Raw genomic sequence first — 70694 nt, forward strand, 5'->3', positions numbered from 1 at the left:
CTGGCTCTAAACCAGGACTAAAGCAGGATTAGAGCAGTACAAAACCAGGCCTATCTGCTCCTAGGATATTACCAGGATTAAACCAGAGAGTCCAGACCTGTCTGGGGTAAAACCAGGATTTGGGGGTATTTCATGAAGCGAGGCCCTGTCTTAAACCTCTGCACCTCTGAGCCATAGAGCTGTTCCTTAGAGAGAATTACCTATACAGATATACGAGTCTTATTATAACATGAGCGTAAAACCAAACTGAAATACCCCAAACCTCCACATGTTTCATGGTCCTGTCTCAGTTTAAACATGAAAAGTTAAAACAAAAATGAAATGTTATGTCATTTAATTTCATTTACAAAATTGGACCTGATCAAATCAGAAATATGATGCATTCTTTCAGTGGGAATCACTGTTATGTCATTTCAAATTATTTTACTAAAACCTTGAATAAATAATTCTAAGTGAGTTCAGGTCTGTCACATGTCTCTGAGCTCACAGCTGATTGATCTATGTAATTTTTTCTTTAAACCAGATCTGCCTGTAGAGTCTGGTGCCAAACCTTTTTTCAGTGACACAAATCTCTGAGTTTGTTCAAACTAAACCTGAACTTAGCCCAGGCTGTGAGCTGAAAGGACAGAGGAGGCACTAAGGATCCTTTGTGCTTTATTTACACCAGAATCAGAATCACAACAAACAAACAGCATCAGTGACAACTACAGGCTACAAAAGGCTGTACAGGGGTCAGGGGTCAGAGGGGTCAGAGATCAGGAGAGGCAAGAGGCTGTCATTGCCCAATTTAGCACCAGGTCCGATTTGTCCATTTTAACTGTAACGTGTTGAACTGTTTTAAGCATGTTTATCCCATGTTCTGTGGCTGTAGTCATGTGTGTCTCAGCTTAAATGGATTCATATCAAAGTTTGAGTTTATTCTTAGAAACAGAAACAAAAACAATGGCATTTGAGCAAAATCATCAAAGTTCTCTGTTTTACTGTCTCTGTTTTAAATCAGACTCTCTCAGCTCTGCTCTGTTTAAATACAGAATTTTCACAGACACTGAGCGAGTATTTATCAGTAAAACACTATATGTTTAAGAGTCCATTTGATCCATCCGATCTCAAACTTGAGGTTTGCCAAAGTACTAAAGCAACTTCAGTGCTTGTATGTGAGCATGCTCAGTGTGAAAAACGTGACAAATTGAGCAGTGACAGAGGCATCAGAGGGGTCAAGGGGGTCAGAGGTCAGAAGAGAATGGGGTCAGAGTGTGCTTGGTCCTCGGGCTGCGTCACTCACACCCTCAGAGGACAGAGAGTCAATGGGAGCAGCCTAGTTCAACTCTGGGGGCGGAGCCAGGACACATCCTTGGACCAGTGTGCTTCAGATTAGGGTCAGAGGTCAAAGGTCAGAGGGGTTAGGGTCAGAGTGGTCAGCGGGAGGGGGTGTACACTGTAAAAAATAACCACATGGATGCTTCTGTCTCAGGAGGAGGAGTTGTTCATTTGAAGTGGTGGTCCTTCACCTTCCATTGGCAGATCGGTTCAAAGGGGCAGGGATGTGGGGTGTGCAGAGGGGTGGAGTCTGTAGCTGGGGCGGAGTCTCTTGAGCAGGTGAGGCTCAGGTGAAGTTCAGGAAGAAGCGATTGTCAGAAATGAAAAAGTCTGAAGATGGACTGGGTTTAGTCCTAGTTAAGTCCTGAAGGAGTCCAGACAAGACCGGGTCCAGATCTCCTTTTGTCCTGATGTAATCCTGGTTCAGTCCTGGCTTAGTCCTGATTTAGTCCTTGTTCAGTGGTTGTTTAGTCCTGTTTTAGTCCTGGTTCAGTTCTGGTTTAGTCTCTGAAACACTGATGTTTTGTCATAAATAAATCTAATACAAATGTTTAAAAAGTGCTGTCACTTGGGGTGGGCTCTGATTGGTCAGTGCTCATCCAGGTGGGCTGGCTCACAAAGGAAGCGTGAGCTGCGCTTGGCCGATCGCGCTGTGAACGGGACACTCTTCAGAGCTGGAGAAAAAAGTCAGATAAAAGTTTTCAGTTCAGCGGTTTGTTTAGTAGCAGTGCTGTGTGTATTTTTGATATGTTCATGTGCAGTTTCTCTGTGAGTTTGAATAGTTCTACTGTGATGAAGAAGTGTAAAGTGCAAAGACCACAGTAAACATCTCCACCCCCCCTCTCTTTTACCTGTGATGATGTCCTCGATCACTTTGTCGTTTCCCTCACACAATGTCCTGTCTCTCTCTCTTTTACCTGTGATAATGTCCTTGATCGCTCCATCCTTCCCCTCACACATGTCCGGTCTCTCTCTCTCTGTTTTACCTGTGATGATGTCCTCGATCTCTCCGTTCTGCCCTTCACACACATGCCCTGTCTCTCTCTCTCTCTGTTTTACCTGTGATGATGTCCTTGATCTCTCCGTTCTGCCCTTCACACACATTCCCTCTCTCTCTGTCTCTCTTTTACCTGTGATGATGTTCTCGATCGCTCCATCCTTCCCCTCACACATGTGCCCTCTCCCTCTCTCTCTTACCTGTGATGATGTCCTCGTTCTCTCCGTTCTGCCCTTCACACACGTGTCCTCTCTCTCTCTCTCTCTGTTTTTCTTGTGATGATGCCCTTGATCGCTCCATCCTTCCCCTCACACATGCCCTCTCTCTCTCTCTCTGTTTTACCTGTGATGATGTCCTCGATCTCTCCATTCTGCCCTTCACACACATGCCCTCTCTCTCTCTCTTTTACCTGTGATGATGTCCTCGATTGCTTTCATCCTTCCCCTCACACACATGTCCTCTCCCTCTCTCTCTCTCTCTCTGTTTTACCTGTGATGATGTCCTTGATCTCTCCATTCTGCCCTCCACACACATGCCCTCTCTCTCTCTCTTTTACCTGTGATGATGTCCTCGATCACTCCCATCCTTCCCCTCACACACGTGTCCTCTCCCTCTCTCTCTCTGTTTTACCTGTGATGATGTCCTTAATCGCTCCATCCTTCCCCTCACACATGCCCTCTCTCTCTCTCTGTTTTATCTGTGATGATGTCCTCGATCTCTCCATTCTGCCCTTCACACACATGCCCTCTCTCTCTCTCTTTTACCTGTGATGATGTCCTCGATCGCTTCCATCCTTCCCCTCACACACGTGTCCTCTCCCTCTCTCTCTGTTTTACCTGTGATGATGTCCTCGATCTCTCCATTCTGCCCTCCACACACATGCCCTCTCTCTCTCTTTTACCTGTGATGATGTCCTCGATCACTCCCATCCTTCCCCTCACACACGTGTCCTCTCCCTCTCTCTCTCTGTTTTACCTGTGATGATGTCCTTGATCGCTCCATCCTTCCCCTCACACATGCCCTCTCTCTCTCTCTCTGTTTTATCTGTGATGATGTCCTTGATCTCTCCATTCTGCCCTTCACACACATGCCCTCTCTGTCTCTCTCTCTCTATTTTACCTGTGATGATGTCCTCGATCTCTCCATTCTGCCCTTCACATACATGCCCTCTCTCTCTGTTTTACCTCTGATGATGTCCTCGATTGCTCCGATACTTCCCCTGACACACGTGTCCTCTCCCTCTCTGTTTTACCTGTGATGATGTCCTTGATATCTCCATCCTTCCCCTCACACACATGCCCTCTCTCTCTCTATTTTACCTGTGATAATGTCCTCGATCTCTCCATTCTGCCCTTCACACACATTCCCTCGCTCTCTCTGTTTTACCTGTGATGATGTCCTCGATCTCTGCATCCTTCCCCTCACACACATGCCCTCTCTCTCTCTGTTTTACCTGTGATGATGTCCTCGATCTCTCCATTCTGCCCTTCACATACATGCCCTCTCTCTCTGTTTTACCTGTGATGATGTCCTCGATCTCTCTGTTATGCCCTTCACACACATGCCCTCTCTCTCTCTCTCTCTCTTTTACCTGTGATGATGTCCTCGATCGCTCCATCCTTCCCCTCACACATGCCCTCTCTCTCTCTCTCTGTTTTACCTGTGATGATGTCCTCGATCTCTCCATTCTGCCCTTCACATACATGCCCTCTCTCTCTGTTTTACCTGTGATGATGTCCTCGATTGCTCCGATCCTTCCCGACACACGTGTCCTCTCCCTCTCTGTTTTACCTGTGATGATGTCCTTGATATCTCCATCCTTCCCCTCACACACATGCCCTCTCTCTCTCTATTTTACCTGTGATGATGTCCTCGATCTCTCCATTCTGCCCTTCACACACATTCCCTCGCTCTCTGTTTTACCTGTGATGATGTCCTCGATCTCTCCATCCTTCCCCTCACACACATGCCCTCTCTCTCTCTATTTTACCTGTGATGATGTCCTCAATCTCTCCGTTCTGCCCTTCACACACATTCCCTCTTTCTCTCTGTTTTACCTGTGATGATGTCCTCGATCTCTCCATTCTGCCCTTCACACACATGCCCTCTCTCTCTCTCTCTCTCTCTCTATTTTACCTGTGATGATGTCCTCGATCTCTCTGTTATGCCCTTCACACACATTCCCTCTCTCTTTCTCTCTCTTTCTCTGTTTTACCTTTGATGATGTCCTCGATCTCTCTGTTATGCCCTTCACACACATTCCCTCTCTCTCTGTTTTACCTGTGATGATGTCCTTGATCGCTCCGTCCTTCCCCTCACACACGTGTCCTCTCTCTCTCTTTTACCTGTGATGATGTCCTCGATCGCTCCATCCTTCCCCTCATACACGTGTCCTCTCTCTTTTCCTTGCTTTCGTCTCAGTTCTGTGATGAGTTCCTGTTGCTGACGTTTCCCTCGAGACGGAGACTGGACCCAAACAAACACAATACACAATGTTAAAGAGCAGGTAAGTATAAGACACATAGACTAGTATATGCCCATGGACCACTGAGGGATTACGCAGGGAATATACACAAAAGTACTATCATTTAATGTTGAGAAACACATTCTATTGTCCAAAGAATCTGAATTGGTATCGAGTATCCAGTATTTTCCTTAGTATCGAAAACGAGTTTGAAGTTTTTGTATCGTGACAACACTAGTAAAGTCTGAGGTTTTAAGGCAGCAACAATGAAAGTGTTCTGAAGTGTTCACACTGACACAGTGAGACATTTGAAAGTTTTTAGGTTAGAACAGCTCATTAGGTTTGTTTGTGTAGACGTGTAAGAGACACTTTGGCTCCATCTTGCGGTTATTTGTACCTCTGCAGAAGTGCCCCGTCCTCTTCTCTCTCCTCTCTCACTTCACTCTCTTTTCTCTCTCCTCTCGTTTCAATCTCTCTTCTTTCCTCTCTTTTCACTCTCTCTCCTCTCTTTTTACTCTCTCTTCTCTCTCCTCTTTTCATTCTCTCTCTCTCTCTCTCTCTCCTCTCCTCTCTTCTCTCTCTCCTCTCTCAGGGTTTACCATTCTTTTTTTTCATACCTGAAGAGGATTACGTTCTTTAAAAGCAGTTCAACATTGTGCTGTTTAGCTGTGGGGCTGAACCTCATCATGTCACAGATGTTTGCTTTTAAACTAATACAGAGTCACAAGAACAGACACCACGGCCCGGGTTCGCCCCAGAGGACATCTGGGCCTCATGTAGGTGACACCTGCTCTAGTACTATAGTCAGAGGTCAATACCTTAGTCTCTTGTTGTTCTTCCTGTAGAAGTTGTTGCTCCTCAAGTTTCTCCAGAAGCATCTGCTCCTGTCGACGCCGTGCCTCGTTCTCCTCCTCCGCCAACTGCAAAACAAACAAAACATTTATCAATATATCTGTATCCTGTATATCTATCTGTCTGTCTGTAGTAGCAATAGTAGTAGTAATAGCAGCAGAAGTAGTAGTAACAATACTAATAGTACTATATAGTATTAGTAGTAGCAGTAGTACTGTAGTAGTAATAATAACAGTACGATAGTATTAGTAATTCTGACCCTGTAGGCTTTGATGAATCTCACAAAAATGGGGAAAAACACAGACGGAGGCATCGTCTTTGAACTCTCCCCGAAAAACTTCACCACGTCCTCGAACGCATCCTGGAACAAAACCACAACTGTAATTTACAGCAAAACAAACACATCACACAACACAAAACACTGGGGCTACATTCTTTGGAGTCTTGTCATCTGGGTGAGTTCAGGGGGACTAGGGCCGTCAAAAGTATGGAAAATCAGATAGTAATCGATACTACGAATATCCTGTGTAAGTAGCCTGTGGTGTTCCACAAGGATCTGTGCTTGGTCCCCTGGCCGATTTTTCTTGTTTTGTCAGATTTTTCCTGTTGTTTGATTTTCCTGTTTGTTTTTGTGTGTAGGCAGCACGGTGGCTGAGTGGCAACACTCATGCCTCACAGCAAGAGGGTTTGGTTCGATCCCCGGGTCGCCCAGGCCTTTCTGTGTGGAGTTTTTCATGTTTCTCCCCGTGTCTGGATGGGTTTCCTCCGGGTACTCCGGTTTCCCCCATCAACCAAAACATGAACGCCCTTCGAGACAACTGTTGTTGTGATTTTGGGCGTTACAAAAATAAAATGAATTCAAAATGAATTGAATTGTTTCGGGGTGTGTTTCGGGATGAGGAGTTTTGGGTTTTGGGGTGAGTCTTATACCTGTGCGATCCGTGCGTCCTCCTGTAGCTTCTGGAGTCTGGTTTCGTTCCTGGAGATGAAGTCCTTCAGTGTGGAGTTGTGGCTGACGCTGAACTCTCTCCAGGTGAGTTCCATCCCTCTCTGCAGGTCCTTCACGTCCGACAGCACGTTCTCCAAGCTCACTGAAAACAGTTAGATGTCCTCCCATTAGTGGTGTACAGACTGTAGCATGTGGTGATGTCATACTCCCAGATGGGGTCAGATTTTCCAATTGATCCCATCCTCCAGTATCCCAGTGTGTCAGACGCCCTCCCTGGTTTCCCTCTGATTGGCCAGTTTCAATGCTCCAAGCACTCCAATTGGTTACCTGCGGCAGCCTTGTCCACGTAGTGCAGCTCATTGTAGAATGGCGCCACCATCGGGTACTTCTCCTGAACTATGTTTGAGATGTAGTGAAGCAGAGTCTGGGTCCGGTCTGTGGACTTGGTCTCCAACAACTGAGGGCAGACAGAGATTGAACCATGAATGAACCAGGACTGGACCAGGACTGGACCAAGACTGGACAGGACTGAACCGGGACTTAACCATACGGCAGACAATAGTATGCATATGAAGACTAGAGGATCTCCATGGTGAAGTGGACCAACTGTCTGAGCCGTGTTAATGGGGGATGTGAGTGTTTTCCTGCGACGTTCTACAGTTTGGCTGATACTGCACATCTCTCCAGCTCTCCTCTCTGCACTGTGGTGGGTTTGGCTGATCGCAGTAGCAATAAATGGTTTCTAATTTCCTCTTTATGGTAATATATAATGTATAAAGTGAATGTATTGTGAACAGCCTTGGAAATGATGGTGAAAAATGTACTTTTCTCTTTGGCACATTGCTCTTCATCACTAAGTAGCTGCTCATGGTCCCTGTTGTCATGTGCTGTGATTTCCCTTAAGTATTACTGTTCTTACTACTGCTGTTATTATTCTCCATATTTCTGCCACTATTCTGTATGTTTTCTCTCTATTCTGAAAAGCATGAAAAAAGAACCAAAAATTGGTTTAATTTGAGCTGGAGACATTACTAGGCCTATCCGCATAAAACAAAAACTGGCACAAAGTCCATCGTCTTCTCTGTTTGTACAAATATACAAAGGTCAAATGATTCTGTTCACAGTATTATAAAACTGTGGATCTTCTCTCAGGAGGAGGAGGGTCTTACCAGGTCCAGACTCTGCAGCTTGAAACCGTAGACTGCTCCTCGTTTACTGCTGTTCATGTAGTTCCCCAATGCCAGGATGATCTGAGAACAAGACCAGGGTTAGACCAGGACCAGGACTAGGACTAACCCAGAACCAAGACTAGACCTGGATTAAACCAGAACTAAACCAAAACCAGAACTAAACCAAAACCAGAACTAAACCAGAACTAGAATTAGACCAGAACTAGGGTTAGAGCAGATCTGAACCTGGACTAAACCAGGACTAGACCAAGACTCACCTCTAAGATCTTCTTGAGTTTCTGGGACGACTTGATGGAAACTGATGCCGCGATCATAGCGTGAAGTTGCTGCAAAGAGAAAATGTCAAGTCATAGTAGTAGCAGCAGTCGTAGTGGTAGTAGTCGTAGTAGTGACTGCAGTATAAAGTACAGTTATAGTAGAGGTACTGAAGTATCATTATAAATATATAAAGTGATTGGTGGTTGTTATGGGCTGATTCCACATCATGCAGCTCTGCTCCGCTGCACATTGCTGAATGGAAAGGTGCAGACCCTCGCTCACTTGATTTCATTTCATCTGTTCATGGCTGAACTACACAGGGCTGCGAGCGCCGAGGAGCCAAAGACGAGCATGCACAGAGAACACAAGTATAACTCTTTATACAAAGCAGGAGCAGATCACTGCTGTGTCACATGAGGCTGCTCATTAGCTCATGTCACATGAGTTACACATGTTTTTATTGGCCCCAAGTGTAAACAGGCTTTAAACTCTTAACAAGTCCAACAGGGTTTTCACATGGCATGTTTCAGTGACATAAAGTGAAAGTGAACAGTCCCCTGAGTTTATCTAACAGTAAAAACTTTTGCTGGAAATAATCTAATGAACAATAAGCCTGTGTGGAGTGTATTTACTGTGTAAACCCGGATGTAGTTCACCTTCTTTTTCCTGTTTGATTCTGAATTGTGGAAACTGAAAATAAAGCCAGAGACTGGCAGAGAAAAAATAGACTTAGGTGGCTGAATAGGTCTGTAATTTTGTTCAAGGACAGTGGAGTGGGAAGGGCAGTGGGCGGGGTGCATATGCGGGATGTGGAACGTCTCTCATTCACTACAACAGGTGTGCAATTATTACACAGTGCGCAGGACAGTGCAGCAGAGCTGCATGACGTGGAATCAGCCTGTGACTGTCATGTGGGCACGTCCTCTGGTTAAGCTGCCATTTACAGTGTAGTTGCAATACTTTATATAGTGTTATGTCCTATTGATTATTGTTGGGTAGTTACAGTCATATTAGGTATATATAGTTTTATGTTATAGTCTCATGTTGCGAAGTTGGTTAGTATTAGACATGTCAGTTATAGTAACAGTACTACCAGTGTTAATGAAAGGTCATGATGGACATCTTCAGGGTGCGGTGCTCGTTATTGTTCAGCCTTGTATGTTATAGTGTTGTATGTTGAAATGGTACACGGTGATTAGATCAATGAGGTATAAATAAGGGACTAGAGAGATCGTCGCCATAGTAACCTATAAGTTAAGAATGTCCCGTTGCAGCAGACATGTTGTACAAGTGTAGAATTCGGCTCAACAACTCAGACAAACTCATAATTTTTATATTTGTACTTTATCTAATGCCCATGTTCCACCAAACTCACGTTCTACCAAACTCATGTGAATTAATCTGTAAAAAAATTTTTTTTCATTTTTGGTCATAAATTCTTATTTTTAGGTGTGAAGGTGAACAGAATAATTCTCATTGGTGGATTCTGCATTGGACAGACCAGTGGAGTGCCTTAAGTGAATCTTCATTTTCAGTCAGAGACACATGTCCTGACAGAGATATCTAGTCCTGAATTACACACACAAATACACCTTTATATGTCCATTTAAACATTTTAATTAGTGACTTTTCAGGGCCTGTTATTATTATTTTACATCAGAATTTTACTCTTGTTCAACTCACAAAGTGACTGCTGCATTTACCACGGCAACAGAACCCACGATCTCTCTAGGCCTTATAATATAACTGGGTTAGATTGTGATATGTTAGTTTTAGTGATAGTATTACCGGTGTTAGCATGTGCACGTTGTCTGCAAAGTTTCCCATAAAAGTCATGATGGACATCTTCTGGCTGAGGCGCTCGATGCGACTAAACTGGAGCATGAATCGATCTTCGTGGCTCAGGTTCTCCAGAGGTTTTCTGTCCCTCTCATACTGACGCAGAACCTTCACCTCTGCTTCTGTAGGGAGGAACCGCATCAGGCACTCCACAAAGTCCACACGCACAGTGCGCAGGTCCAGCCTATACACAGACAAGATACAGGAGACAGTTAAACCACTTTGACAGGGACACGCAGGGAGTACATGTGATCAGGAGGGTTTCATGGGTTTCTGCTTCTCATTATAGGCGCCATTTTGAAGACTATTCACCATTCAAAAGACAGAATATTTTATCTTGAACAGGAAAAATAGTAAAAGGTTATACGAGATGAGCCCTGAGCCTGACGGACAAAACCCAGGGTTAACGTAACGGATCATCTGAAGATGCCCTGGGGCAGAGGGACACAGAAGTGGCTGCCTCTGATCTCCATCATCTCACTCACACACAGGAGGAGTGTATTGCTCATTGACCGGAGATCATACTCACATCTGTATGGCTCTGCAGATGGCGTCCCCGCTCTGCCCCGCCTTCCTCAGCGTGATAGCCAGGTTCTTAGCGCGGTTGGCTTCGAGCAGAGACACTTTGGAGACGTTCTGAGGGACCTTCTGTCTGGACAGAGTCAAATCCACCGCTGGGCCCTGAGCTTTGGTCTTAAACAGCTCCTCAAACTGCTCCATGTTCAGCTCCTGCATAGATTGAGCATGTTAAGAAATATAAACATAAGAAATACTTCAGCTCCTGCACACATGGATTTAACACGTGTCAGTATGGACATATTAACATGGTCTGCAAACATACACCACACATTATACACCTTGTACACATATGTAAACAGCTCCTCAAACTGCTCCATGTAAACTCAAACCTAAGCCTGCCGTTATAATTACTATATCCACTTATCGTTCAATACATAACAGATGGAACAATCATTATTTGGGGGTCAATATTTTTAGCATGGTACTTTTTCTTTGTACTCGTGGGAAATATTTGGTTATTTTCCTGTACTACGAAGATATTTGGGCTGTAGAAGGTTGAATTATGAACTCAATATATACCAAACTCACTACTAAAGTGCTGTATTGTGTTGTTTATTTATTACAGTTCATATTTTGGAACAATATTGTACATTTACAACATTGAGGGATCATTTTTCTTAATGGTTTGGTTTCAATATTATCGATTATTAACTTCAAAATATGTTATTGTGACAGGCCTACTCAAACCAAGTCAGAATAAGAAAAATATATGAATCTGTCAAATGCACTTAACTATTCCTTTTACCGGCCAATCACAGCAGACTGTCTGGACCCAATGATACAGCAATATTTAAACGTTGTGTGACTCAGTTGAATAAGTGTTAATGAGATGTGCATATTTTTCATCACACTTTTAAACATTAAAAATTGCTTTAATCAACTGTTAACAGCCTGTATCTCTATGTGTTCAGTCTTTTGTGGAGCTATTATTGTGAAACAGACCTGAAACAAGGCTAAAAATCACCTCTTTATGATGTAAAAATGCAGCTCAGGAACAAGCCCAAAAAAACACTACCCATGACTCTAAAAATTTACAAGAGACTTTCCAAAAAAGAAGTCCAAAGTCGCTATAAAGACGTAGACTTGGAAAATAGACTGGACACTGACTCTGGTACAGGGGCGGGGTTATGTGGCTAGGGGAGGGGTTAAAGGAGGGGGAGCGATTACCTGAGAAAGGGGAGGAGTTAGAGGAGGGCAAGGAGTTAGGTGGTAGGAGGAGTTACCTAGAGAGGGGGAGGTGGTGGGACGAGTTACATGACAAGGGGGAGGAGTTAGATGAGGAGTTACCTGATAAGGGGGAGGAGATAGATAGGAGGGGGAGGAGTAAGGTGGGAGAAATTACCTGGAGGATGGACTCGTCGTCGATGTCGTTGAAAACCGTTCCGTTGATCTGACTCGGCTTCAGGGCGACCCAGTTAAGAACAGGCATCCGGAACTTTGTCTGGATAGGCTTCTTTATCTTCACCGCTGCAACAAAAAAACAGTCAGATGCCCTCCCTGTGTGTCAGATGCCCTTCCTTGAGCCTGTGTGTCAGATGCCCTCCCATACTCCCGTATTAAAGTGTGAACTTACAGAATAACTTGAGAGGTCCCTCTGCAAAAAAAAAACATAAGATTAGAAGAAAAAGATTAGGATTCTGGACCAGGACTAAACCGAGACTAAGCCCAGACCAAACCAGGACTAAACTAGGACCAAACCAGGTCTGAAGCATGTTTAAGTACCTGCGAGTCCAGAACTGAAGATGACCGTTGGCGCTCCTGTCCCGGGGAGAGGCGGGGCTACAGGTGGGGGGGGTGGGGGCATAGGGACATGGCTTGAGAGCTCACTTGTTCTGCAGGGCGGAGGGGGCGGAGCCGGGGGAAGTGTCTGGGAAGTGGGAGGTGGAGGAGGTGCTGGAGGGGGTGGATATGGGCCGTTTGACACTAACACACAGAGAGAGAGACAGAGAGAGACAGAGAGAGAGAGAGAGATACGTTTAGACGCTTAAACAGGGAGGAAAGTATTTAGTACTTTTAAGGTCATCTGAAAGGTTTCATGTTTTTCTAGTTATGCTTTGGTGGGGTAGTATCTGTGCTAAATATTTATTATAGTTTACATCAGTTAAGTGACAGTGATCGTTGAATAAGCCTGGACTGGACAGAATTAACAGAACAGATTTTGATTTTTCACTTGTCTGTGAATCCTTTGAATTTTAAAGACATGGACGTTCTGATTGGTTAGACTCAGACTGGTTTAAGCATTCCGATCAATCAAGCTCGCAGTTAAAGCGTTCTGATTGGTTGAACTCACCGCAGCCAGGTCCGGGGGGCGGGGGCGGAGGAGGTGGAGGGGGAGGCATCATCTCTGCCGCACCCAGACTGTGATAAGCCACGGTCTCAGGACTAAACACAGACAAACCCGGTTATAGACCTGGACTAAAGGACTCAACCCGGACTAAAGCAGGACTAAACCAGGACTACACCAGGACTAAAGCAGGAGTGAACCAAGAGTATGGCGAGACTCTAAGAGGACTAAACAGGACTACGCCAGGACTAAAGCAGGAGTGAACCAAGAGTATGGCGAGACTCTAAGAGAACTAAACAGGACTACACCAGGACTAAACCTAGTGTAACCCCACAGGAGTACTTCACCTGGGCGAAAGGTGTGGAGGGGGCGACTCAGACACGCCCCCATCTCCTTCTCCCCTCTGATTGGCCGGGCTCTGGTCACTTTGGCGTTCGAGGCGGCTCTGGCGGCGAATTGTCTGGTCCTTTTCTTTAACAATGCGCCTCAAAGTGTGGACCTGCGAGTTAGCGTTAGCATAGCCCTCCTGCAACAGACCAGAGACCAGGTTAGGCCAGGACTAAACCAGCTCTAAACCAGGACTGAACCAGGACTAAACCAGGTCTAAACCAAGTCTAAACCAGGACTAAACCAGGTCTATGTGAGTATTATTAACTGACCCTGATCTGCTCAAGTTCTTTGTTGGTCTGCATCAGCTGTTTCTCCAGCTCCACGATCTTCAACATGGCCTCGTTCTCCACATCCAGAACACGCTCTGACATCTGTAACAGAGAGCACACGCTAAGAAAACACACTAAGAGAACACACTAAAAGAACATAAGATTAGTAGTGGCAGCAGGCCACTCAGGCCTGGTCTCGATCTCCCCGCCCAGAACCAGCACAAAGAGGACTCTGCCAAGATCTAACTTCACGAACGGGATCTGCGCTACAGTCTGGATTCCTGGACTTCAGAACCAGATCAGTCATCTTGCAAGCCGTCTATTTGATTAAGTCATCCGGACCGTAATCCACTGCACTCTAATCTGGCGATTTTCCATTTTAAAAAGCATAACACAAACAATAGTGAACTAGAAAACAAGCTTATGCCTGCTGAACTAAAATAGGTGTTTAAACTGCATTTAGATTCAACTGACTCTAAACGTACATTGCATATATAAAGGGAAAATACGTTTCAGTTAAGAATAGTTTTTCTGTGCACTTTCGTGATCATTTCAAATGTTTCATAAATGCTTGTGTGTATTCAGTGAGGGGGTAGTAGTAATAGTAGTAGTATTTCTGTTGTTACCATGTTGAGGCTGTCCTCCTGGTCCTCTCTGAGCTACTGTAATTTATGCTAATGTGTTTGTCCAGTCAGGGGTAGTTATAGTAGTAGTAGTAGTAGTAGTAGTAGTAGTAGTAGTAGTAGTAGTATAGCTAGTATTGCAGTATTAGTACCGTGTTGAGGTTCTCCTCCAGCTCCTCCACTCTCTCCAGAGCCGCAGTCTTGGTCTCTGCATCCTCCAGAAGAGTCCCCACATCAAACACATTATCCAGATACGCCTGGATTTGAACCTGCAACCTGTCGCTCTCCGTGTGCTTCAGCCTCTGCGCAACAAACACAAACACACAAACATAGGGATTTGAACCCGCAACCTTCAGCTCTGATTAACAGACTTAACACATTAACACAGAATTGTCACTGTGAATACTGATTTGCCAAAAGGGTTTGTAAGAGATGAAAGCTAAGTTTAAACACTTCCTCCTTTCACCATTTGGAAATCAGGGATCACAGACTTAACCAAAATTAAATCTGGATTAAATTTGGATTGAACCAGGACTAAACCAGGTCTAAACAAGGACTGAGCCAGGACTAAACCAGGACTAAACCAGGATTGAACCAGGACTGAGCCAGGACTAAACCAGGACTAAACCAGGACTAAACAAGGACTGAACCAGGACTAAACCAGGACTGAACCAGGACTAACCCAGGTCTAAACAAGAGCTGAACCAGGACTAAACCAGGACTGAACCAGGACTAAACCAGGACTGAACCAGGACTAAACCAGGTCTAAACAAAGACTGAACCAGGACTAAACCAGGACTGAACCAGGACTATACCAGGACTAAACAAGGACTGAACCAGGACTAAACCAGGACTGAACCAGGACTAAACCAGGTCTAAACAAGAGCTGAACCAGGACTAAACCAGGACTAAACCAGGTATAAACAAGGACTGAACCAGGACTAAACCAGGTCTAAACAAGGACTGAACCAGGACTAAACTAGGACTAAACCAGGACTAAACCAGCTCTAAACAAGGACTGAACCAGGACTAAACCAGGTCCAAACAAGGACTGAACCGGGACTAAACCTGGTCTAAACAAGGACTGAACGAGGGCTGAACAAGCACCAAACCAGGACTTAAGACATACCTCCAGGTGCTCCTCGAGACACAGTTTGGTGAAGTCATACTGAAGGTGGACTCTGAAGTTCATGTCCTCCACAGAATGAACCACAATGTTTATGAACTGCATGCACGCCACCTACAGGTCAGAAAATATCATCTCAAATCCCTCTGCATTTGACCCATCTTTCAGTGTTTCTGTTTTAAATCTGGATTTGACCCATCCTTCAGTGTCTGTTTTGGGTTGAAGATCAGACATAAAATGGCAGCTATATTGCAACCACAGACATGTATATGCATAAATAAGTGTGAAGTCACCCACAGTGTTCGGCTCCAAATGAAGCTCATCAAGGTCAATCTGGAGCCCAGTTCCACACTTAAAACCATATCAGTATCACAGCAACCAAAGAGCGAATCAGGAGTGAGGCTTTTGAAAGTCCCCGCCCAAATAGCTAGCCAGGCAGGGAGAGGGAGCTTAGCAATGCAGACAATCAAACCTGCTGCTAACAGTAGTGGGAGTGACCTCTGGGAAAGCAGGCATCTGAAAGGCCTGTTATTAATGTTTATATGTAGATTTGGGAACAAAATAGTGAAATAAAAACACCAGGATCATGTAGAGTGGGGTTTAACGAACAATTTATGGTAAAAATGACGAGCCTGACAGCAGCAGTTACAGAGAGAGGTGACGTTTTTTCAATAGAAAGTGAAATGGAGCCAAATCACGTCCATTCTCACTTCCTGTTTGGAACATGGCGGCTAGCAGGATAGACATGTCCACAGATACGTACAGGATATGATTGTAACATAAAGGCTCTGTACCAGGAAGTCAATGTTGTCGTCCTCATTCTTGAAATGTTCCATCAGTTTCTCAAAGCGCATGGACTCAGAGCACACCTGGAACACACAAGAACAAGTGAGAACTCATGAGAACACAGTAGAACACAGTGACACGTGTGAGGAGGCTTAAGCATTAGGGCAAATATATTTATGTCATTATTATGTTTAAAACAGAATTGAAAAAAAAAGATTCTGACAGTTTTGAAGTTGTCGAAGGCTGACAGGATGATCTCATGTCCCCCTCTGACCAGACACACAGCGGCCAGAAGCTCCAGCACAAGAGCCTTAGTCCTGAAACGGATATACAGCAGAGAAATGGTTAAACACGACGTACATATACACACACACACAAACACACACACAGGCAAACAGGCGAGCTCCAGCACTAGAGCTTTGGACCTACAACAAGGTATATAGTACAGTTCTTACCGTGCTTTTTTGTTGTTCAATAGTGTTATGTGTTTGTTTTTATATAAGAGTGCAGTACATTGTAGAGGTAGCAGTATTACTAGTAGCATTTGTTGTAGTAGTATTGGTAGTATAGTACATTCTCACCGTGGGTTCCTGTTGTTGAGGCTCAGAGCGATTTCGTTGACAGCGTGAGGATGTGACATCACCATGTTGAATCCGTACTGGCCAATCAGAACACAGCACATTTAGACTCAAGTAAACACCAAAACTGTCCATCAAAAAACAGACCAGGACCAGACCTGGACCAAACCAGACCAGGACCAGCTACCAGGACTGGTCAGTTTGATGGTGCACATGATGCAGATGTGGGTTATAGTTAGGTGTTACATGTTTGGATTAGGGTCAGGTGTAGGGGTCAGGGTCCGACGTCAGTACCTGGTAGTTCATGATGGCACGGAGACACATGATGCAGACGTGAACATCGTCTTTTTTACAAACGAGCCTGGAGTTCTTCAGAGTCCTGCGACTCGGGAGAGTGTTTGAACGAGTGACCAGAGCAGAGCTGAAACAGAGGAGAGAGGAGAAGATCATATGTATGCTGCACAGAGAGAGAGAGAGAGAGAGACAGAGAGAGAGAAAGAGAGAGAGAGAAAGGGAGAGAGAGAGAGAGAGAGAGAGAGAGACCAGAGCAGAGCTGAAACAGAGGAGAGAGGAGAGGGTCATATGTATGCTGCACAGAGACATACAGAGAGAGAGAGAGAGAGAGAAAGAGAGAGAGAATGAGTGAGAGAAAGACAGAGAGAGAGAGAAAGACAGAGAGAGAGAGAGAGAGAGAGAGAGAGAGAGAGACCAGAGCAGAGCTGAAACAGAGGGGGAGGAGAGGGTCATATGCATGCTGCACAGAGACACAGAGAGAGAGAGAGAGAAAGAGAGAGAGAATGAGTGAGAGAAAGACAGAGAGAGAGAGAGAAAGACAGAGAGAGAGAAAGACAGAAAGAAAGAGAGAGAGAGAGACCAGAGCAGAGCTGAAACAGAGGGGGAGGAGAGGGTCATATGTATGCTGCACAGAGAGAGAGAGAGATAGTGAGAGAAAGAAAGACAGAGAGAGAGAGAGAGAGAGAGACAGAGAGAGTGAGAGCGAAAGGCAGAGAAAGAGAGACAGAGACAGAAAGAGAGAGAGAGAAAGACTGCGAGAGAGAGAAAGACTGAGAGAGAGAGAGAGAGAGAGAGAGAGAGAGAGAGTGAGAGAGAGAAAGACAGAGAGAGGGGGAGAGAGAGAGAGAGAGAGAGAGAGAGAGAGGCCAGAGCAGAGCTGAAACAGAGGAGAGAGGAGAGGGTCATATGTATGCTGCACAAAGACAGAGAGAGAGAGAAACAGAGAGACAGAGAGAGTGAGAGCGAAAGGAAGAGAAAGAGAGACAGAGACAGAAAGAGAGAGAGAGAGAAAGACAGAGAGAGAGAGAGAAAGACAGAGAGAGAGAGACAGAGAGTGAGAGAGAGGGAGAGAGAGAGAGAGAGACTGAGAATGAGAGAGAGAGGGAGAGACCAGAGCAGAGCTGAAAGAAGAGAGGAGAGAAAGTGAGAGTCATATGTATTCTGTACAGGGAGATATGTATGTCACAAAGAGAGGGACAGTGACAAAATCAGAGCTGAAAAAGAGAAGAGAGAGTCACATGTAAGCAGAACTGAGAGAGGGAGTGAAAGAGCGTGAAGGAGGAGGGAGGAGAGAGATGACACACGTCTGTGCCACAGGTTGCCATGTAAACCAGTTGACTTTCTCCATGTACTCCGCACAGGTGGAACACAAGTAGAAAATGATTTTGGCAGACAGAGCCACAGCTGCCCTGGGCACATTGACAGAGACATGGCTGCTTTTCTGCACCTACAACCTCTGTCACCACCACACACCTTTGAGGAGGGGGTATGGGAGTATTTGCATTAGTAGTTATAGTAGTAGTCACAGAATAAGTAGCAGTAGTAGCAGTAGTATTAACAGTAGTAGTAGTACCTTATAGACAGTCCTTGTGCTCTCAGGGTGTTGGAGGAGGGCGAGTGTATAACAGTAGTACTAGTTTTTGTAGTAGTTTTAGTACCTTATAGACAGTCGCTGGGCCCTTGGGGCGGTGGAGGAAGGTGAGGGGAGGCTGCACTCTCCATGAAGATCTTCTATAGATCTGCTCCAGGGAGAATCTATGGATGAAACCTCACTGCCCCCGTCTGAAGACTCTCCATCAAACCTTTAAATGAGACAAGAAATGTTCCACACTGGCCTTTATCTGAAGACTCTCCATCAAATCTTTGAAAGATACAAAAAAAAATGTTCCACACTATTCCTTTATCTCTGCCTCTGTAACTGCTGCAGCTGCACTTGCATTATCTGCATTACACTGCATTATCGTTCCCGTCCCAGAAACCCAAAGTCCACAGAGCTTGAGTGAGTTAGCCCTGTGGCCCTCACTGCTGTTGTGATTATGGTTAGGGAGCTCAACATTCCTGCCCGCTCTGCCTCTGGAAGTAAGTTTTTCATTCATTTTTTCCCATTTTGAAAAATTCAAATATTAATAGTTCAAAGGCATCACAGAAGCTAATCAGCTATGTGCTAGCTAAAATCCATAACACTTGTTTTAAGTCCAAAAAGATTCATAAAGATTTATGAAGATTCAGAAACAGATTTTAAATTAAATTATAGGTCTCGTGGTCATTAGTTAGCACACAGCTGATTAGCTCTGAGCTTTTACACTTTTAATATACATTTCTTTCTGAAAGTCTATGGAAAAATTCATGAGAAATTTCCTTCTGGAACCAGGGGCCGGTCACTGTTGAGCTCCATAGAACAATGATGTCACAGGGACGTTTTTGTAGAGCTCTCCTCCACATCAGTGTGTGTGCAGACAGAACTCTTCAACTTCGAGTCAAGCTTGAACAGCTGACTTTTATAGAATTTGAAGTATAAGTAATAGTAGTACTTACGTGACTGCGTACTGAGCAAAGGACAGATACTCCACTAGAACATCCAGACCTCTGTTCTCTTCATTTAGGAACTCACGCACCCAACTGTGGAACATTTGAACAGTATTATGATTATATAAGAATATGAGCAGTTCAAACCTGGTTTAGTCCTGGTTCAGTCCTGGTTTAGTCCTGGTTCAGTTCTTACCCGATGTGGTTGGTTCTCAGTGATATCTCCAGCTCTCTCAGGGTTTGGGTCGACTCCTGAACTCTCCTCCGAAATTTCTGGCAAAATATTTTTTTTAAATGAAAAAAAAAAACCACACATATTTGATCTTGAGTTAGGACAGTTTCTATGGAAATTGGACATGGGCAGCACAATATTGCACAGAAAGTAAAAAAATATTGCACTAATATCGCTATTTCAGCACATAAAGTCCATACTGGATTTTGTCCCATGTATTTGAGAAAAATGCGCTCTGCCGCAACGCAGATATACTGTATAAACAGTTCTTGTGGTCAAAATAAGTCCACTGTGTACTGTCTGCAGCTAATTATAAAGTGTTTTATTGTCAGAAAATCAGGAAGTGAGCATTAGCATGTTAGTTGTTGTTTATTTTGCAGTAACGGTCTCTGAGAATTGTGAAAAGTGCTTATGAACTCATCGTGGTGAATAATTAGGATCCTTTGAATACATAAGGTAAGTGAGGAATAACTTTGGACCACTGAAAACTGTTTTTTCACCTTTTTAAGAATTTAAAAATCAAGTGCAGAGACTTTAATGGTAATATTGCCATCATTTCCAAAATTGCACAGTGCTCTGCACAGCTCTGACATAGGAACTGACCTTTCGAGTGACTGCTGGATCCAGGAACCCTCTGAGCTTCTGAATGTATGTGTGAGGAGGGTTCTTCACCTGGAACCGCTCCTGTGGAGAAAGACCTGATTTAGACCTGGTCTAGACCTAATATAGTGATGCTTTAGTACTGGTTCAGTCCTGGATTAGTATGGTTCAGTCCTGGTTCAGTCCTGGTTCAGTCCTGGTTTAGTCGATTCAGTCCTGGTTCAGTCCTGATTTAGACTTAGTTTAGTCGATTCAGTCCTGGTTCAGTCCTGATTTAGTCTCTTCTAGTCCTAGATTAGTCCTGGTTTAGTCCTGGTCTAAACCTGGTTGAGTTCTGACCTGGTCACAGATGAGTTCCCACTTCTTCTCATTGTCGTAGGATCGGAGCAGGCGCACTTTGTCCGGAGGCAGGTTCATGGAGTTCTGAAACACGGACTTAGAGTGAGTCAGGCTCAAGATAAACAGAGTTATGGTTAGACCATGGTCAGGTGTCAGGGGTTAGATCAGGTTCAATCTCTGAGAAGTAATGACAAACTGTTGTCTGTAAAAGTTAAAATAATTTTTGTTTGGTATTCCGTTCTTAAAGTTTAATTGTCTCTCTGTGTCTCTCTATAGACCAGTGTTTCTCAGCTGCTCCAGCTGCAGCTGGGGCTCTTCAGTTTGTTACAGTTCATTTGGTCCACTTTTCTGTCTTCCTTTGGATAATTTCTCTTTAAACTACAGTGGAAATGATGTAGTCCACTTTTAGACTAATAGTCCTGTTGTAGACCTGGTTTAGACCTGTAAAAGTCTTGGTTTAGACCTGGTTCAGACCTGTTATAGACTTGGTCTCCTGTGTTGTGTGTTGCGTTAGACTCCTGTGTTGTGTGTTGGGTTAAACTCCTGTTTTATGTGTTGGGTTGTGGGTTAGGCTCCTGTGTTGTGTGTTGCGTTAGACTCCTGTGTTGTGTGTTGAATTAGACTCCTGTGTTGTGTGTTGAATTAGACTCCTGTGTTGTGTGTTGGGTTGTGGGTTAGACTCCTGTGTGGTGTGTTGAATTAGACTCCTGTGTTGTGTGTTGGTTGTGGGTTAGACTCCTGTGTTGTGTGTTGAATTAGACTCCTGTGTTGTGTGTTGAATTAGACTCCTGTGTTGTGTGTTGGGTTGTGGGTTAGACTCCTGTGTGGTGTGTTGAATTAGACTCCTGTGTTGTGTGTTGGTTGTGGGTTAGACTCCTGTGTTGGGACTGTACTCACCAGTGCGATGGAGAAGCGTTCCTCCAGCTCGGCCGGGTCTGGCATGGGCAGCTTCACCGGAGCAGCTCTGGACCTGATCACAGCCAGCTGGCTCTCCATGCTCTCTGCGTTCCCCATGATCTTCAAAAGGACCTGGTTTAGTCTTCTTTTGGACCTAGTTTAGTTCTGGTGTAGACCTGACTTAGTCTCGCCTCTCTCTAAAGCTCAGAGCTCCTCCTCTGTCTGTCTGTTGTAGTGAACACAAAAGAGAATCTAACACAGACTGGGCCAGGTCTGGACTCTTCCCATCGCAGAGCCCAGTCCTGGATTAACCTGGACTAGTCCAGACTATCCCTGGACTAAACCCGGACTCTGGACTCACCCAGATAGGACCTGAGTCTAACCCAGACTACTCCTCAGATTCAGTCTTGTTGTCTATTGCACACATGCTAGCGGTGCCACAGACGTGCTAAGCTCCAGCCGTCTTCTGACTGGCTCTGTGGTTCTAGTCCCTCCAGAGCCCAGGTACAGACAGGTGCAGGCAGATGCGGACAGGTGCAGGTCTTTGTGCTCAGATCAAGGATATCTCCTGGTCATTAGCGCGTCTCCAGCTCCGCTCCGCGCACTGTGCTTAGCACCGCGGGAACACACCCACCAGACCCCGACCCACAGCCCCGAGGAGCCGCTACAGAGCCACCTCTCCCTGCGGACCGAGCCTCACTGCACCGCCACTCTGCTCCAGCGCTGCCCGGGCCTCACGCTGTATGCAGCCGCTCGCCCATCACTCATTCACCGGTCACATGTGCCGTGTCCATCGCGGAGGGAGCGCGGAGCATCCCTGAGCCGCATCCGACTGAAGAGGCCTGACTGCGGGTCTTTGTCTCCAGTGCGGTCCTGGTTCAGTCCCGGTTCGGTCTTGATTGTACAGCGGGCCGTGCTGGGTGTCTTCTCCGGGGTTGAGCGCTGGTCCCGCGGGTTTAGAGAACCTCTAGAGCCGCTCTTTGTCTCGCTCCGGTCCTTCAGTGTGGATCAGGCTTCAGACAATGAGCCGCTGGCCCCGCCCCCTCCGCGCGTGCCCGCACACACACACATGCGCGGACAGAGACACGCACGCGCACAGATGCACAGCGATGCTTTATTCATGTGCCCCACTGATCACTGGGACGGAGCAGAGACACTCTACTGTCTCACGCTTTTATTTGAGAAGAAATGTCCGAAAGTCAAACACTCAGATATTTTTCCCTGATCATTTCTATATTTGTCCAACCACACCACAACATCTGGGAGGGCATCTGACACACTACAACATCTGCAGTTTAACTGGCATTTGACCTGCTCCCAGGAGGATGGGAGGGCATCTGAAATAGAGGGATACAAGAGGATGGGAGGGCATCTGACACACAGGGATACAGGAGGATGGAAGGGCATCTGACACAGGATTAGACAGTGCCACCTGGTGGAAACGGAGGATTATGGACATGACCCTAATCTTGATTAAACTCTGGATTATAACACATGAACTGGCCCAGAGATGACATGTTAATGTATAAAACAGTCAATATAATATAGAGAACATGTTGAGAACAAGTTCTGACGTTCAGATTTAATATTTATAAATTATTTATGGAAATACCAGGTAACGTAAAATTTGGATGAAACTTTACACAAAAATAACCCTCCCATAGACTGAATATTTAACCTTAACACTTGTATGTATACAGTGTTGTCACAAAACTAAAATTTTGTTTTTGAAGGAATAGATATGATACTCAATACTGATTACGATAACATGTTAATAATAATAAAAAAACAAAAACTTTAGACAATAGAATGTTATTTTCAACAGTAAATGAGAGTACTTTCTTTTATATTCCCATGTGGCCTTATATCTGTGTAATCCCTCAGTCGTCCAGATAGCTTCATAATGGTCCATGGGTGTATACTAGTCGATGTGTCTTATACTTGTTCTGATACAGTTCAACATCATTCTAAACATATTCAGGAAAGGTTCATTTCTGCCCTGTGAATGGGACTTTTTGAGTATTGATACCTGCTCAAATTTTAGTTTTGATACCGCTCAAATACTAGTTTTAGCATCGCTTAGAATCAGATTTTCAATACTTTTGACAACACCAGTAACAGGCAGTCTACATTATAAAGTCTGACACCACAGGCACAGTTGCAGTAATCCTACAGTAAAAATACCTGAGTTTGTGAATGAGACTGGGCGCTATCCGTGGTGCTGAAACATGAACTCACTTTCTAAACATGTCAAGTCTGGTGTGGAAGGGAATTGTATATCTTCAGATGTGTTGAGTGTCAAATGTATTTTTGGCTTTAGTTTTATTCATTATACAGTTATTTTGTAAAGATGATGACTGTAGGTTTTCTGAAATAAAATAATTTTTTAGCAAAGACTTTAAACACTTATATATAACACAATAGTAGCAGTAGTAGTAGTAGTAGTAGTAATGATCAGACATATGTAGTTGTTCTCATGTTTATTGTAGTATTGTAGCATTGTAGCATTGCAGTATATATGTAATATATTTAGTCTTCTCTGTCGCTGGCTGTGTTGTCGATGACCTTCCTGATCCACCTGCCCAGTCTGAACAGGTGAGTGTAGAAGCCGTACTTTCCATCACGATCACAGCCCTCGCCCCATGACACAATGCCCATCTGGTACCAGCGGTCCTCAGGTGGGTACTGCAGGAAAAGTGCTGCTAAAGTACTGTATACAGACCCTAAAAGTACTGTTAAAGTTCTGTAAAAGGACTCTAAATGTACTACTAAAGTACTGTAAAAGGACCCTAAAAGTACTGCTAAAGTACTGTAAACGGACTCTACATGTACTACTAAATTATGTATACGGACCCTAAAAGTACTGCTAAAGTTCTGTAAAAGGCCTCTAAATGTACTACTAAAGTACTGTAAAAGGACCATAAAAATATTGCTAAAGTACTGTAAAAGGACTCTAAATGTACTACTAAAGTATGTATACGGACCCTAAAAGTAGTGCTAAAGTACTGTAAAAGGACTTGAAAAGGACTGCTAAAGTACTGTAAAAGGACACTAAAATTACTGTATAAGGACCCTAAAAGTCTTGCTTAAGTACTGTATAAGGACTCGAAAAGTACTGCAAATGTACTGTACGTGGTATGTTCACACTTGCCCTTTTTGGTCCTAGTTTTAGCCCAGTTCCAGTCCAAATATTATGGCTTTCACTTCCTGTAGTCCTGGTTGAGCCCTGGTCTAGTCCTGGTCTAGTCCTGGTCTAGCCCAGATAGTTCTGGTTTCAGTCCCAGTTTAGTCCTAATTTGAATGTGGTGACTATGCAAGTATGAACACAGCCCAAAAAGTACTTAAGTTTCCTCTGGTCAGTACTTTGAGCCTAAATGAGGTGGTGGGTTTGTGACCTTTGACCCTGTGTTTGGATTCACAGCTGGACTGGACTTTCTTTGGTTCATGTCACAGGTATTATTTAAACCTTTGTTTTTAAATCTGGTCAGTGGAGATAAGCTTCTGCTGAGATAATGGAGCTCCACAGTGACCAGTAGCTCTCGTTCTGGAAGTAAATTTCTCAGTATTTTTTGCATAGTCTTTCCAAAACCAACTGTATTAAAAGTTTGAAAGTTCAGGCCTAATCATCTATGTGGTAACTAATGACCCTAAGACATCATTTAATTTAAAATCTGAAACTTTATAAACTTCAGAAATGTTATTAAAACATTTAGCAGAGTCTTTTAAATGTGCTTTTTGGACTTAAAAATAAGACTTAAGTGAAAACATGTCTGACCTTCATAGTGAACGGTCCTCCACTGTCTCCTTCACAGGCATCTCCCCTCTGAGTGTCATCCGGCTTGTACCCTGCAACAAGGCTGGGTTTAGACCAGGGTTTAGAATGTGTTTAGACCTGGTTTAGTCCTGGTTCACTCCCGCTTTAGTTGTGGTTCAGTCCTGGTTTAATCATGGTCTAGTCATGGTCCAGTCCTGTTTAGTCTTGGTTTACTCCTGGGTTAGCCCTGCATTAGTCCTGGTTTAAACCATTTATAGACATGGTTTAGTCCTGCTTTACTCCTGCTTTAGTTCAGGTTTAGAGCTGGTTTAGTCCTGGTCTCAGTGCAGTTTTAGTCCTGGTCTGATCCTGCAGCAAGCAACAAGCAACAAGAGCTTGTTGTCGGTGATGCACACAGTAGTGGAGGCTCTTCAGATGCTTTAGTCATGGTTTAGTCTTGTCTCAGTCTTGCTTTAGATCATGATTTAGCCATGTTTAGTCCTGATTTAGTCATGGTTTAGTCCTGGTCCATGTCTGACCTGCACAGAACATGTTGTCTGTGATGCGCACAGATGTGGAGGCTCTACAGATGTTCTGATCCACTATGGGCAGGTGAATTTGCTGTAGGACCGTGGGAAGGTTTCGAGCCGCTGGGTTCCATGTCTCCTTCAGGTTCCCCCAACCGGTCACTCTGCCCTTATAACCCTCAGTCATCAGCCTGAGGAGAGGGGACACAAAACATGACCGGAGAACCAGGCTGAGCATAGACTGTATATATAAACCATGGAAGTATAATAATATCTGGAAAATTAGCCAAAAATGGTGTTGTGTTGTTTTCAGTGGCTTGCGCTCATTGGCATGAAATGCCAAAAAAAATAAAAATAAAATTCTTACTTCCTGAATACTGGCTCAATGAAATAAATGACAAAAAAATGAATATCGTGATTTTCTTTGAGCCAGATTACAATGTCAATTTCATTACAATTCATGTAAACTTGGTGTCTTTATATTGCCTTTAAGTGATAAATAAAGACATCTGCTTGTTCTGACAGTTCACACTTCACTCTGATTGGTTAATGCCACCTGTCACGCACTCAGAGTCTTAGGGAGGTTGGGTGGTGGGTGGGGAAAAGTGTCTGTGTTTGAGCAAAGAGGTGCATTAAACAGAACAGCACTGAATCACAATCTGACGATATGACCAAAATACCATAGAGTGACATGGATGAGATCACAATTCGCTTTTTATCACCATATTGCCCAGCCCTAGTTTTGGTTGCATTTTGGTTGTGTTCTGGGTCAGTTCTGGGTCTGGTCATACTCACGCTCGGGCCACGGCCTTGCTGGGAAGGCAGATGGGATGGACGTTATCAGAGAAGGTGACGGGTCTCTTTAAGTGGAGCAGAGCGATGTCTCGGTTCAGATTTTCTTTCCAGTTGTATTTGGGATGAACAATGATGTTGTCGATGGCAACAATCTTCTCCATACCGCGCTCAAACCTGTAAAAGACCTGATTTAGTCCTTGTTTTAGCTCTGTTTTAGACCTGGTTTAGACCTAGTGTAGTCCTAGTATCTGGTCTCTAGTCTGGTCTGGTCTGGTCTCTGGTCTCTGGTCTAGTCTATGGTCTGGTCTCTGGTCCCTGGTCTGGTCTCTGGTCCCTGGTCTGGTCTCTGGTCTCTGATCCCTGGTCTCTGGTCTGGTCTCTGGTCCCGGGTCTCTGGTCTGGTCTCTGGTCTGGTCCCTGGTCTCTGGTCTGGTCTCTGGTCTGGTCCCTGGTCTCTGGTCTCTGGTCTCTGGTCTTTGGTATCTGGTCTCTGGTCTCTGGTCTCTGATCTCTGTTCCCTGGTCTCTGGATTCTGGTCCCTGGTCTCTGGTCCCTGGTCCCTGGTCTCTGGACTCTGGTCTCTGGTCTCTGGTCTCTGGTCTCTGGTCTGGTCTCTGGTATCTGGTCTGGTGTCTGGTCTGGTGTCTGGTCTGGTCTCTGGTCTGGTCCCTGGTCTCTGGTCTGGTCTCTGGTCCCTGGTCTCTGGTCTGGTCTCTGGTCTGGTCTCTGGTCTGGTTCCTGGTCTCTGGTCTCTGGTCTCTGGTATCTGGTATCTGGTATCTGGTATCTGGTCTCTGGTCTCTGGTCTGGTCTCTGGTCTGGTCTCTGGTCTCCGGTCTGGTCTCTGGTCTCTGGTCCCTGGTCTCTGGTCTAGTCTATGGTCTGGACTCTGGTCCCTGGTCCCTGGTATCTGGTCTGGTCTCTGGTCCCTGGTCCCTGGTCTCTGGCCCCTGGTCCCTGGTCCCTGGTCCCTGGTCTCTGGTCTCTGGTCTCTGGTCTCTGGTCTCTGGTCTCTGGTCTGGTCTCTGGTCCCTGGTCTCTGGTCTCTGGTCTCTGGTCTGGTGTCTGGTCTGGTGTCTGGTCTCTGGTCTCTGGTCTGGTCCCTGGTCTCTGGTCTGGTCTCTGGTCCCTGGTCTCTGGTCTGGTCTCTGGTCCCTGGTCTCTGGTCTGGTCTCTGGTCTGGTCTCTGGTCTGGTTCCTGGTCTCTGGTCTCTGGTATCTGGTATCTGGTATCTGGTATCTGGTATCTGGTCTCTGGTATCTGGTCTCTGGTCTCTGGTCCCTGGTCTCTGGTCTAGTCTATGGTCTGGACTCTGGTCCCTGGTCCCTGGTATCTGGTCTGGTCTCTGGTCCCTGGTCCCTGGTCCCTGGTCCCTGGTCTCTGGTCCCTGGTCCCTGGTCCCTGGTCCCTGGTCTCTGGTCTCTGGTCTCTGGTCTCTGGTCTGGTCTCTGGTCCCTGGTCTCTGGTCTCTGGTCTCTGGTCTGGTCCCTGGTTTCTGGTCTCACTTGGCTCTGTTGTGCTTCCCCAGCCGCACTAGCAGGTCACTGATGGTAAAGTTCTTGTTCCAGGGCGGGTACAGGATGCAATGGGCAGCGGTCAGGATCCACTGGTCACTGATGAGACTGGCCCCACACAGCAGCTCCTGAGGACTACGCTTGTACAACATCACCTGCCTGAAAGGGAAGGGGCATTATACAGCTGTTGCCTAGAAACCAGCATGTAAACAAGGGTCACAATTAATTAGACTAATACAAATAAATTGCAACACCTTTATTTTGTTAAAGGTCCTATACTATACAACATTTTAAGAAATGTTATAATCTTGTTACTTCATCAAAAAACATAACTGGAGTTGTGTTTTGTTTCATTCACACATGTTTGAATAACACTTTATTATTAGTCTGTTACATCTCAAGGTCACAATGCTCTCTTCCACCTTGTGATATCATGTAGTGGTAGTTTTCAAGTTACATTTTCATTTCATTCAAACATGTTAAACAGGTCTGTTTGTGATGAGGAAATATAATATTCTCTTTTACAACTCACCACTGTATTTTTGTACTTTTCTTCTCCATGATATATTTTCCTTCTCAGTCATGTAGCATCATATAGATCATATGGGACAAATGTACCACATAAAGTACTGAGTGTTGCGGTATTTCTACACAGCAGTTTTTGTACCATGTAGGATCATAATTATAGTACATATATTGTTACCATGTAGAGTAGTACATATAGTTGTACATATAGATGTACTATGTAGTATCATAATTATAGTACATATATTGTTACCATGGCGCAGAGGCGACCTCAGCATCGATCCCGCCCACGATGCGACTTCCTCTGTACGACTCCAGAAGCTCCTCCTCCTTTCCATCCTTCACTGACTTACTCTCAAAAAGGGGGCGGCGTCCACACACTGAACACACAGGGTTAGGGTTTACCATACCATATGTGTGTGTGTGTGTGTGTGTGTGTATATATATATATATATATATATATATATATATATATATATATATATATATATATATATACACACATATATACAGTACTCACCGTCCTCTCCGAGGCCAAAGCTTCGTGGGTTGAACAGGTTTTTTCTAGTGTCCTTCAGAACTGAACGTTCTCTCCCAGAACTCTGCTCCTGAGATGGGTCTGGAGCTGTGACAAGGTCCTCTGTAACAAGAGATATGACTAAACTAGGACTAAACCAGGACTTGTGTCATGCACTAATATTGCATAACACACAGCTCCTTGTTGTTTAATGCTTACAAAGTAGTAGTAGTAGTAGTAGTAATAGTACCACACAGTTGCAGATTGCAGTAGTAGTATTAGTAGTAGTATTAATGGTAGTAGTAGTAGAGTAGTAGTATTATTAGTAGTATCTTGTACCACACAGCTGTAGATCGCAGTAGTCCACTGTCACGTTCCCATTGACCTCCACAAAGCACCAGGGTCCCTCTGAGTCCTGGTCTGGGTTCCTGCAGTGGTTCTGGGGCAGTTTGACTTCAGGGAGGAACTCTTTATCAGCGCTGAGGGACTGGACGACAGGATTGACCCAGGACAGACATGAGTGACCCCCCAGAGTGACAGAAAGGTCCCCCGTGTAGTCCACACCCTGATTCAACAGGCAATCCACCGACCTCATTGGCTCCTGAGCCAGAAGGGGTGGGACAAACGCTTCACCTGCACAACAAGGAAAGAACAAGTACATCTCCTATGCACTGTGTGGGAGTAGAAGTAGTAGCAGTAGTAGTACCATGAACAGTATAATAGAAGTGGACTAAGTGAGTGGCACATCACCTACAGCATACGGCTCCAAAGTTCATTGAAGCTAGCAGTTATAGGGCTAACCTAAACCAGGGACAATATTTGGAGATCTGTGTGTGCAGCCAAAGAGGCACAATAGCTGCTAATCAAACCTGTTGCAAATGCTATTCAGGGAAAGAAGAAACCTGATTGGTCTGTTGTTAATGTTCATCTCTTGATTTATTTCACTATTTAGAAAATACTGAAATAAAAAAACATGTAGAGTGATTTAAAACCAACATTTTGAGGTCAGAATGACGAGCCTGAAAGCAGCACTTAAAGACAGAGGGGGCACGTTTTTTAAACAGAAAGTGAATCGGAACCAGAGTTGAACTGAACTGTGCCCGTGCTCAGTTCCTGTTTGGGACGTAGCAGCCACCAGGATAGATATGTACACGATAAGAGTAGTACTCACCACACTTGGGCACCGAGCAGGCTTCTTTCTGGACGGTGGGGTCTCTGGTGAAGCACCAGGGCTGCTCCTGGTCATTTGGGTTTCTGCAGAAGTTCTCCTGAAGCTGAGGGTTCTCACTCACATTAAACTCTCTGCACACAAAGAGTCAGCTGCTCTCTTATCATCCTGTGTCAGATGCCCTTGATGTGTGTCAGATGCCCTCCCTGAAGCCCTCCCTGTATGTCTGATGCCCTCCCATGTGTCAGATTCCCTTCAGGTGTTACCTCATGATAGGATGGGGGTAGGAGGTACTCCAACGTTGACATACTCGTCCTGATTTGGTAATGCTCATGTTTCCTCCGTAGCTCAGTCCTTTCCCAAACACACATGCGCCTCAAACAGACACACACGTTATTATTATTATTATTATTATTATTATTATTATTATTATTATTATTATTATTATTATTATTATACTTAATATACTCGATATATTGTAAAAGTCATATTTCAGCATAAAACACATATTTCAGCATAAAACACACCAGCCTTATTACTATACAACAGTTTAAATCCCCACCACATACCTTTTTAGCCAAAAAATAGACTAAACTAAAAGCATTTTTTAAATTTTGGTTGTGTTTATTGCGCTGAAAAACCTTACTGTGAGCAGGCTTGCATCTCCACAAACCTGACTGTTTGCTTGCTTGTTTCCATGGAGATGTTGATGCTTACCATCTAGACAGTCGCGCACCAGTTTGATGTTGTTTGTGTTCCTCTCCAGCTCAGTGCCTTTACAATCTGAAAATAAAAAATCATCACTACAGTACTATGTTTTATATACCTTTAACTTTAGAGTCAAGTCCCTATGTTTGGGCAGATGGTGGTGCTGTGGCTGTATTTACAAAGATCTCGTGAAATCTGAACTTTGGTTTGTTTAATGATCAAACACAACTCACACAACAGTACAACTAAAGTACAACTAAAGTGGTACGAACCCACACAACAGCTAAAGTATGAATACTACAAACCCACATATCTAAATCAGACCTATTCTGCAGACTGGACTCTTCAAAGTTTTAACCTTGTTATATATGTTTCCTTCTCATTGACCCATGTTTGAATAATCTTTAATCACTTATTTTCAAGAAGTCATTTTGCTCCAATCTACCTCTGGTACACGCTCACTGTAAAGTACGCACTTCCTTCTCCAGTTTTTTTTTTTTTTTAAATCTGTGATACTCATAGGATTCAGCAGCGTTGCATCATCATTTTGGGACAAATGAAAAAAGAAATCCTCTACTGTGATGTGCTACTACCCACAAGCGGCGCCGACAGCACGCATCGCGTTGTTGTGATGATGTTTACAGCGACATCGCCTCCCACCAGGCACCAAAGTTTTCTAAAATGGAATTAAGCTGGCTTTGTTTCTTTTGTCAATTAAAAAAAAAAAAAACTATTATGATTTAGAATGTTCAGATTATAATATAATGATCCACAGGTGTTATAGGTTGCAACTATAAAGCAGACACAATCACAATATGTCTGCATATTTCGGCTGAGTTCTTCTCTCAAACTGAAAACACTCTGTTGCACCCTATGATGTCATGTGGTAATACAGGATGTGCTCCACTGTGTTTTTAAACTCCATACACCTTCACTAGAATCATTTGGATAATTTCAGCCCTGGAATTGCCAATCTCTATTGAACAAAAGGTAAAAGGAGCTGTTAATTTGAAAACTATTGCTTTATGACATCACAACATGGAACAGAGCATTTTGAGCTTTGGCGGTATGGACATGTTCAAACATGTGTCAGTGAAATAAAACATGACTACAGGTATGTTTGAAGGAGGTAAAAACATTCTAAAAAGGCTTAAAGCTCACAAGAGTCAATTTTGTGTAATATTTAAAGGTCCTGTACCTGATTCAAACCATGAGTCAGTTATATTTTTTATGGTTTAGGTTAAACTTTTAGCCTCGCCCACTTAGTCCTTCTGCCGCTGTGATATTGCACCATAACACAGAAACTACTGTCTGGGATGGAGTTTGTTTCCCATGAGTCTTACTAACAATATGCCTGATTGGACAAAAGAGGTGGCTCTGTCAATAGCTTCTATGTTAGTTATTAACTAAAAATACTACATGAAATCAATAGATTATATTTTACAGTGTCATTTGTTTAGCAGTTTTAAACAAATATACTGAGGTACTTTGGATACTACAGTACTCACCTAAGTACTTGGTCCAGAATGTTTTCTGAAAGACACACAGTTGGTTAGACACATTATAAAGATTTAGTACAGGACATTTAGGACCAGGACTAATCCATCTACTCACTGTTGGAACTGTCTGTTCGAAAACTTCTCGGGCTTCTTCATGGTCACAGATCTCCTCGAGACACTCCCTCTCCAGGTTTCCTGTAACGAGACGAGACCAGGACTAAGCCAGGACTAAATCAGGACTGAACCTGGCCTAAATCAGGACTAAATCAAAACTAAGCCAGGACTGAGCTTTGACTAAACCAGGACTAAACCAGGACTAAACCAGGACTAAAGCAGGACTGAACCACAACTGAACCAGAACTAAACTAGGAACTCGACCGGTCTAAATGGAGACATGTGAATGATTGGTTTTAGAGGTTTTAGATAAACCGATATATATCAATTGGCAAATATTTACCATTTTTGTGTATCGTTAAATTTACTGCATTTGCCCCATTTTATTTGATAATTTTCGTGTAAAGAAAGAACTGCACAAACAGGACTCTGCTCATACAGGTTTAAGGGAAACGGGGGCTGTGGGTGTCAAAGTATCATTGACACAGATATATATTTGTTATTATAATACTATTATGTAGAGCAGTGCAATGCATAAACAGGAACTGATTTTGTAGGCAATTTAATTTTTATATATTTTGGGAGATATTCAAAAAAATGACCCCACATACTGGCCAAAACCCTAAACAGTCAGAATTTGTATTGTTCTAGTCCAATTAACAAACCCTAACCCAGTCTAAAATGAGGTGTGTGATTGGTCGGTTTATACCTGGCTTCACCTCCTCAAACATCTGATTAGCTCGTTTGTTCCTCTGCAGTACTTGCGCCGCCTGCTGGCTTTCCAGGAACACTGCAACAACAACAAAAGAATTTACTCCATTAAAAAAAGATTAAAATTGAAACATTAAAATAAATCGGAGCTTAGTCGTTTCATGATCTGCTCAGTGAGCTGAATTAATCTGAACTAGTCTGTGAAAGAGACTTTAAAAATCTAGAGGAGTTCCACCTGATGACATCACCAGGTTAAACGGAGTGTTGTGAGCTGTGCAGAGGGAGACAGAGTAAATGTGCAAGTTTACCAAAACATTTGTGAATGAAACAAAACACAACTCCAGGGATGACACATTAGAACAGGGTTAAAGCCCCAATGCGGAACATTTCATCACATTAGAATAGGGTTACAGAGCAGAGACAGATTAGGAGGAGACAGAACGTCTATAACAGCACCTGTGACAGAAAACAAATTATTAGTATTTTTACTCTCAGTACTTCAAACTAGTCTCCTTGATACTGCAGTTATTTTAAAGGTACACTATGTAACTTTTCTGGGGGAGGGTTCACCACTTGCTAGTCTCCATATAGATGTCACTGGTTTGCCTAGAATGTTCCACATTATAGTATGACATTAAACCAGGAATAAACCAAGTCTAAACTAGGTATAAATGGGACTAAACAAGGACAAAACAAGAACTAAACCAAGACTAACCAGGTCTGAACCAGGACTAAACCAGATAAATTAAATTAAATTAAATTAAAAATAATATTGTGTCTTACCATTTTGCGCGAAGCAGCAGCTGAGTCCAATGAGCAGTAAAATGAGAGCTTTCATGTCTCTGGTCCTGGTCCAAACCCGGCTCTGGAACGGTTTAAAAAGAGACTCAAACCGGGTCTAAACCGGGACTAAACCGGGACTAAAAGCAGGTCTGGCCCGAGTCTGAGTCTGGACCGGGGGCAAAGGCTGTGGACTATTTGTTTAAGTGACGTATTCATCGTTTACTCTTCGTTTCACAAAGTTTAGGCAGAAATCTGTAGTTATAAAAGATTTTGTTAACACGTGACAGAAAAAAATGTTTAAAGTGCTGCAAAACGTCCAAATAAAATAACCCAAAATCCACATAAAGGTTCAAATTTGCTTATTTTATTTCATCTTTTTATTTTAATCTCATCATGGACAAATTTGGCTCAGAGCAGGGGTCAGAAATATTTAGACAAAAGCTTTTATAATGACAGTTTATGCCTATTTCAGTTTATTTATTAGTCCAAATAACTTACCTCTTGTGAATATAACGTATTATACTAAACTAAATATATTATAATAGATTTGTAAATGTTTTTTTTTCTTTTTTTCTTTTATTTTATCTTCATCGCTGTAAAATGGCGCCGTCTCGTGGGTCTAGAGGCGAACTGCGTCAAACTCTTGATGTGTACAACTTTTTGTTTTTTTTTACAGGTAAATGTCAAAAATAAAACCTAATTTCCTACTTCTTTTTATAAATACAATTCCCAATTAGTTAAAATATTTCCCTCCCTAACCCCTAAAAAACGCTTTTATTCAAAGTTTTTCTCAGAAATTTCTTTTATTTATTTCGAGACACCACCCCGCGTGACGTCATCCTTGCGTCAGTGTGCGTAGTGTGCGTGAGTCTGCGTGTGTCTGCCTGAGCCTGCCTGAGCGTGAGGACCATGCGACTAACGTGACCCCGGTAAACTCGGATAAAAACACTAAAACCCTCTTCTAAAACCTCGGTTCTGGAGGAAAATGTCGGTGTTTCACGACGAGGTGGAGATCGAGGACTTTGAGTTCGACGAGGACACGGAGACGTACTATTTCCCGTGTCCGTGCGGGGACCCGGTTTGCCATCACCCGGTGAGCTAACAGCTAATAGAGTTAAGGGCTAATGCTAACAGGCTAACGGATCATAACAGAGCTGTTTATTCCTCTGAAAAGCAGAATATCTGGTGATTTTAGCCTATTTTCGACCGGGCTTAGTTCTGCTTATGTGTGCCGACAAATGATAGTTTATAGAAAATATTCCCAAACACTAAACTAACACGAGAACATCATGTGTGGTCATAGACTATATACGCATATACTGTTGTAGTCTATGCGTGTGGTAAAAAAGAAAATTACATTTGAGCACTGAACCGGGACTGAAACCAGGACTTGTTGTTTCAGGAGGATCTGGAGAACGGGGAGGAGGTGGCCACATGTCCGAGCTGCTCTCTCATTGTCAAAGTAATTTATGACAAGGTAATAGTACTTCCTACTACTACTACTACTACTACTACTACTACTACTACTACTACCGTCAATACTACGTCTACTACCAGTACTGCTACTGCTGCTCTACTACTACTATTACTGAGTTGTACTTCACTCTTTACTACTGCTTGTACTATAACATATTTTACTATTTCTTAAATTATTGTGATCTTGGAAGTGCAAAGTTTATTGTGTCATTCTTTTAACAGCAATTATATTTTTGTATTTTCCACAGGAGTTGTTCATGTCCGGAGAAACCATTGTTGCTCCTTCAAGCACATCCAAACTAGAGCTGGTCCAGTCCTGAGTCTGACCAAGATCCAAGACCTGGACTCAGACCAGAGACCGGACTTCAGAGCAGCGCCCCGTTTCCACATAATGTGTATTTATTTAAAATGTACAGTGCAGGAAGAACCAGAGCAGAGAAACTGGACCAGACCAGAACCTGTTCCAGTCCTGGTTCAGATCTCACTTGAACCTTTTTCATTTTAAACTTATTTATTTCATGACAAAGAGGATTTTAATATTTACACTTACATGACGGTTTTATTTTGTATTGTTTGAACAGTGCCAATGACTTCTTCAAAAACATATGCAAATATTATGTAAATAAATATAAATATATAACACATGTACAGTGGAAATAAAGTTTATATGACAAAAAGATACTGTGTTTTACGAATAATTAGAGTAAGAACCAAAGTCTAAACCAAGAGCTGTTTTCTAAATCAACAACACAACGCAGAGGACAACTCAATAATATTTTAATGTATTAAACATTTGAAAAACTGAACTGCCAAAGTTTTATCAAATAATGACCATAATAAAAATGCAGTCACGTAAAACAATATTTCACATTTATAAGAAGAGTGCTATAACAAATATAAACTTTTAAACAAAGAAATGATTACATGTCCATTTTAATACCTATGTTCAGTATTGCACTTTTAGTTTCAATAGTCTCATGTATTCTACTCTACATCAAGTGTACATCAAAACTCTTCCACCTCAGGCAACAGCTATGTTTTTATATTTTTTATACTTACATGTACCAAACATACAGTAATTCACCTTTGTATTATGTTTTGACTTAAATGGTGTTTGAATCAGATGTAAACCAGGTCTGAACCAGGTGTAAACCGGGACTAAATCCAGGATTATAACAGGTCTAACTCGGATCCCGGAAATATAATGGTTACTTTTCAAATGAACTGAAACCAGAACTAAAACAGCCCATAGTAGGTTTAAACCATAACTTAAGATCAGATCAGACTGGGCTTAGACCAGGTTTAAAGCAGGGCACTATTAGGTTCAGATGAACTCAAAAACATCGTCATCTCCGTCTTGTTCTTCGTATTGTTCTTCGTTTTGTTGGTCTTCTTCGTCGTGGTGTTCTAAGATGGCTGCCATGGGAGCAGTGTGGAGTCGAGTCCGAGACGATAGCCAACGACCGGCGATACACGGAGGGGTCAGAGGTCGTGGCGTACACGAAGTAGAAGCATACGGGGTGTAGGGTCTGCAGAGACGCTCTACGGCAGACACACGCGACACAGAGCCAAAATGGACACCCTTCTTTAAGAGCAGGGCCTTAAAGCTGTGACTGTGCGGCAACCTTTGAACTCTGGGTGCAGAGCGGGGTTCAGCAGGGGTCACGGGAGGAGAGGGTGAGGAAGCGGAAGTGGAGGAGGAGGAGGAGAAAACACCTTTACGCCCAAACATCTTCCTCTTGGACCTGAAAAACAATGCATAATCTTGGTGACACTTAGAGCTTACATAACAGTTACTACACTATAGCAATTCAGGTTAACTACACCTGTACAACACTAAAGCAGGGCGATATGGCCTAACAAATTTAAACACGATATAAAAGATAACATTTGCAATAACCATGTAATTGACAATGGTGGCCTTTATAAAACCTTTGACTTGTTTTGGACTATTTAAGATACAGTAATACATTTGTTTCTACTCCTCACTTCTTTTCTCTTTCATTATTAGAGTTTTAAGCCTCTGTAGAGCCTTGTCACTCTGGGCTTTAGCTGTAGCAATTAGCCACTGTCTTCTCAAGTACTACTACTGCTGCTGTGCTTTGTTTCCAGGGGACATTTCACTGGAATGTGCGACTTATCAATGAATGTCAACTGAACTGGTAAAAGAGAGTCGACCATTTTCAGAGGAGTGGGACATTGTTTACATTAGACGGATCCAAAATGGCGGCATGACTGGAATAGACTACTTAATACTATAGACTAACAGGAAAGAGGAGAGGGGTGTGGAGGTATTCAGGAGATAGAGTCACAGTTCAGGGTTTTTCTGTGGTCTAATGACTCTGGTCTGGATGTACCTTTAGTTACATTCACACGGTGCCCTCCCACACAGCACTGACAGAGAGCAAAGATTGAAAAGATTAAGTTATTTCTGAAAGATTTTACGTTTTATTTATTACGTATTGGTGTTTGTACCTGTGTATGACAGCGAACAGGTCGTCTGTGCTTCGAGTCTGAGCTGGGACTGTGACCTCATCAGCAGAAACTCCTCCAAACACATCTGTAAGTAAAAAGTATGAATATAAGGCTATGGTCCACGCTATTGTTTCTGCTTATATCTGTCCTCTGCACTTGACCCATCCTTCAGTGTCTCTGGGTTAACTGGGCTAACCACTCTGCCACCATGACATAATATAAGGACAAAACAAGGACTACACCAGGACTAAACCAAAACCAACCCAAGACTAAACCAGGACTAAACCGGGTCTACCACACCTCACCTTCTTCTCCTGGTTCTTGTATGAGCAGGTCGGGCAGGGACAGCTCCCCCTTGAGGCTGTCGGTGGAGAGTGCGCTGCTGAGGGAGAGGCAGCTCTGACCAATCAGGCGGCCCGATTCCTCTGACATCACAGTTTCGCTCTCAGAGGAGGAGGAGAGAGACGAGGAGCTGAGTGAGCACCTCTCTTTTTCTTGGTGCATTAAAAGTGTTTGGTTTTGTTTCTTTCGTCGCGGTGGTTTTTTTATCGGCATTCTCTCCATCACACACTCCTCCTCTGGCACGCACTGTCTCCCCTGGAAACCTGTCCTAAAATCACAATCCTTGGGCAAAATCTGACTCGGAATATTCACATTTTGTCCTCCATAGACTCCCATATAGTGCTCCTGCTTGGTCGGGGCATCTCCAAAACTGTGATAGTTCTCCATGGTACAAAAATCTCCTTCCATAATTTCTAGTTCTTTCTCTGCATTTCTCAGGCTCCAAATATTTTCACTGGAGTTTTCAAAATTCGTCACACGACTTTTATACGAGCTGAGGTTTTCCAGATTTTCCATCCAGGAATTCTGATGGTTTTCAAATCGGAAAAAATCATTTTCCTCCACAGAGCAGCCATTTTGTGCAGATTCCAAACTCTCCCATATTACATCATCACTTTCAAATCTCTGTCCAGAATTCTCCATTGGTCCACGACTAAATATGGAGTCACCATTTTGTACAGAACAGATTCTACTACCCATTGCAGTAGTAGTAGTATCCACAAAAGTACTATTAGCAGTCCCTTCCTTTGCACAGTGCTCATTGGTCTTCCTGCTAAAGTTGATTAAACCATTTTGTATAAAACCACTGTCTTCAAATGCACTTCTGTTCAAAATGCTCTGCTCTGCATTTCCATCATTTGGACTTTGAGCATTGCAACTTTCTGTACAAATATAAACAACAGGGTCATAGCTTTCCAAAGTTGATGTTTTTGAAAATAATGAATTATTTTCAGATTTCCTTAAAGTCCAAACCTCAGCAGAATCCTCAAGATTTCTCCAAACCTGCTCAGATGTTCTCGGTTGAGTGCTGATTTGGGTTCTGGGTTTTATTTGGGTGCTCGTTAGGGTTGCCAGATCTGGTTTCTGAGTGCTGTTTCTAGTGCTAGTTTGGGTTGCCAGATCTGGCTTCTTGGGGCTCCGTTGGGTTGCCAGATCTGTTTTTTTATGTGGTATTGGAGGCTTGTCTCTTCGCGGTGAGTTTGAACTGTGATTTGCTGAAACATTTTGTGCTTTTCCGGGTGACATTTTATCGTCTCTCTTCGCGGTTCTGTTGAGTAGCCCCAGGATCCCTAAGTCCGGCTTGGTGGGCAGCGCGGGTTTGACCGGAGATCGGTTTTTTGTCTGATTGAATGTCTCCTCCTCCTCTCTCCCCCCTCGACACAGGCTCCAGTACTGCGACTCTTCTGCTTCATAAACCTCACACTCTTGAGGACAGGTTTGTGTTTTAACCCCGGGGCTGTTCGAATGTCTCTCTTTAAGCGTTTCCTGAGCGTTTTCTGCACTTGTTTTGTCACTAAGCTTACTCATGTCTGCTTTGTTCACATCATAGTACGAATACTTCACTTTACTTTTGGATTTCTGTATCTTTCTTTGCACATTTGAATCGGAAGAATTCAAAATGTCTCCCAAACCGTTGTCCTGGTTCAATCTCGTGGCTGTGCTCTCCACTAACATGGCGTACATGTCCAGATACGCCTGATGTCTCTCTTTAAAAACAGAATTCTGACTGAAATTGTCTGTGAGACCTTCCAGGTCTTGTTTGTTCTGCGTTCTAAAGTAGTTCTCTGTGGTTTGCAGCTTGTATTGTGTCACGTTTGTGATTTGTGCGTTTTGGATTTTCAAATCTGAGCTGCAGATTTCAGCGGCCACTATTTTGCGACAATTTTCCATCAACAAAACTTCACTCATCTCTGGGCTGTCACTTACACTTTGTTCTGGCTTAAACTCATCAGTGTCATAAATCATGTCTTTGACGATTGTTAAATCAGCCTTTGTGGATTGGTGGATCACTTCTCCTTCTGAATCTTCCACAGATGCATCTAACACACGAAGAATGGTTTCGATTTCTTCCAAACCGATTTCCTGTTTCATTTCAGCTTCTGTCCAACATTCTTCTGGTTCTGAAACTTGACTTTTCATCTCGTTTGAAGCCTCTCCTCTGGTCATAACTGTGCTGTCTTCCTGCGCATATGTGTTATTGATCCCCTCACTGTTATAAATATCATTGTAAACATGGTCAGATTTGTCATTTTGAGTGATGCAAACCTTAGATTCCTCTGGCTGCTCAAATCTGCCATTTTCTTCTATGATGTTTGGGATAAAAATCTCTGCAACTTTTCCCTCAAACTGTTCTGGCAGACGCGACTCAGCCCTGGTTAAATCATCACTTAACTTAATCTGGTTATCTGGATCCTTGCACGTCTTTGCAGATAAATGAGTCTTAAACTCTTCAGAAATCTCCAAACCAGCTTTACAATTGTTTTTTGTTGCAATAGAACCTTCTTGTAGGTCTTTATTCGAATATTTTGCCTCCTGGCTCAAATCCTCCCTTTTGTACTGTTCCTGTTTGTGGATTCCTGGCGTTTCATTAACCGATGAGGCAGAGTTTGCTTTCTTTCGCAGCTGTTCCAGATTTGAGTTTTTATTATTTTCGGATTTGGTGGCATCCATCATCGGGAGAGAGTTGGTTCTGGTGAATTCTTGGCTTTTGATGGAGCGAAGTTTCACGTTTTTCAAAGCTTGAGTTGTGACGAGGGGAGAGGATGGGGCGGACATGTTAGGAGACAGTTTGGGAGACATTTTAGATCTGCTTAAGGATGGTGGGTAAGGAGGAGGAGAACTTGAAGCTTTATTGGAGTTTTGAGGTAGATTTTGGGGTGTGTCATGAATTTTGCGGGTAACAGGAAGTGCATGGGGTGAGGAAGGAGGCAGGGGAGGAGGAAGAGGTAAAGACGAAGGAGAGACAGCAAAATGTTTGGGAGAGTTGCAATTTTGGAGGTTGGCACCTTTTAAAGGAGAGGTACAAATCTGGTAAGAGCAAGCAGGAAGTTTAGGGTTAGAAACAGAAAGAGGGGGAGGAAGGGAAAGGGAGAATGATAGTGGGAGAGGAGGAGGAGGTGGAGAATGAGACATAATGGAGGAGTTAAGATCATTTGAAGGATGGGTTTGAATCTGGGAGGAGCTAACAGGACGTGGATAGTTAAATACAGGAAGAGGGGGAGGAGAAGGGAGGGATTTTGGAGGAGGAAGAGGAGGAGGAGGGGGCAAAGGTGTAGAGTGATTTGGAGCATTGGTTCGAGCATTTGAATTTAAGCAGATGGGAAGTTGTTGGTTTAAAAGAGGAAGTGGAGGCGGGCGGGGCGGGGCGGGGACACCTTTGTTGGACGTTTCTGAGGAGGATGTGCAGGACGAGAGAGAGGAGGAGGAAGACGAGGAGGAGGAGAGCAGCGATGTCGTGCGCTCCGGAGGTCTGGGTTTGAGTCCAGACCTGGGTCTAGACCTGGATTTGGGTCTGGACTGTGGGGGGTCTTTTTGGGGAGGGAGATGGGGAAGGGGCGTGTCAGGGGAGGAGGGGGAGAGGGGGGAGGAGAGGGGGGTGTTGGACTGACTGGAGTAGCCACTGGAGGGTGACGCTAAGCGCTGCAGCCCTGGTTCAGCCTGAGGAGAGAAAAGAATTGAATTAAAAACAATGAAAATGTGAAATGTAAAAATTTGTTTATGTAAATTTTTGCACGTATTGTAAACAGATCTTTCATTTTCTGTCCGATTGGTGGTTTGTTTATAAATTAAGAGAGAATTAAAAAACAATTTGGTGACAAACTTCTCAAGCAAAAGTTTATATATTATAGTTTAAGTAATTCTTGCAGATATGAGCTTAGATGAAAAAAAACACATTAAATTATTTTAAAGATACAGTATGTAACTTTCAGAAGGAGGGACATCACCTGCCTGATTACATAGATATAGAAAGTTAACCCAATACTTAGGAACATTCTCCATACTGTGGACCTTTATAGCCAAAGGAACCATGGAAACAAGCAGGAGCAAGCCCACTCACAGTAAGGACACATGTTTTTCAGTGCAACATGCCTTTATTTCTGTTTTTTTTTTTTCAGCCAAAAATTGACATTCTGTGGCTTTAACTTCTGGTCTGGGGTATAATGACATTGTTGTTTTACAATAAAATAGAAATCCATAAGTTGTTGTTACAGTAGTTGCTGACTCTTTACCTGTACAGTATTAATATTAGCAGTAGTAGTAATAGTAGTGGTAGTAGTACTACATACCTGTGCAGTAGTAGCAGCAGCAGTAATATTCTGCTCTTCTTCTTTAGGTGCAAAAGTAGTCGTAGTCCCACAGTTGAGTCCACTCTGTCTTCTCTTCATCCTCGGCACCCATGGGTCCCCAAACTGAGTGGGAATCAAACCATCAACCCTCTCACCATCAGGTCGGGGAGTGGAACTCTCACCCCTCCTCCTCCTCTGTAGGCTGGGGCGGGGTGGTTTGGGCCTTTGGGTGCTGGGACTAAGGGTTCTGGGTCCTGGGGCTGGTGGAGGTTCAGGTGCAGATTTGGGTGGAGTTTGTGGTAGAGTTTGTGGTTGCAGAGGTTCGGGTGAAGATTTGGTTGGCCCTCTGAGTGACTGGTTGCGCAGCGGAGGAGCAGGAGGACGCTTAGACTTCCTCAGAGAGAAGCTTCTGGAGAGGGATGAGCCTGCGGAGCTCAGTGAGGCCTGTGATTGGCTGCAGGTTCTGTCTAGGTTTAGAGACGCGTTTGAGAGCGACTCCGAGCGCAAAGAGCTGCACGATGGAGAACACAAAGCCGCCATTTTGTTTAGATTTAAAACTTGAGACATGTTTGAGGTGGACTCTGAGCGTAGAGAGTCAAACGAAGGGGAGGAATTTGGGAGGAAGTTAAGTGAAGCAGAGGCAGCCATATTGTCTGCATTTGGACCATAACAGAGTGAGTTTTCCTCCATGTCTGAGCGCAGAGACTGGTGCGAGGGAGAAGCAGAGCACAGGAGGGGCTCATAGCTCCAGCCCTCTCCACAAACAGAGCCTGTGTCCTGGGCAGAGAGTACACTTGAGCTGGGGGTCAGGGACTGGTACCTCCAGGGCTCCAGAGCAGAGCACACAGACTCACTGTCATACTAGAACAAAAGGAGGATTAATTAGGATTAATTTTATGCATTATATTTATGTTATTGACTATTAACTATTCTGCAAAACAGGACCTTCAAATGTTCACAGCCAGGTCTAAACCAGGTTGGAGTCTCACCTCGGCGTCTGCAGGTGAGTAGTAGATGGTTCTGTAGGTGGAGCTGTCTGAACTCTGTAAACAGGAAGCGGACAGGGGTACTTCCTGTGAGTGGAGCCGTTTGGAGGAAGTGAGCGTGTGCATAAGGCTGGACAGGTCTCCCCTTGGGGCACGGATCCTGCGGGGCTCACTCCGACTCCTCTGCTTTTGATCCTCCTCCTGGTCTGGGGTTCTGGAGGGACTTTGGGTTAAGGACTGGACCAACTCTGGACATGGGAAGGAGGAGATGGAGGGAGGTTAAGTCATCAGAGCAGCAGAAGGGTAACGGTGTGTTCAGACTGTCAGGGGTGTCGGGTTTACATGTAAGTACAAAATATAAAGGCATTTGGTGCGATTTTGCAGCCTGACCGTAGCACAACACAAACTCTACCCCTGAGCTCAGAGAGCACATCGGAGCAGAGTAAGTGAGGTGTAACACAAAAAGGTCCAGCGTCAGGCCTGAGTCCAAGGTCTGAGCAGAAGTCCTGGTCTAGTCCCTGGTCTCACCTTGGTCTTGTTGGTCTTGGCTGTAGTCTCGGCTATAGTCTTGACTGTAGTCCTGACTATAGTTCCGGTCTGGATCCTGGTCTTGGCTGTCATCCTGATTATAGTCCTGGTTTAGTCCGGGTCTGGTCCGGTTCAAACTGGGTCTCCTGTACAGGTGGTCTCTTTGAGACAGAGAGCGGTGTAGAGACGCCTGACGCTCCAAACTCTCTCCTGAAAACAGCACACACGGAGTTTGGTTTAGTTTAGTCAAACACTGCACCTAACCAAACTTCACCTGGAGCTGTCATAAAGAAGTAAACTGTAGTCATTTAAAATTATTTTGTGTTTGGAAGAATCAGCCCAGCAGGAGGGGTTGGGGGTTCTATTCCCGCTCCTGTGACGTTATAGAGCCACAGTGGCACAGGCAATTCAGCACGAAGGGGTTGCCAGTTCTGTACCTGTGATGTTGATAGGCACGATGTCGGCCACAACGGTCTGGGCGTGTCTCCTCGTCACTTCCTCTGGTGTCGGCAGCCCACAGGAAGTCCCGTCCTCCTCACAGGTCGCGGCTGGTCCATCCCAACAGGACGTCAGCACCAGCGGGGTCATAGGTCGAGTCCTGCCCAACACCAAGCGCTCATCGTCGTCAGAATCCACCGAGGACTGCAACAAGACCTGGTTTAGTCCTGGTTCATACTTGATTTAGTCCTGGTTCAGTCCTGGTTCAGACCTAGTTTAGTCCTAGTTTAGTCCTGGTTCAGACCTGGTTTAGTCCTGGTTTAGTCCTGGTTCATACTTGGTTTAGTTTGGCAGAAGAGTTAAAATGACTTGTGCTCAGAATGTGAATCTTGTTAGTTTTTATTGTAAATCACTTAATTATTCCACAGATTTAGCTTTAAAAAAATAATTAAAACTTGAATTATGGAGGTAGCTTCTCCAGATCAAGAGTTTAATTCTGAATTCAAGTCATGTTCAAATATATTTCAAAATACACAAAGTTTTCAGGCTAGAGTTGATTATAGCTCTAGAACAGATTTACACTGGGTCTAGTTTAGGTCTAGTGCTAGTTCTTGCGCTAGGCCTAGTTCCTTGTACCTTCCGCGTCCAGAATGAGAACTTGAGACAGACCCAAAAACAGGACTGAGTGAAACAGTCCCTGAATCTGGACTTCTGAAGAACAAAATCAGAGGAGCAGAGTCAGAGGAGCAGAGCCAGAGGAGCAGAGCCAGAGGAGCAGAGCCAGAGGAGCAGAGCCAGAGGAGCAGAGCCAGAGAAAAAGAGCCAGAGGAGCAGAAAAAGAGGAGCAGACAGGAGAAAGGGAGGAGAGCAGAGCAGTGAATGTTACCATTATCTGCATTTCTGAAATCTGTAATATCTATCTAATATAAGCCCCAACATTCCGCATTAAAACTGAAAAACTTCATTTTAAACTTAAATGACCAAAGACCAGGACAGAGACTTTAAGAGAAACTTGGACTTACCATTTTCCTGCTGCGGCGCCGCCACTCAAAACCCCTGCTGCGCTCTGATTGGTGGATTCTGGGACCAGAGGCGAAGGAGGCAGGACCATTCTGCTGATTCAACGATAGCACTGAAACAAGACCAGGGTTAGACCAGAAAAAAACAGAGCTAAAGAGGGTCTAAACCAGGTCTAAACTGGGACTAAACCAGGTCTGTGGATCTAACCTGGCTCTGGGCTGCTGGGCTCACTCCCTCTGGTGGTGGAGGGCAGGAAGAGCAGTCCGTGCAGGGGCTTGTGGGTAGTGTAGTGCACAGACCACCTCCTGTCGGGGTCTCTGGCTGCAGACAGAACAGAGCAAAAGCTTTTCATTTCAGAATCAGAATCAGAATCAGAATCACTTTTATTGATCCCCGAAGGGAAATTCTCTTAGTTACCAGATGCCACAACCACAGGGTAGAATTTAAGAATAAAAATAAAAAGTCATTTAAATAAGAATAAAATTTGTGCAATAAGAATAAAGTGTCATGCAATAAGAAATAAAGTGTCAGTGTTTCTAAAGTGTCAGTGTTAAACAAAATAAATAAATAGATCACCTCACAAAATCACAAAATCACACACTATTTACATCTATGTACAAAGTGGAATATTGGAGTATTGAAGTGTTTGGTTACAGAACGGAGTTTAACAGTTTGATGGCGACAGGCAGGAAAGATTTCCTGTGTCTCTCAGTGGAGCAGCGTGGCAGTAACAGTCTGTGGCTGAACGAGCATTTTTCACATTGAGTGTGTTTACATGTGCTTCACTTATGAGCTTTATCCTGGTTATGAGCCATATCCCGGTTGTGCGCCTTATTCTGGTTATGAGTCCTATCCCAGTTATGACCCTTATCCTGGTTATGAGTCTTATCCCAATTATGAGCCTTATCCCAGTTATGAAACGTATCCCAGTTATCCCGGTTATGAGTATTATCTCGGTCACATTTTTATATAGTACTTTTTCACCTTCAAGGCACTCAAAGCACTTTACATCAAGGAACGACACACCCATTCACACACACATTCATACACCGATGTACACAGACCCTAGGGGCAAGTGTCTCGCCCAAGAACACAACAGCAGAAATCACCTGAGGGAGTCGGAATCACATCGCCAACCTATAGGTCAGCGGATCTGAAACCAGTAACATGATGAATCAGAGTACACTGGATATTTAGTGTGGTTACTATGGCAGCAATGGCACAGATTTGCTGACTTAAGGCTTTTTAGCATGTTTCTAAAGCGCACGTAAACGCACTTATTTCTGTGACGGCAAAACTCTGCTCTGATCTCTGAGACAAGTAACAAGTGCTCAGAAACTCATCATGGTGAATAATTATGATGTTCTGCAAACCGTTTAAAATTAACTAGCTCGGTTTTTCATGTTTTTAAGACAGACAATGGGTCTTAGTTAATTAAGATTTTAAGATATCAAGATATTATTTCAAGGACTTAAATCACACAGAAAGCTCCTGCCTCTCACAACAGCTCTGTTTGATCTGTCTCATATTTTTATATTTTATAAAAGATTTAGGTCAAAATAGGCCACAGGCAACGCCATCAAAGAGAATAGATTAACAAGAAATACTGAACCAGGACTACACCGGGACTGAAGCAGGACTAAACCGGGACTGAAGCAGAACTGAAGCAGAACTGAAGCAGAACTGAACCAGGACTAAACCAGGACTGAAACAGGACTAAAGCAGGACTAAAACAGGTCTAAATCAGGACTAAACCAGGACTGAACCACGACTGAACCAGGACTGAACAGGACTAGCCAGAACTTGACTGGGTCTAAATCCAGAACTACGCAGCACCTGCTCCTTTCAACTGCATTAATCCAAAATGGTGCAATGATGCAAAAAGAGAAAACTCAGAGGAAGTGGGTCTAAACCAGAATTTAACCAGAACTAGACCAGGACTAAACCAGGACTAAAACAGGTCTAAAGCAGGACTAAACCAGGATTCAAACAGGACTAAACAGGATTAAAGCAGGACTGAACAGGGACTAAAGCAGGACTATAGCAGGTCTAAACCAGGACTAGACCAGGACTAGACCAAGACTAGACCAGGACTAGACCAGGACTAAAATAGCACTAAACCAGGAGTAAACCAGGAAAAAATAGGACTAAACCAGAACGAAAGCAGGACTAAACCAGGACTACACCAGGACTAAACTGCGCCGTCTCCGTCCTCTGCGTCAGTGACTTACCGTTGTTCTTGGAGAGATATTTGAGGATAGACTTTATCGCATCTCGAATAATCACCATTTTAGACCCTGACTAAAGCAGAACTAAACCAGGTCTAACCCAGGATGAACCAAGGTTTAACTCGGGTCTACAGCAGGACTCCCTCAAAGGACTATCCCCGGTCTAAACCTGATCTAAAGCCGGTCTTTCTGCAGAGCTCGTCCTCTCTGTTCCCACGCAGTCTGCTCTGTGCTGCGGTGCTGTAAACTCCTCTGCTCTGGATTAAATCGACCGGTGTACTGACAAAATCTGCACTACATGTTTAATCCTACTGCAGAAACACTGGGCATACACACACACACACACACACACACAAAAGCTGATAGCTGCAGTCTCTAAGTACTGTTGTCAAAATATTGAAAATCAGATACTAATCCATACTAAACTAGTATCAAAACTACTACTACTCACTTGAGCAGGTATCAATGCTAAAAAACCTCCCATTCACAGGACAGAACATTTCCTTATCCTTATCTTGAGTTGTATCAGAACAAGTATAAGACACATAGACTAGTATATGCCCATGGACCACTATGAACCTACCTGGACACTGAGGGATTACACAGATTTAAAACCACATAGGAATATAAAAGAAAGTACAGCCATCTCTGCTCTGGACAGAACAGACACTACAGGAGTTTAACAGTATTTTTTTTTTAATCATCCATAACATTTAATATAAGCCTGTATACTCTGTTTGGCATTGGGGCAGAAGTGTCTTGCCCAGGTACACAACAACATCTTGAGTCAGAGTGAGATTTGAACCAGCAAACCATTCAATCAGAATGAATGCTTAACACACTGCACCACTAACGTTCCAATTTATATCAAACCAGAGACAAGACTAAACCATGTCTGGACCAGGTCTAAACTAGGTCTAAAGCAGGTCTAACTCAGGAACAAAACAAGAACTAAACCAGGACTAAACCAGGACTAAACCAGGACTAAACCAGGACTGACCTAAACCAACCAAACCCTTTCAGCTCATAGTGTGAATGCATTCTCCCAGAATCTTGTTTAGTTCCAACTTGTTTTAGTCCAATATTTTTTTCCTCGTGACCAATCACAATGTCACACGTGTTAAACCTTCGAATAAAGCATTTTCACTATTTTCGTGAACATCAGCAATGCAGACTTTCAAATAGTCAAATTTCATCAATACAAACTCTTGAGTCTGCCCTCATGTCACGATACAAACAATTTTAAAATTGATTTCGATACTAAGGAATAGACTGAATACTCGATATCGATTCCATACCACAATGATAATTAAAAAAACACTCTTTCTTTGGACAATAGAATGTGATTTTCAACATTTTTGTTTTTGTGTGTGTTTTTGTGAGTGGCAACACTCATGCCTCACAGCAAGAAGGTTTGGTTCGATCCCCGGGTCGCCCAGGCCTTTCTGTGTGGAGTTTTGCATGTTTCTCCCCATGTCTGGATGGGTTTCCTCCGGGTACTCTGGTTTCCCCCATCAACCAAAACATGAACGCCCTTCGAGACAACTGTTGTTGTGATTTTGTGCGTTACAAAAATAAAATGAAAAATGAACATTAAAAGGTAACACTTTCTTTTATATTCCCATGTGTACTTATAATCCCTCAGTCGTTCAGGTAGGTTCCATAATGGTCCATGGTGTATACTAGTCTATGTGTCTTATACTCAACATCATTCTAAATCTATTCAGGAAAGGTTTGTTTCTGTCCTGTGAATGGGACTTTTTCAGTACCAGTATCTGAAAAAATGTGTGTCTACTTTCAATACTAATTTTAGTATCTGATTTTACATACTTTTGACAGCCCTAGTCCGCTCCGTTCCACATGCTTTTCCTGACAGAGGACTGGCTGTAGACTTGTGCATTAAAACCACACAAATGATCACTGATCATTAGACAGACTCAATCTACATGTCCATTAAATCTGATTAATTGCACTGTCCTAACTAAGTGGTCCACCCTGCTTCAGACCAGCTTTAGACCTGATTCAGTCCTGTTTTAGACCTGCTTTAGTCCTGGTTCAGACCTGCATTAGACCTGCTTTAGTCCTGGTTCAGTCCTGTTTTAGACCTGCTTTAGTCCTGGTTCAGACCTGCATTAGTCCTGCTTTAGTCCTGGTTCAGTCCTGTTTTAGACCTGCTTTAGTCCTGGTTCAGTCCTGTTTTAGACCTGCTTTAGTCCTGGTTCAGACCTGCATTAGATCTGCTTTATTCCTGGTTCAGTCCTGTTTCAGACCTGCTTTAGTCCTGATTTGTGTCCTCTAGTATAACCTCACTTTGGCTCTGGTCCAGACTCTGCTGCAGTCTTTCCCACACTTTCAGACGCTTTACTGCTCCTTAGCGACCACTTACCGCCAACACACATGCAGGTGTCGTAGCAGTTTGGCACACTTTACTGCAGCTGCCTTCATCACCTCCTCACACACAGCACTGCTTTACAGCATCTACAGTCGCTTTACTGCACCTATTCACTAGCTCAGAGCAGGTATTTACAGCAGTCTACACCGCTTTACAGCATGCACAGGTTTTATACAGGACCAGCCTCCTCACAACACCAAGAGGAAGAGGAGAAAGGATTAGAGGGAAAGGAGGAGATGGAAGAGGAGAGGGAGAGAGGAGAGGTGGAGAGAAGGAGGAGGGAGGGAGGGAGAGAAGAGAGGGGAAGAGGAAGAAGAGGAGGAGGCGCAGGAGGAGGAGGAAGAGGGGGGACAGGAAGAGAAGAATACGGAGAGAAAAGAAGGGGAGAAGAAGTGGCAGAGGGGGAGGAGAGGAAGAGAGGGGGAGAGGAAAAGGAAGAGGAGAGGAGATAGAATGTGGAGGAGGAAAGAAGAGGAGAGAGGAAAGAAGAGGGGAGAGAGAGAAGAGATGGGGAGAGGAACAGAAGGAGGAGGAGGAAGAGGAGGAGGAGAGAGAGATGGGCCGGAGGAGAAGAGAGGATGAGTGAGGGGGAGAAGAGGAGGAGGGGGGGGGGGGGGGGGGGGGGGGGGGGGAGGGGCAGGAGGAGAAGAGAAGAGGACTGAGGGGGAGGGAAGGAGGAGGAGTAAGAGGAGGTGGAGTAAGTGGAGGAGGAGAGAGGAAAGAAGAGGAGAGAGAGAAGAGATGGGAGAGGAAGAGAAGGAGGAGGAGGAGAGGGAGAGAGGGGGAGGAGAGAAGAGGAGAGAAGAGGAGTAAGGGGGAGAGGAGCAGGAGGGGGAGAGGGAGAGACAGGGAGAGAAGGAGGAGGGGGGATGAAAGAGAGGAGGAAAAAGAGGAAGAGGAGGTGGAGGAGGAGAGAAGGGGAGAGGAGAGGGAGGAGGAGAAGTAGGTTTAGAACAGATATCAGGATGTGTCTGCGTCTAGATGTGCCTCATGTGACATCATAAATCCTGATTATGTTATAAATAAAAGGGCTGTAATCGACTAACGACATCGATGAATTGATTAAAAGACGGCATTGCACAGCACTGACAAAAACCTTTTTTTGAACCTTGCACAAAAAGTTCTGTGGGGAAAAAAAGCATCTTTACCAGTTAAAAGGTAGATTAAACTGTCCAGTCACTCCCAAAACTCCAGCTAACTCACTCAATGCATTTTCTTTTCTGCTATTGCCAATATAAATATAAACTAAAGAACTAATGATAATAGTGCACTAGTCTTGTACAGCACTTTTCCAGACTCAAAGTCACTTTACACTTTAGAGCAATCTTCATTCACTCCACACTTGTATATTTAATAATAAATATACAACAGATGGAGGAGGCAAACTGCAGGAGCCTGAGACATTTGGACAAACTAAAAGGCAACATCATTACTTCAGCTGGTTTTGGAATAATACCCACACAACAAAAACATTCACTTTCTTACACAGAATCTGACACTTATGACAATTAACCAAATGTAGACATGGCTACAAGGAGTCCTGGCTTAGTCCTGGTTCAGCCTTGGTTTAGTGCTGTTTCAGTCTGGGTTTAGTCCGAGTTCAGTCCCAACTCAATCCTAGTTCAGTCCTGGTTTAGTCCTGATTCAGTCTTGGTTCAGTCCTGGTTTAGTCCTGGTTTAGTCCTAGTTCAGTCCTGGTTTAGTCCTGGATTAGTCCTGGTTTAGTCCTGGTTTAGTCCTGGTTCAGTACTGGTTCTGTCCTGGTTCAGTCCTGGTTCTGTCCTGGTTCAGTCCTGGTTTAGTCCTGGCTTAGTCCTGGCTTAGTCCTGGTTTAGTCCTGGTTCAGTACTGGTTCTGTCCTGGTTTAGTCCTGGTTTAGTCCTGGCTTAGTCCTGGCTTAGTCCTGGTTCAGTGCTGGTTCTGTCCTTTTTAGTCCTGGTTTAGTCCTGGTGCAGTCCTGGTTCTGTCCTGGTTCTGTCTTGGTTTAGTCCTAGTTTAGTCCTGGTTTAGTCCTGGTTTAGTCCTGGTCTCTGGGTGAGTAGAACGGGGTCAGTGGAGCAGGTCTAATTGTAGTTGTAGATAATTAATTGAAAATGGGTCACATTAAAATCACATTTTTAGATGAAAACTCCAATCTGCTCCAGAGACCGTCAGACCAAAACCTGGTCCAATTACAGACCTGGAATGGCCATTTTTAATAATCATTTTAATATTTATAAACAAAATACCAACCCTGTTAAGTGACTCCTTCATGTCCCTCCTCAGGTTTGTTTACAAAAACTACCCCAAATGAGTGAACTAAATTAGCACAGCATTCTCAAGTACTATAGTAGGGCTAATCCAGGTTCACACAGGGATTACAACCAGATTAAAGTCACAACCACTGAGCAAAAAATACCTAGAATCTAACCCACAACCTGAGGACATGCACACTCCACAGATCATGAGTCTAACCCACAACCTCCTGGTGAGAGGAGGAGAGACTGCATAAACCACTCTGCCACAGTGACACAGGGAGGAGGCTGTGGGTTAGACTCCTGGAGGCTAATCACTCTGCCGCACTGACCGTGGTACAGTAGTGGCGTTGATGGCATTGTTTCTCGGTTCTTTTTGCGTTGGAACCATCGTCGTCTCTTTTTGGGTTTGTATTTAAACTGAGGAGGCGGGGCCTGGAATAAGTCTGCATCCTGGTACTTCAGCGGAGGTGTGGCGGTGCTCAGAAGGGGGTGTGTCCTCGTGAATCCTGGGCGTGGCTCCGGGTTGGGCGGGCTGTAGCTGGTTCTCCTGTTAGTGCTAAACCCAGACCTGTACTGCCCTGCCGGATTTGTGTTGCCCTTCATTTCCTGGTCCGACCCCCACGCAGCGCTGTGATTGGGCGGTGGTGGGGCGTGTGACTGCATCGCAGCATACTGATGATGCACACGAGTGCTCAGCAGACGGCGCCGCAGACTACCTTCGGCCCGGGCGTGGAACGGACCCGGTCTACACTGGACTACACCCGGTGTAGTCTGGACTAGACCCGGTTTAGACTGGTTTGGTCCAGGTTTCCTGGGTAAGAGTCGAACAGCGTCTTCGGTTTCTGGACTGAAACATGGCGGAGTCAGGTCGGTAACGGAGGATTCACCAGAGAGACAGTCCACGTATGACATCATCGTGAGAGATGTCAAATAAAAAATACAAAATGTTTGACTTCAACAGAAGGACTGACCTAGTACAAAATCATTGGCTCAGGTTTGGGTTTAAATGTCTGAGGAGCTAAAAACTGTAAAATCTACAATAAAAACATGAAAGACTAGTTTTTAAAAAGTCCTGACGAGGTTCCAAATCCAAAATGTTCTTTATTCTCAGAGATAAGAGCAAAAGGGAGAGTTTGTTTGTCAAATACAAGCACGTAGTTTCAGTTTGAATGGTGGGTTTGACTTTTTATGAAATGCCCCAAAAAAATCTAACCAACTCAAGATGTGATTTTTTCCACATTTAGATCTCAGAAATATTCATGACAATTATTTCAGTTCAGAATAAAAGTAGTCTAGGGAAATACAGAGATTTAAAGTCCAGCTCAGGTCCAACATGTTCCAAATCACATCATGTGAAACCTTTAAGAAACTTTAAGTCCTGGTTTAGTCCTAGTTTAGTCTTGGTTTAGTCCTGGTTTAGTCCTGGTTTAGTCTTAGTTCACTCCTGGTTCAGTGCTTGTTTAGTCCTGGTTTAGTCCTGGTTCACTGTTGGTTTAGTCCTGATTTAGTCCTGGTTTAGTCCTGGTTTAGTCCTGGTTTAAACCTGGTTTAGTCCTGGTTTTGTCCTAGTTCAGACCTGGTTTAGTCCTGGTTTAAACTCTATGAAAATTATTCTTGAAAATCTTCAGCTGTATGAAAGGTTCTATCTGAAAGATGACAGGGTCCTTAAAAATCAAACAGATCCTGAAATGGTTCTGAAGTCTCCTGAGAACACCACGTGAAGTCAGAGAAGTCCTCAAAATGTCCGCCTCTGATCTCAGAAAAGATTTAAGATTCTGTCCGAAGTTTGAGAACGATATGAAACGTGGAGATGAAAGTGCAGTGAGGAGAATCCAAATGTTTGTGAAGTCTGAGACAGAGCAGAGACTGGGCCCAGATTAAGACCAAGAACCTGGACTAATCCAGGATTATCAGGACAGCAGATGGGCCTGCAGGTGTGAACCGGGATTAGACCAGGACTAGACCAAGACTAAAGTAGGACTACACCGAGACTAGACCAGGACTACTCCGGGACTAAACCAGGAGTAGACCAGAATTAGCCCAGGACTAAAGCAGGACTAAACCGGAATTAGATCGGGATTAGACCAAGACTAAACCAGGGATTAAAATTGAGACTATGGGACTAAAATACATGTGTGAATGGGGATTAGATCAGATCTAGACCCTGAACTAAACCAGGATTTAAGTAGCACTAAAGCAGGACTAAACCAGAACTAAACCAGGACTAGAGTAGGACCAGATCAGGACCAGGTGTACATCAGGTGTAAACAGCACAAACAGATGTGAGGAGACCTGTCTAAACTTGACTCAGGAAACATCCACATACCTGCTACAAATACTACTACAACTACTACATCCACATACCTGCTACAAATACTACTACAACTACAACTACTACATTCACATACCTACCACAAATACTACTACAACTACTACATCCACATACCTAACACAAATACTACTACATCTACAACAACTACATCCACATACTTGCTACAAATACTACTACAACTACTACATCCACATACTTGCTAAAAATACTACTACAGCTACTACATCCATATACTTGCTATAAATACTACTACAACTACTACATCCACATACTTGCTACAAATACTACTACAACTACTACATCCACATACCTGCTACAAATACTACTACAACTACTACATCCACATACCTGCTACAAATACTACTACAACTACTACATCCACATACCTGCTACAAATACTACTACAACTACTACATCCACATACCTGCTACAAATACTACTACAACAGCTACATCCACATACCTGCTACAAATACTACTACAACTACAACTACTACATCCACATACCTACCACAAATACTACTACAACTACAACTACTACATCCACATACTTGCTACAAATACTACTACAACTACTACATCCACATACTTGCTACAAATACTACTACAACTAGTACATCCACATACTTGCTAAAAATACTACTACAACTACTACATCCACATACTTGCTATAAATACTACTACAACTACTACATCCACATACTTGCTATAAATACTACTACAACTACTACATCCACATACTTGCTACAAATACTACTACAACTACTACATCCACATACCTGCTACAAATACTACTACAACTACTACATCCACATACCTGCTACAAATACTACTACAACTACTACATCCACATACCTGCTACAAATACTACTACAACTGCTACATCCACATACCTGCTACAAATACTACTACAACAGCTACATCCACATACCTGCTACAAATACTACTACAACTACTACATCCACATACCTGCTACAAATACTACTACAACTACTACATCCACATACTTGCTACAAATACTACTACAACTACTACATCCACATACTTGCTACAAATACTACTACAACTACTACATCCACATACTTGCTACAAATACTACTACAACTACTACATCCACATACCTGCTACAAATACTACTACAACTACTACATCCACATACCTGCTACAAATACTACTACAACTACTACATCCACATACCTGCTACAAATACTACTACAACTACTACATCCACATACCTGCTACAAATACTACTACAACTACTACATCCACATACCTACCACAAATACTACTACAACTACAACTACTACATCCACATACCTACCACAAATACTACTGCAACTACAACTACTACATCCACATACCTACCACAAATACTACAACTACTACATACACATACCTGCTACAAATACTACTACAACTACTACATCCACATACCTGCTACAAATACTACTACAACTACTACATCCACATACCTGCTACAAATACTACTACAACTACTACATCCACATACCTGCTACAAATACTACTACAACTACTACATCCACATACCTGCTACAAATACTACTACAACTACTACATCCACATACTTGCTACAAATACTACTACAACTACTACATCCACATACTTGCTACAAATACTACTACAACTACTACATCCACATACTTGCTACAAATACTACTACAACTACTACATCCACATACCTGCTACAAATACTACTACAACTACTACATCCACATACCTGCTACAAATACTACTACAACTACTACATCCACATACCTGCTACAAATACTACTACAACTACTACATCCACATACCTACCACAAATACTACTACAACTACAACTACTACATCCACATACCTACCACAAATACTACTGCAACTACAACTACTACATCCACATACCTACCACAAATACTACAACTACTACATACACATACCTGCTACAAATACTACTACAACTACTACATCCACATACCTGCTACAAATACTACTACAACTACTACATCCACATACCTGCTACAAATACTACTACAACTACTACATCCACATACCTGCTACAAATACTACTACAACTACTACATCCACATACCTGCTACAAATACTACTACAACTACAACTACTACATCCACATACCTACCACAAATACTACTACAACTACAACTACTACATCCACATACCTACCACAAATACTACTGCAACTACAACTACTACATCCACATACTTGCTACAAATACTACTACAACTACTACATCCACATACTTGCTAAAAATTCTACTATAACTACTACATCCACATACTTGCTACAAATACTACTACAACTACTACATCCACATACTTGCTACAAATACTACTACAACTACAGCCACATACCTGCTACAAATACTACTACAACTACTACATCCACATACCTGTTACAAATACTACTACAACTACTATGTCCACATACCTGCCCCAAATACTACTGCAACTACGACTACTACATCCACATACTTGCTACAAATACAACTACAACTATTACATCCACATACCTGCTATAAATGCTACTGCAATTACTACATCCACATACCTGCTACAAATGCTACTACAATTACTACATCCACATACCTGCTACAAATGATACTACAATTACTACGTTCACATACCTGCTCCCCTCTGCACCTGAACTCTACTTTAGTGCTACAACTACTACTAAAACTACTAGAACTATTACTACAACTGCTACTATGACTGCTATTATTTGTAGTTTTCAGATTGTAGAATGTAATGATGTCATACAATTCCTTTGTGATATTGAAGGACTTTGTGAGGATCCATAAAGGACATTTCCCCATTCAAAATAGATAATATTTTGAATTTCCATGACCATGGATGACAGTATTACAACACAAATCTGCCCCCATCTGTATTAGATATTACTGCCCTATACAATGTTGTTATGTCAGATAAAGCTTCTCGTATCACGGCTTACTCTCTACATCTTCTCCTCAGCTACAAACATAAAAACACCTCCACTTTAGGGCAGCAGTGGCATAGTGGTAGAGCCCTCACCCACTGACCCAAAGGTTTCCGGTCCATTTTGGTGCTTTCTACCTGTCAGTGGTGACTGTGAAGTACAACTACTGTTATTACTACATAAATGAAGTATGAGTGCACGTGGCAGTCGAGTCCAGACAGGTCCAAACCACAAGAGCCACACTTGTGTTAACATGAAGTCAGAAAACCACAACAACCACAAATACAACAATACTACTACTGCTACTACTACTACTACAATATTATACCACTGACACTTGATGAAATTGCCCTTCCATTGTACTATTATTTGAAATGTAAAAGTGAAAATTTAACATTTACATTTGCATTTTACATGTAATGAGATGAGGCCCCTCCCCGAACCGCCACCTTAACGTGGTGGAGGGGTTTGAGCACCCGAATGATCCTGGGAGCTATGTTGTCGGGGGCTCCATGCCCCTGGTAGGGTCACCCATGGCAAACAGGTCCTGGGAGACGGGTCTGACTAAGAGCGGTTCAGAAGCCCAGCATGGAAAGTAAAAGATCAAGGCCGGTTACGTCGCCCGGACTGGCGTTACCGGGGCCCCACCCTGGAGCCAGGCCTGGGGTGGGTGCTCGGCAGCGAGCGCCTGGTGGCCGGGCCTTTCCCCACGGGGCCCGGTCGGGCCCAGCCCGAAGAAACGACGTGGGGCCGTCCTCCCGTGGACCCACCACCTGCGGGAGGAGCCATGAGGGGCGGGTGCGGAGAGATCCGGGTAGCAGTCGAAGGCGGGGACCTCGACGACCGGATCTCCGGACATGGAGACTAGCTCTGGGGACATGGAATGTCACCTCGCTGGGGGGGAAGGAGCCTGAGCTTGTGCGGGAGGTTGAGCGTTACCGGCTAGATATAGTCGGCCTCACCTCCACGCACAGCTTGGGCTCTGGAACCCAACTTCTTGAGAGGGGTTGGACTCTCCATTTCTCTGGCGTTGCCCGCGGGGAGCGGCGGCGAGCTGGTGTGGGCTTGCTCATTGCCCCACAGCTCAGCCGCTGCGTGTTGGGGTTCACTCCGGTGAACGAGAGGGTCGCGTCCCTGTGCCTTCGGGTCGGGGACAGGTCTCTCACTGTTGTGTCGGCCTACGGGCCTAACGGCAGTGCAGAGTACCCGGCCTTCTTGGAGTCCCTGGGAGGGGTACTAGACAGTGCACCAACCGGGGACTCCGTTGTTCTCCTGGGGGACTTCAACGCCCATGTGGGTAACGACAGTGACACTTGGAGGGGCGTGATTGGGAGGAACGGCCTCCCCGATCTGAACCCGAGCGGTGTTTTGTTATTGGACTTCTGTCCTAGTCACAGCTTGTCCATAACAAACACCATGTTCGAGCACAAGGGTGTCCATCGGTGCACATGGCACCAGGACACTCTAGGTCGGAGGTCGATGATCGACTTTGTTGTCGTGTCATCTGACCTCCGACCGCGTGTCTTGGACACTCGGGTGAAGAGAGGGGCTGAGCTGTCAACTGATCACCACCTGGTGGTGAGTTGGATCCGCTGGCGGAGGAGGAAGCCGGACAGACCTGGCAGGCCCAAGCGTATTGTGAGGGTCTGCTGGGAACGTCTGGCGGAGCCCTCTGTCAAGGGGGTCTTCAACTCCCACCTCCGGGAGAGCTTCTCCCTGATCCCGGGGGAGGTTGGAGACATGGACTCCGAGTGGGCCATGTTCTCCACCTCTATTGTTGATGCGGCTGCTCGTAGCTGTGGTCGTAAGGTCTGTGGTGCTTGTCGCGGCGGCAATCCCCGAACCCGGTGGTGGACACCGGAAGTAAGGGATGCCGTCAAGCTGAAGAAGGAGTCCTATCAAGCCTTGTTGGCTCGTGGGACTCCTGAGGCAGCTGATGAGTACCGGCGGGCCAAGCGTGCCGCGGCTCGGGCAGTCGCAGAGGCAAAAACTCAGGGTTGGGAGGAGTTCGGGGAGGCCATGGAGGAGGACTATCGGACGGCCTCAAAGAGATTCTGGCAAACCGTCCGACGCCTCAGGAGGGGAAAGCAGTGCTTCACCAACACTGTTTACAGTGCGGGTGGAGAGCTGCTGACCTCGACTGGGGATGTTGTCGGGCGGTGGAAGGAATACTTTGAGGATCTCCTCAATCCCACTGTCACGTCTTCCGAGGAGGAAGCAGAAACTGGGGACCCAGGGGCGGACTCGTCCATCACCCTGGCTGAAGTCACTGAGGTGGTTGGCAAGCTCCTCGGTGGCAAGGCTCCGGGGGTGGATGAGATCCGTCCTGAGTACCTCAAGTCTCTGGATGTTGTGGGACTGTCTTGGCTGACACGTCTCTGCAACATCGCGTGGCGGTCGGGGACAGTACCTGTGGAATGGCAGACCGGGGTGGTGGTCCCTCTGTATAAGAAGGGGGACCGGAGGGTGTGTTCCAATTACAGGGGAATCACACTCCTCAGCCTTCCCGGTAAGGTCTATTCCAGGGTGCTGGAGAGGAGAATCCGACCGATAGTCGAACCTCGGATTCAGGAGGAGCAGTGTGGTTTTCGCCCTGGTCGTGGAACACTGGACCAGCTCTATACTCTCCATCGGGTCCTCGAGGGTTCATGGGAGTATGCCCAACCAGTCCACATGTGTTTTGTGGATCTGGAGAAGGCATTCGACCGTGTCCCTCGTGGTGTCCTTTGGGGGGTGCTCTGGGAGTATGGGGTCCGGGGCTCTTTGCTAAGGGCTGTCCGGTCCCTGTATGACCGGAGCAGGAGCTGTGTTCGCATTGCCGGCAGTAAGTCAGACCTGTTCCCAGTGCATGTTGGACTCCGCCAGGGCTGCCCTTTGTCACCGGTTCTGTTCATTATATTTATGGACAGAATTTCTAGGCGCAGCCAGGGGCCGGAGGGGGCCTGGTTTGGGAACCACAGGATTTCATCTCTGCTGTTTGCAGATGATGTTGTCCTGATGGCTTCTTCGAGCCAGGACCTGCAGCAGGCACTGGGGCGGTTTGCAGCCGAGTGTGAAGCGGCTGGGATGAGAATCAGCTCCTCCAAATCCGAGGCCATGGTTCTCGACCGGAAAAAGGTGGTTTGCTCTCTCCGGGTGGGTGGTGAGTCTCTGCCCCAAGTGGAGGAGTTCAAGTATCTCGGGGTCTTGTTCACGAGTGAGGGAAGGATGGAGCGTGAGATTGACAGGCGGATCGGTGCAGCGTCTGCAGTGATGCGGTCGCTGTATCGGTCCGTTGTGGTAAAGAAGGAGCTGAGCCGGAAGGCGAAGCTCTCTATTTACCGGTCAATCTACGTTCCTACCCTCACCTATGGTCATGAGCTTTGGGTAATGACTGAAAGGACAAGATCGCGGATACAAGCGGCTGAAATGGGTTTCCTCCGCAGAGTGGCCGGGCACACCCTTAGGGATAGGGTGAGGAGCTCGGTCACACGGGAGGAGCTCGGAGTAGAGCCGCTGCTCCTACACGTTGAGAGGAACCAGCTGAGGTGGCTCGGGCATCTGCTCAGGATGCCTCCTGGACGCCTCCCTAGGGAGGTGTTCTGGGCATGTCCCACCGGGAGGAGGCCCCGGGGAAGACCCAGGACACGCTGGAGGGACTATGTCTCTCGGCTGGCCTGGGAACGCCTTGGGGTCCCACCGGAGGAGCTGGAGGACGTGTCCGGGGTGAGGGAAGTCTGGGAGTCCCTGCTTAGACTGCTGCCCCCGCGACCCGGCCCCGGATAAGCGGAAGAAAATGGATGGATGGATGGATGTAATGAGATTATTTTTCTATGTAATGTTTTATTCTGTGGGAAAAAAACATTTGTCCAATATTTTGTGTCAGATTCACTCAAAATCAGAAATCACATGTTGTCCAAATAGTAACTTTACTAAATACTTCTACACAAACCTAAATTAAAATAAAATGAAAATAAAGTAGTGTGGTCATAGTGATAAAAGCAGTTTAGTCAAAAAAAAAAAAAAGAAAAAAAAAAAGAAAGTGTAGGGTGTAAAAACATGATGATGGCAGCACGTGGCACAGCTTACAAAAATAAACTCGAGTAAAATATTCACTTTAATATTAAAGTTCGACAGGATTTTCGGATAAATGTGAACACCTCGCACGTGTAGTTTTGGATTGTACATGGATAGAGAGAAAATTATTATTATTATTAAAATAAAACTTTAACCCTCTGGCACTTTCTGAAACACGCGCGTGTACATATGTTTAAAGTGTGTTTCTGACCTGTTTTGAAGCACAACATGTCTCCTCTCCGTGGCTCTGGTCCTACACTCTGCAACCTCCTTCTGTCCTTCTGTCCCATAGAACACTGTATATACCCCGTGAAGTCCATGGTCTGTCTGTCCCCCTGTCCCCCTGTCCACTGTCCTTTGTCCTCCGGACGCAGCGCCGCGGAGTGTCTTTATAATACATAATACACTTTTCTTACGTTTCTGCAACAGTAATAAAGTAACCTGTTTGATTCGGTATAATGTGAGAGCTGACATTAGCTGGCATTTGGTGCTTATGATCAAATTAAACATATATATATATATATATATATATATATATATATATATATATATATATATATATATATATATATATATATATATATATATATATTATATATTTTTTTTTTTTTTTTTTTTTTTATTTTTATTTATTTTTTTTTTTTTGTCCAACCACAGTCCTATGGTGACACATCGCGAGATTTCCTCTAAATGAGAGCACGCTGTGATTGGTGAAACGGAGAAGCTAACGGGGAGCTAACTTTAGCTCAAATTCGTCCAAAACAACAGGATTAAAACCATAAAACCTTAAAATCCGCAGAGTTTTGGATCAGATCTCATGGTCGGAAGTTTTCAGAGAGTGAACCCTAGAAAGAGGCGCAAACAGGTGAGGGGAAAAAGCGTTTTAATACAGGTTTTACTGGGAGTTACCCTGTTAGCCGTTGGCTTCATTTGTCAACACCATGGATCTCTAATAACACAGATCTGCAGATCAGTGCATTGAATTATATTTCATTTATTCATGATTGAAATCTGAGACTGTGCTTTTGTTGCTGGGGATCAAAAGAAAACATGTTGCCTTTTTAAGTATTTAAAATAATTGAAAATGGATTGTATGATGATTGTATCCGTACGTAGATATAGTTTTGATGGTTGTAAACCTGTGTCTGTGGCTTTGATCTGTGCTTAAACTGTACCTGCTGCTGTGTGTGTGCTGCACTCATACCATTTAATCACTACTTATTTATATTGTGTTTACAGTTCTTTTATATGAAATAATATTCGTTTTATTATTATTATTATTATTATTATTATTATTAATAATAATAATAATAATAATACATAAATATATTTTTTCTAACAATATTCAGATAATGTTTGAGTTAACCATGAGCTCCGTGTTTAAACTGCTGATAATGTGAATAGTTTTGTTTTATTTTTTATAGTTTCTCAAGAGACATATTGATCTAATTCTGCATAAAAATAAATACTGAATCTGGATTATTTCCAGCTCAGTTTGTGATATTTTGAAGTGTGATCTATTGCTGAAGAAAATATAGGTGATAATGATAATACTGAATGCCATTATGCCACTGACACGATCACTTAAGGATCAAAGAAGGATTTAGGCTAAAAAAAATATTCTATACATACAGTACTGGTAATGAACAAGAGCTGCATTTAAGAAATTAAACACTTAATGAGTCATAGAAGTTCTTCTCTACTAGTGCAAACACTCCATGATAAACAGACCCCCAAAAATAATTCTTCCATGTGTCACTGTTTTCTCCACATTCACCTCCTCCTCCCTCTGTATCTGATGTATTTATTAGCAGCTGCTGGTTTCATATTTTCCCATAGCTCTGCTCCTCCGTGACTGAGTGATGATTGGACGTAAAAACATCCAGAGCTTCTTCAGACGAGTGGACCTTGGACTGTCTGAGTGCAGCGTGTGTCAGAGCCATGTCTACCACAACAAAAGCACCTCCTCACTCCCCAAATATCTCAGTTTGCACCCTAAGGAGTACCAGGAGCTGGAGAGGAGTTGGAACCAGAGGAGGGTACAGAAGTGGATCAACGACAAGCCAGAGAACAAAGAAGTAGAGGGAGGAGGAGAGCAAATCAGAGAGATACAGGTACACAGGGTGAGAGCAAAGGAGAGGAAGGTGGGAGAGGAGAGGGAGCAGAGGAACTATAGAACAGAGGAGGTGAGAGATGAGGGGAGGAGGAGATGGAACGAGAAAAGAGTAGCCAAGTAGGAGGAGGAAGAAATTCAGAGAAAAGGAGGAGAGCAAGAAGATACTAGAAGAAAGAAGAAAGAATAAAAAAGAGTGAGAGCAGAGGAACAGAGGAGAGAGGAGGACCAGAGAAGAAAGGAGGAGAGGATAATGATGACTGAGACACGGGAGAGAGAATAATGACAGAAGAGAGATGGGCCGAAGGAAGGAAGAGACTGGAGGAGTAGGGAGAGATGAGGAGAAGAAATGGAAAGAGAGAAGAGCTGTGGAGAGGAGCGAGGAGGAGAAGAGATACAGAGAGGAGGAGTAGAGGAGGAGGCGGCTGTCTTCTAGAAGAGGTACACAACTGCATCACTTCAGCCCAGAGCTGCTCAGAGCTCCTCAGGCGTTGTGTTTGGTTTTCTCAAGCAGGAGCAGACGAGAACGAGGAGGACAGCGCAGTCTGATCTAGAGCTACATTGAGCCCATCGACACAAAATAATCCAAGTTCTCCATCTGTGGAGAACACCTCCGACACCATGGTCTAACCACTAGACTCCACGTGTATCTGAAGAGGCATCCACAGGTGTACGAGGACATGCAGGAGAGGACAGTGATGGAGGAAACCAGGAGGAGGGGAACAGAGGAGCAGCGAGAGGAGCAGTGGACAGCTATGGAGGAAGATGGGACCAGATGATTTTTATTTCTATGAAGAAAACAAAAAAAGCTAATCGCAGGCTAAAAGCTGGATGGCCACAACCAAAGGAACAAGTTCACAAATGGGTACTAGAACCACGTGCTTCTGGGAAAGGCTTGTCAAAGATGCAGTTACATCTCCAAGCCAAAGTAATGGCCAAGGAGATGAATATAAATGACTTTGCGGGAGGACATTCTTGGTGTTACCACTTCATGCAGCGCAACCGCCTCTTTATCAGCGCAAGGACAACGATGTCCCAAGAAGTCCTTGCAGACTTCCACGCCAAGGTTGACAGTTTCCGTGAGTTCTTAGAAAAGCAAGTAACTGAAAACAACGTGACACCTGATCATATTATTATGAATAATTGATAATAATCATAATAATCATAATATGATCCGGAGCGATTTATAGTCTGGAAAAATCCGGTACTAACATTAGACATTATGATTAACATTAATAATCTCCATAATCATAATAATCATAATATGATCCGGAGCGATTTGTAGTCTGGAAAAATCCGGTATTAACATTAGACATTATGATTAACATTAATAATCTCCATAGTGCAATAAACACCTGTAAGTGAATACATAAATCACAGGTTTAAATCCATATTGTGGAACATTGTCATGAGCAGATCTGTCACAAATACACATTTTGAAATACAATATATTACTACAGACAAATACTGCGATAAAACGAAAATATTGAAACTATTTTATGTTACACAATAACAAAGCAGGATAATCCCAGCAAATGTTTTTTTTAAATCTACTGTGTCTCCAGTTCAAATCTTATCGTGTTACAGCAGAAATAATCACCATCTCCACCTCAAATCCAAAATGAGAATTGTCTGTGTAATCCCTCAGTCGTCCAGGTCTGACTCGTCTTTTGCTGTCAAAATGAGAATTTTGTATAAATCAGTCTGGTCCCACGCCACCGCTGCATCTCGAGCCAGAACCAAACACCAGTGACCCATGTGAAACAAAGGAGCTCATTGGTCACCTATCATTTACAAATAAAATCTAATTTATCTCCCCTCAGATTAAGAGTTTGGTGCTTCGCTCATTGATAGAGCAGAAATCCGCTATGTTTTTCAGCCCCCTGTGATGTTTTTTGGTTTTTTTTTCCTCATAAGCAGCCATGTTTGTTTTGATATAGATGGACCATGCCATGCCACTGACTGGCTAATCCGCTTGTCAATCACGCCCATCTGCACTGCCCAGGGAGATTCACCAATGACCAGATTCAAATCTTCATAAAGTTGGAGAAATGTGTGTTCTGGATTCCAGGCAACCATCTCCCCACTACTGCACAGAAACTGTACCACAATAAATACTGAGCCCCAAATATATTATTCCAGTTGTCATAGGTTGAATGATAATTCGATGTAATAATTATTGTGTTAGGCCTGTTCCGGACAGCAGAAAAGTCCCATACTTAAGCTTTGAAGTGCCTTTTCTCTCTTCTCAGGTGTGATGTCTAAAAGTGAGTCTGTGGGTGGAGTCTCGCACATGCAGTGCCTCACCTGTGGAGCCTTCTGTAGAAGCCATGCCCACCACCTGTCTCACCTGGCGACGGTGCACCCCGCCCTGCTCGACAGTACCCCCGCAGGACGACTGGGCACAGTGTTCCTGTACCAGGCCTCAGGGAAGTTGTTCCACTGCAACATTTGCTTCTATACACACAGAGATTTACACAGGTATGCCAGATGCCCTCCCTGTGCACAGATGCCCCACTAGTGTTAGATAGATTTTGCTCAGACTACAGTGGCACAAACACTTTCTAGATCAGGGGTCGGGAACCTTTTCAGCTGAGAGAGCCAAAAAGTCACATATTTTAAAATGTATTTTCCGTGAGAGCCATACAATATTTTTTAACTCTGAATACAACAAAATGTGAATTTTAAACAAGACCAACAATTTTTAGAATAGAAGAAGTCTCTGAATGTATTATTAATATATTTTTTTAATAACATCATTATACTGAACCTATCCAATACATAAAATACTTCTTACCATTAATGTGACTGTACACAGCGCTCCATCGGTACACACCGAAATAAGGTTTCCATCTGTAGATTTTTTTTCTTTTGTGAACTTCGTGAAAGCCTTGAATAAATCCTCTCCTTTTGTTGACGCTCTCATTGGGAAAACGGCAAGACTTTCCTCTGGCAGTGTGTCACCGGCAGCATCACACTGAACTGGGATAAATGGTTTACGTCTGACACATCCAAAGCGAAGGAAATACACTCACCTGAAGGATTATTAGGAACACCATACTAATACGGTGTTTGACCCTCTTTTGCCTTCAGGACTGCCTTAATTCTATGTGGCATTGATTCAACAAGGTGCTGAAAGCATTCTTTAGAAATGTTGGCCCATATTGATAGGATAGCAGTTTGCAGTTGATGGAGATTTGTGGGATGCACATCCAGGGCACGAAGCTCCCGTTCCACCACATCCCAAAGATGCTCTATCGGGTTGAGATCTGGTGACTGTGGGGGTCATTGTAGTACAGTGAACTCATTGTCATGTTCAAGAAACCAAATTGAAATGATTGGAGCTTTATGACATGGTGCATTATCCTGCTGGAAGTAGCCATCAGAGGATGGGTACATGGTGGTCATGAAGGGATGGACATGGTCAGAAACAATGTTCAGGTAGCCCGTGGCATTTAAACAATGCCCAATTGGCACTAAGGGACCTAAAGTCTGCCAAGAAAACATCCCCCACACCATTACACCACCACCAGCCTGCACAGTGCTAACAAGGATGGATCCATGTTCTCATTCTGTTTACGCCAAATTCTGACTCTACCATTTGAATGTCTCAACAGAAATCGAGACTCATTAGACCAGGCAACATTTTTCCAGTCTTCAACTGTCCAATTTTGGTGAGCTCGTGCAAATTGTAGCCTCTTTTTCCTATTTGTAGTGGAGATGAGTGGTACCCGGTGAGGTCTTCTGCTGTTGTAGCCCATCCGCCTCAAGGTTGTGCGTGTTGTGGCTTCACAAATGCTTTGCTGCATTCCTCGGTTGTAACGAGTGGTTATTTCAGTTAACATTGCTCTACTATCAGCTTGAATCACTCGGCCCATTCTCCTCTGACCTCTAGCATCAACAAGGCATTTTCGCCCACAGGACTGCCGTTTTTTCCCTTTTCACACCATTCTTTGTAAACCCTAGAAATGGTTGTGCGTGAAAATCCCAGTAACTGAGCAGATTGTGAAATACTCAGACCGGCCCGTCTGGCACCAACAACCATGCCACGCTCAAAATTGCTTAAATCACCTTTCTTTCCCATTCTGACATTCAGTTTGGAGTTCAGGAGATTGTCTTGACCAGGACCACACCCCTAAATGCATTGAAGCAACTGCCATGTGATTGGTTGATTAGATAATTGCATTAAGGAGAAATTGAACAGGTGTTCCTAATAATCCTTTAGGTCAGTGTATAAGTCGCTGCATTTATGTCCTGCACTGGTTTTTCTTTCACTTAATTTACCATCATGGTGGCAAATCAAGTGAAAGATTAATTTATCTTATCTTTATACGTAACGTCATCAAAAGTTCATTAGTGGTCCCTGCTCCTTCTTCAGTCCATTCCTGCTGAAATGTATGGTACACTTCATCTTTTTTTTTTTCCACCATCTTCTCTGCAAGACTTAGCTGACTTAGTGATTAAACGACAGGAAGTTTACTTCTTTACCTCACAATGACCTGTGTTGACTACCGCATATAATCCAATAAAAACACAGGTGTGGGACGCTCCCGTTCCCCGAAGAACAGATGTGATTGGCTCCAGTGCAGCCCTGAACAGGTGCGGTAAAACATTAATGTATGGATTAAAATGCATGAGAATGTATTTGGTTTTTTATAATTACAGAAATCACAGTGTTAAAAATTATGTTTTACTTAAATATCAGCAAATTTATTCATTACTTATTGTGTTAACAAATGTCAGCTAAGACTTATCTGAGAGGCAGATGCAGTCATCAAAAGAGCCACATCTGGCTCACGAGCCATAGGTTCCCGACCCCTGTTCTAGATGAATCATTTTCTGCCAGATAACCTCATTTTCTGCCAGATAACCTCATTTTCTGCCAGATGACCTCCCTCCTATCCTCCCGTACCCCCCCGGGTTGTCAGATACCCTCCCATCCTTTTGACTCTCCTTGTGGATGTTGTTTTTTCAGGTTTGGCAGCACATGCTCCGTACTCACTGCACCGAATCAGACCAGACAAAAGGTCCAGAGCCAGGGACTAAGCCAGAACTCAACCAGGACTGTGGGACTAAGCCAGAACTCAACCAGGACTGTAGGACTAACCCAGAACTCAACCAGGTCTGTGGGACTAACCCAGAACTCAACCAGGACTGTGGGACTAACCCAGAACTCAACCAGGACTGTGGGACTAACCCAGAACTCAACCAGGACTGTGGGACTAACCCAGAACTCAACCAGGACTGTGGGACTAACCCAGAACTCAGCCAGGACTGTGGAACTAACCCAAAACTAAACCAGGACTGTAGGACTAACCCAGAACCTGACCAAGACTGTGGGAGTAACCCAAAACTCAACCAGGACTGTGGGACTAACCCAGAACCTGACCAAGACTGTAAGACTAACCCAGAACTCAATCAGGACTATAAGACGAACCCACAATTGAATCAGGACTTGGGGACTAACCTAGAACTGAACCAGAAACCAGGAACCAACCCAGAACTGAACCAGGACTGTGGGACCAACCCAGAAATGAACCAGGACTGTGGGACCAACCCAGAACTGAACCAGGACTTGGGGGCTAACCCAGAACCAAATCAGGACTCGGAGACTAACCCAGAACTGAACCATGATTTGGGGACTAACAGTGGTGAGATGAAGCTTGAGGGAGAGAATCAAAAGATGATGTCAGCTGATACAGAAGAGTTGGGAGAAGAAAGACAAGAAGAGGAGGGAGGAGACGACAGAGGAGACAAGGGAGGAGACAAGGGAGGAGACAAGGGAGGAGACAAGGGAGGAGACACCCGAGGAGACGCCCGAGGAGAATACAGAGGAGAACACAGAGGAGAACACAGAGGAGAACACAGAGGAGAACACAGAGGAGACAACAAAGGAGACAACAAAGGAGACAACAAAGGAGACAACAAAGGAGACAACAAAGGAGACAACAAAGGAGACAACAAAGGAGACCACAAAGGAGACCACGAATATAAAGCTGATGAAAAGATGGACACAGAAGACAAAATGAAGACGTCTCTCAAGAGGAAGAGGTAAAGAAACGGCAAGAAACCTGTAATGTAATCCTCCAGAGAGGTACTCCTGACCAGGACCATGCTCAGATCTGGAGAGGGGTCCAGCTAGGTACTCTTGACCAATAATGAATCCACTTGCACTGATGTTCTGCCCATACTGTACATTTATTGTATATTCAGTCAAAGTCAAATTTTTTTTTTTTTATTTATTTAAAGGACAATGTGCAGTTACATTAAAAAGATGGCTGCACCAGATTTAGCATAATGCTACTTTCCATCTGTAGTATAAAACAACTTTTTATTTAGTTCATCGTTAACACCTTCACTGACAATGGCAATAAAAAAGATTCTGATCAGGACCAGGCTCAGATCTTTTAAGTTTATATTTCAGTTTCTAACACATTCTCTCCTCTCCCTCAGCCCCTCCCCCCTTTCCCCTGACCCCTCCCCCTCATTGCTGCAGTTCGATTCTGGTGTGTATCAGTGCTCGCTCTGTGATTTCTCGCACAAACTCCGCACCATCGCTGTCAATCATGCCGTACGCAAACACGGCTCTCCCCGCCACGTCTATGACGTCAACACGCCACCGCCCCAAACCAACCAATCAGAGCCCGTCGCCGAGAGCACCCCCGTGGAGGACGAAGAGGAATTGACCTCAGAGATGATGACACAGGAACTGGAGGCGACCAAAAACCTGCGTTTCTATAGCAACAGAGTAGAATGTGAGCTGTGCGGCTGGAAGGCCAAAGTCAGGAAAGGCGCACGAGGTACTACTATAAATACTGCTTTACTGGT

At 44.1% G+C, this 70694-nt stretch overlaps 5 protein-coding genes across 6 annotated transcripts in view; 2 read left to right on the forward strand and 3 right to left on the reverse strand.

Moving 5' to 3' along the window:
• Positions 1–1789: 1789 nt before the first annotated feature.
• Positions 1790–21990, reverse strand: LOC117381886 (formin-like protein 2). Its single transcript, XM_033978931.2, has 28 exons — positions 21390–21990; positions 20493–20576; positions 20157–20237; positions 19518–19594; positions 19331–19414; positions 18454–18597; positions 16796–16922; positions 16505–16581; positions 16147–16240; positions 15932–16006; positions 15141–15251; positions 14164–14313; positions 13389–13490; positions 13077–13255; positions 12736–12827; positions 12168–12368; positions 12019–12039; positions 11788–11912; positions 10396–10595; positions 9816–10050; positions 8027–8095; positions 7749–7829; positions 6907–7036; positions 6561–6721; positions 5890–5991; positions 5597–5698; positions 4660–4780; positions 1790–1991 (listed from the first exon to the last, which is right to left on the reverse strand). The coding sequence occupies exons 1-28, from the start codon at positions 21504–21506 to the stop codon at positions 1906–1908; spliced, it is 3228 nt and encodes a 1075-aa protein (XP_033834822.1). The 5' UTR covers positions 21507–21990; the 3' UTR covers positions 1790–1905.
• A 1864-nt stretch (positions 21991–23854) lies between these two features.
• Positions 23855–34176, reverse strand: f2 (coagulation factor II (thrombin)). The gene is made up of 15 exons (XM_033978968.2): positions 34006–34176; positions 33221–33301; positions 32513–32592; positions 32407–32431; positions 30908–30973; positions 30457–30565; positions 30194–30324; positions 29362–29655; positions 29026–29145; positions 28759–28885; positions 27972–28139; positions 26466–26639; positions 25683–25861; positions 25165–25235; positions 23855–24074 (listed from the first exon to the last, which is right to left on the reverse strand). Exons 1-15 carry the CDS (start codon positions 34058–34060, stop codon positions 23919–23921), a joined length of 1836 nt encoding a protein of 611 aa, XP_033834859.1. The 5' UTR covers positions 34061–34176; the 3' UTR covers positions 23855–23918.
• Positions 34177–34889: 713 nt separating this feature from the next.
• On the forward strand, positions 34890–36059 carry dph3 (diphthamide biosynthesis 3). Its single transcript, XM_055226659.1, has 3 exons — positions 34890–35098; positions 35408–35482; positions 35730–36059. The coding sequence occupies exons 1-3, from the start codon at positions 34991–34993 to the stop codon at positions 35799–35801; spliced, it is 255 nt and encodes an 84-aa protein (XP_055082634.1). The 5' UTR covers positions 34890–34990; the 3' UTR covers positions 35802–36059.
• Positions 36060–36687: 628 nt separating this feature from the next.
• LOC129456784 (NHS-like protein 1) lies at positions 36688–38574 on the reverse strand. The gene is made up of 3 exons (XM_055226602.1): positions 38262–38574; positions 37957–38041; positions 36688–37226 (listed from the first exon to the last, which is right to left on the reverse strand). The coding sequence occupies exons 1-3, from the start codon at positions 38518–38520 to the stop codon at positions 36806–36808; spliced, it is 765 nt and encodes a 254-aa protein (XP_055082577.1). The 5' UTR covers positions 38521–38574; the 3' UTR covers positions 36688–36805.
• Positions 38575–62459: 23885 nt separating this feature from the next.
• LOC117381133 (chromosome alignment-maintaining phosphoprotein 1-like) overlaps positions 62460–70694 on the forward strand; it is a 10725-nt gene continuing 2490 nt past the window's right edge. Inside the window, exons 1-3 of one of the 2 annotated variants that reach the window (XM_055226479.1) lie at positions 62460–62618; positions 66119–66347; positions 70320–70666. In XM_055226479.1, coding sequence (XP_055082454.1) covers positions 66124–66347; positions 70320–70666 — 571 coding nt within the window. In that variant the 5' untranslated portion in view covers positions 62460–62618; positions 66119–66123. Of the gene's footprint in view, positions 62619–66118; positions 66348–68803; positions 69918–70319; positions 70667–70694 lie in introns of those variants that run through there. The other variant, XM_055226475.1, reaches the window with a different exon arrangement.

The sequence above is a fragment of the Periophthalmus magnuspinnatus genome, chromosome 2 (assembly GCF_009829125.3).
Source record: "Periophthalmus magnuspinnatus isolate fPerMag1 chromosome 2, fPerMag1.2.pri, whole genome shotgun sequence".
Classification (NCBI taxonomy): Eukaryota; Metazoa; Chordata; class Actinopteri; order Gobiiformes; family Gobiidae; genus Periophthalmus; species Periophthalmus magnuspinnatus.

Coding starts and splice junctions, on each gene's coding strand:
- LOC117381886 (XM_033978931.2), bottom strand. CDS start 21,506: ATGGGGAACGCAGAGAGCATGGAGAGCCAGCTGGCTGTGATCAGGTCC. Junction 15,252..15,931: donor ACGACAACATTGACTTCCTG/GTACAGAGCCTT, acceptor TCTGACCTGTAG/GTGGCGTGCATGCAGTTCAT. Junction 7,037..7,748: donor AGCTGCAGAGTCTGGACCTG/GTAAGACCCTCC, acceptor GTCTGCCCTCAG/TTGTTGGAGACCAAGTCCAC.
- f2 (XM_033978968.2), bottom strand. CDS start 34,060: ATGAAAGCTCTCATTTTACTGCTCATTGGACTCAGCTGCTGCTTCGCG. Junction 26,640..27,971: donor GGGAAGCACAACAGAGCCAA/GTGAGACCAGAA, acceptor GGTCTTTTACAG/GTTTGAGCGCGGTATGGAGA. Junction 25,236..25,682: donor AGACAACATGTTCTGTGCAG/GTCAGACATGGA, acceptor GCCTTGTTGCAG/GGTACAAGCCGGATGACACT.
- dph3 (XM_055226659.1), top strand. CDS start 34,991: ATGTCGGTGTTTCACGACGAGGTGGAGATCGAGGACTTTGAGTTCGAC. Junction 35,099..35,407: donor ACCCGGTTTGCCATCACCCG/GTGAGCTAACAG, acceptor TTGTTGTTTCAG/GAGGATCTGGAGAACGGGGA. Junction 35,483..35,729: donor TCAAAGTAATTTATGACAAG/GTAATAGTACTT, acceptor TATTTTCCACAG/GAGTTGTTCATGTCCGGAGA.
- LOC129456784 (XM_055226602.1), bottom strand. CDS start 38,520: ATGGAGAGAATGCCGATAAAAAAACCACCGCGACGAAAGAAACAAAAC. Junction 38,042..38,261: donor ACAAGAACCAGGAGAAGAAG/GTGAGGTGTGGT, acceptor TTTTACTTACAG/ATGTGTTTGGAGGAGTTTCT. Junction 37,227..37,956: donor CTGTTCGCTGTCATACACAG/GTACAAACACCA, acceptor ATTGTTTTTCAG/GTCCAAGAGGAAGATGTTTG.